The sequence below is a fragment of the Malus domestica genome, chromosome 10, assembly GCF_042453785.1.
Source record: "Malus domestica chromosome 10, GDT2T_hap1".
Lineage (NCBI taxonomy): Eukaryota > Viridiplantae > Streptophyta > Magnoliopsida > Rosales > Rosaceae > Malus > Malus domestica.
Window position 1 is genome coordinate 17510016 of NC_091670.1, and position 71910 is coordinate 17581925.

General features: G+C 37.7%; 4 protein-coding genes and 2 long non-coding RNA genes across 6 annotated transcripts; 3 read left to right on the top strand and 3 right to left on the bottom strand.

Annotated features, from left to right (window-relative positions):
* The first annotated feature begins 6249 nt into the window (after nt 1-6249).
* Nucleotides 6250-23805, top strand: LOC103424488 (uncharacterized). The gene is made up of 10 exons (XM_029109642.2): nt 6250-6632; nt 7864-7931; nt 8048-8073; nt 8212-8302; nt 8511-8606; nt 21960-22028; nt 22281-22339; nt 22425-22547; nt 23101-23172; nt 23253-23805. Exons 1-10 carry the CDS (start codon nt 6543-6545, stop codon nt 23321-23323), a joined length of 765 nt encoding a protein of 254 aa, XP_028965475.1. The 5' UTR covers nt 6250-6542; the 3' UTR covers nt 23324-23805.
* A 1895-nt stretch (nt 23806-25700) lies between these two features.
* Nucleotides 25701-26659, bottom strand: LOC103424487 (probable cinnamyl alcohol dehydrogenase). The gene is made up of 3 exons (XM_017329309.3): nt 26523-26659; nt 26204-26317; nt 25701-26074 (listed from the first exon to the last, which is right to left on the bottom strand). Exons 1-3 carry the CDS (start codon nt 26609-26611, stop codon nt 25843-25845), a joined length of 435 nt encoding a protein of 144 aa, XP_017184798.3. The 5' UTR covers nt 26612-26659; the 3' UTR covers nt 25701-25842.
* A 714-nt stretch (nt 26660-27373) lies between these two features.
* Nucleotides 27374-31512, bottom strand: LOC103425085 (probable cinnamyl alcohol dehydrogenase 1). The gene is made up of 5 exons (XM_008363160.4): nt 30566-31512; nt 30243-30356; nt 29824-30051; nt 28294-28733; nt 27374-27876 (listed from the first exon to the last, which is right to left on the bottom strand). The coding sequence occupies exons 1-5, from the start codon at nt 30652-30654 to the stop codon at nt 27680-27682; spliced, it is 1068 nt and encodes a 355-aa protein (XP_008361382.1). The 5' UTR covers nt 30655-31512; the 3' UTR covers nt 27374-27679.
* Nucleotides 31513-34602: 3090 nt separating this feature from the next.
* LOC139188875 (uncharacterized) lies at nt 34603-38213 on the top strand. The gene is made up of 2 exons (XR_011572249.1): nt 34603-34953; nt 35106-38213. It is a non-coding gene; the product is annotated as an uncharacterized lncRNA (long non-coding RNA).
* Nucleotides 38214-51084: 12871 nt separating this feature from the next.
* On the top strand, nt 51085-53930 carry LOC103407032 (uncharacterized). Its single transcript, XR_524691.4, has 6 exons — nt 51085-51185; nt 51483-51570; nt 51854-51918; nt 52681-52771; nt 52881-53497; nt 53597-53930. It is a non-coding gene; the product is annotated as an uncharacterized lncRNA (long non-coding RNA).
* A 12863-nt stretch (nt 53931-66793) lies between these two features.
* On the bottom strand, nt 66794-69157 carry LOC108169858 (cinnamyl alcohol dehydrogenase 1). Its single transcript, XM_029109644.2, has 5 exons — nt 68674-69157; nt 68361-68474; nt 68025-68252; nt 67298-67737; nt 66794-67098 (listed from the first exon to the last, which is right to left on the bottom strand). Exons 1-5 carry the CDS (start codon nt 68760-68762, stop codon nt 66899-66901), a joined length of 1071 nt encoding a protein of 356 aa, XP_028965477.1. The 5' UTR covers nt 68763-69157; the 3' UTR covers nt 66794-66898.
* Nucleotides 69158-71910: the final 2753 nt, after the last annotated feature.

The following is a 71910-nucleotide window of genomic DNA, read 5'->3' on the forward strand; positions in this document are numbered from 1 at the left end:
TCTCTTCGCCACCTGAATTTGTTTTCATCTTTTCCTTTTTTCTTTGGTTTTTCTTTTTGCGTTTTAAACGCTTCTTTGCTGTCTTTTCTTCAGCCTCTCTTAGTCTTTCCTCCCTTCTCATATTGAATTCGGCCGCTTCTTTCCTTCTCTAATAGTCCACGTCCATCCTAGCAATCATGTCTTGCTCTTTCTATCTCGTTTGCTGATACGGTGGATGTACAACTTGGGGTGAGAAATAAGTTTACATGAAATTTAGCTGCCAATTTAATGAGTCCAACAAATCATAACCAATCAAATATTCCAATGTCATGAAAGCAGGTGTATGAAAAGAAAATTAATTTTTTCTGTGCTCAGAACTTTAGATACTTATCTAACCGATATTATTGATTCAACATCAAACTCAAACTCAAAATCATAGAGAAGAAAGCAGTTTTTGCTTGTACCTGGCTACATTCTATTGCAGTGCGTACAAATTCGGGCACTTTCATTTTCGTTGAGAAAGATACTATTTCATTGCAGCAAGACAAACAAGACAATTCCGGGCATCTCTTGTCCCAAAGTTTAAACTTAAAAGTAGACAACACTGCATTCTATTGCATTGCTCAAGATCGAAGGTTTCTTTAGCCCTACGCGTATAATAACAAGCTACAGCCTTTCAAAGAATACTACATTGTTTAATCATAAATGATCCCCAAGTTCAAGCAGAAAACACTAATTCAATGCAGAGAAAAGGGCAGAGATTCATTCATCCATAAGAAAAAACAATTCTTCTAACTGAAGGATTAGAAGTTGTACTGCGGTCCACATGCAAAAATGACAAACAATCATTCATGCTTACTGCCCACATACATAACACGTATAAGAGAGCCACCATACTCCATATCCATTATGTGTTCCCACCAACTCCAATATAACACTAAAGAGGAAAAATTGCTTTACTTCTTGGCAAAATCTCTTCAAAACTCAAACTAAAAAGACGGCCACAACACAGTTACCATGCATGACTCTTATTAACACATTCTTCTACTTTTATGGTACACGGTTGGCCCTAATGTACGCATACATAATTCGACCAAGCTCATGCAATATAACCCCCTCAACATACTAACAATCTAGCCTTGAGTCTGACTATCATAAAGAAAGACTTGCTCAATCCCAAAATTGAAAATCCTTAATACCCGACAAGCTCATATGCCACGTTATTGAAATTGAATTCCAATTTTGTTTTTTTGCTAATGGTAAGGACCAAACTCTGCTATGGGCATATAAGCCCAACAAGTCAATTCAAATTTGATTATTCATAATTTTGTGAAGAATCAAACCGAAAGTGGCGGCCTCTAATTACTGTACCACTCATGTCCTAGCTAGGGGTGGGCAAACGGGTCTAGGACCTATGGGGCGAGGCGGGGTGGGTTCAGCCGGTTCGGGACGGGTACAAATTTTGTAAACTCAAAATGGGGCGGCGAGACAGGTCTATATAATTGGCAAGGCGGGGTGAATCCCAAATCTCTGAAAAAAGGTTCCCCAACTCGGACCGTTTCCCCTTTCAATAATGCCATTAGTGCATTCAGCATCCTTGTTTCTAGTCACTGACCTGACTCTCTCTTCCTCTTCGAAGACTCAAACTCCAATTTGACTCTCTCCTCTCACAGATTCCCAACTCGAGCCTCAACCTCAAGGCCTCTTTCTTCCGACTCCGACCACCACTATATTATCCTCTAACTTCCACAAGTTCTCTCAGAAGACGAACACACTTGCAAATGCACCGCCCTTGAGCTCTCGTTGAAGTCACTCAGATCTCGCAATTTGTTGCTTCGCGCGTCCGTAGACGGTTGCCTCTTCTTCTCCTCATGTAAGTCCTCCGCTGCCGCCTTCTTCTTCTCCTCTTTCTTCTACTTTAAATTTCAGTAGTCCACCGACCTCTGACCTTACCACCTCCAGGCTCCTACTTCTTTTCTTCTCGGCATCTAATTTCAGTTTTATCCTGAATTCGAATTTTAGGATTTAGGAATTAGGGATTCAGTTAATTTGCTTGAAAAAATCATAAAAAATGTTGGGGATTTAGCTTAATTAAGGATTTAGTTTTGTTTTATTTTTTGATAAATTCGAAATTGTATTTGAATATTTTTTTATTTATTAATTTGTTCTATTTGGGGATTTAGGTTGGGGCATGAGAAATGCTAAATGCTGGATTTTTTTGGGAAGCAGATTGTGTGCATATGTAGATACCATATTGAATTGCAGAAAAGCTTTACATGGGGAGCTGTAGGATCTGTAAGAAATAGGCCGGGTTAGGTCCAGTTCTAGTTTTGAAAATATGACGATATGCCCTGCCCCGACCCGTTTCATTTTCATACGGTTAGAGTTGGGTTTCTCCAAATTTGGACCCGACCCAACCCGTGCCTAACCATAGTTCTAGCTCCAGCTATCTAAGTTCAGAATACCCTAACTTCTACAGACAACCGAACACAAACCCTTTATCCTCTCTCAATCTACTCCAATTTATACAGTAATTTACTCAAATAAGCATCAATATCCAATAATTACAATCACAAGGAAAATCAAGGTCACTATTGTAATAATGCATCCGCGTATCATACCTGATGGAAGTTGCCAGAGAAAACTACCGGAGGTGTTATTGAAGCGAACCGGGAAATTTTCGAGAATCCTTCGAAGCTTGATCTTGAGGTCCTCTTCCTCCTCCTTGAACACAAGCGGCGTATACTCCACAAGCGCCATCGAACTAGCTGCCGTCGGTGGCCTAGACGGTAGCATTAGTTTCCTGTCAGACCCATGGGCTTGTTTCCTTTCCGGCCCTACCACCAGTTGCATGTCCCCGTCTTTGGGTTTGCCCAACAACATGTCGTGCAAGAGAAGCCCTACTTCTGGATTCGGAGGTGTGGAGTTTAGTATAGGAATTTGGGAGTTTAGTATAGGAATTTGGGGGATTCTGAGACAAGACAATGAACTTCCGTTGGTACTTAACTATCGATATTTGTCCTACTTTAGGTCCATGAATTCGTCTTTTTTCCGGGTCTTGTACTTCGGAAGCAAGAACTCCATATGGACCGCCACTTGAATATATCCAATCTTCTTTTTCATCTTTCGAGATCTGTTCATTCTTATACTTTCACCATGACTTTACTAATCTTTGCAAGAACCATATTATCATCACGATCTATTGATCAACCGAGAAGTTTCCTTGCCTCTACATGGCACAAAACGTCTTCTCAACATGTTCGAACCAAGCTTCGACCAATTCATGATCTCCATGCCATAGAAGTATTCTCGCTTGAATACCAGTGGTGATATCCAAATCATTCTTCCGAGAATGGCAGAAAGTTATCTGGACGGCGTCAGCGATAGTCGCTCCAAGTTGCCCAAATCAGGAAAAGCTAGCGTGGTACATGCTCAGCCAGGTGGCATAGTTCTACATTTTACACCAAGAATGACTAGCGCAGTGATGATTGCAGGGCTACCTAAACCTATGCTTTGATACCAAACTAACATACTCCGACCCGGAAGGCGTGTTGGTCAACACTTGAAAAGTAACGAAGGCATAAGTGAATGTGATATGAAAAAGTGTGAATAAATTAAAACCTAAAGGTGTAGAATTAATTTAACTAATAATGAGTCGGCAATAACGGGGGGAACCCTTATTATACATGTGATGTCATAACATAAGTAGTCAAACAGTAAAGTGAGGAATGTTTGTACATAAAGAAAACACTTCCTACATTAACATCAGTGAATGTCAGCGTTGCCAATAATCCTCGTCGCCGCAAGAGTACCATCACTAAGTTGTGGAGGGGCGAAAACCAAGGTGAGTGGACCAAAAAGCGAAGTTTGGTAAAAATCGTTGTTTTCGTAAAAGTTGTAACCCTTCGCTAAAAAACAAGTATAGTTTCCCAAACTAACTTATTAGTCATAAGTATATTGTATAGCACCCAATATATGTAGTAATAAAAGAATACGGGTACGAAACATTAAAAGCAATAGTGATAACAAATTATCATTGCTCATAAGGTCATGTAAGCACACAAATCATGCAGAAAGTTACTGCACAAACAGGCTAGGCGTATAATTTACATTCTAATACTATAATCACGTGACGTTGGCACTAAACGTTCACATACAAGTCTTAGTTGCCTAATGCAAAACTAGAGGCAAGCTGGCACCTACTCTAGATCCAAAGTTATTGTAAATGGTGCATGTGAACATACACATGAAGCTAGTCCTGGCCTAGACAATACAACTAAAAGTGACACCGTGCATACATTTTAAAATGAGTAGATAAATTACAAGTGTATACATGCCACAGTTTATACTCATAAAATAATAATAAAATAACCAAGTGTAGGTAATTATTATTTTCTAAGTTAAACATGACATGTCACACAAATAAACACAAGCACAAGTACGAAAACTAATATAATAAAAAAAAACTTTTGAAGAAAAGATCTACTCACAGTTACATTGTGGGGTCATAGTTGCCTTGCCTAGCTATGTTTCTCTTAAATGAGAATTTACCATGCTAATTAATACTTTAATAGTAATGCAAATAATCTAAATATTTTTCCTTTGTTTGCTTGTTTTGGGAATTAAAAGTGGTTGGAAAGTGATTGGCATGATGTCACATGACAAGATGTGTCACCATGCGGCGGTTAGAGCTGCCACGCACTGCTATGCGTAGGTCAAAGTCAGGCATTGTGCAAACATGCACCGAAGATGGAATATTTTGTCACTGGAGTGAATATTTCGTCATCGAGTAGAATATTTCGCCGCCAGGCGTAATACTCCATCACAGTAACGATAACGTTAACTGTGACGTGAAGGGTTATAGTTAACAAAATTTACATTGGTTTGGTGGTATATGTTGACGTTGTTAACGTCATTAGGAACATTCCGTCAAGATTGACGAAATATTCCGTCTTCCTCTCTGGTGAGTCTAATTGTCGAGGCTGTCATGCACTGTAGGGAATCTCACCAAATTTGAATTTTTTGCCTAGAAAAATCACAGAAGTATATCAGAGCCATTTTTCAACCAAAGTTCACATAAAATATATGGAAATGAAGCTATGGAGTAAATCACTAATATGCTTAATTTGAGGCCATAAACTAGCTGGAGGTGGTTGGAAAATGGTTAGAAAACCATGGCCTGATTGGTTTCCTTCTCATCCGCCACATATTCGAGCATTCAAAGCTCGAATCTGAGTCTGGGGGTGGTAAGGAGTTTGTTGGGGTTGGTAATCTTGTTCAGTTCGATCCCCATTGCCTTAGATATATTAATTTGGGTGCGTTAGGCTAATCTTTTTTTTTTTTTTTTTTTTTGGCATCTCTTCAATTTATTTTAAACTTAATGTTCTCTGATTGTTGAATGTTAATGCATAATGAAGATTTATAATAAATTTTATTGCACATGTGACATAGTCTTATTAAGTGTTGGGTCCTACATATGTTTTAGGAGGCGACCTATAAGTTCTAGGGAAAAGAGAGAGTACACAAGTCAAAGTGGAATAAAATTTTGAGTTTAAGGAGTAAACGATAAAGGGATGACTTTTGAATTACATGGGACAAAATGAGATCAAACTAGAGTTCCAAGGAGCGTAGCAAAAAATAAGCCTTTTTCTTTTATCAAAGTCACTTTTAGTTTGCTCGTCCAACAATCCATTTGGAGCAGCTCCATTGTTGCTTACTGCCTTGGGGGATAAGGCAACCCAATCCACTCCCCCTCCCAAAAACACTCCAACCCCTTCAGGCAATTGGGTTCAAGGAGAGCCCGATGGGGAAGTCGGGCAATAATTGCCTAGCCCAGTGCCTTACCTATGTGATGTAAGACTGACGTCATTATGATGTCAGCCATAATTTAAATTATTAAAAAAATTATAAAAATGATTAAAAAACAATAAAAAAAAATTAAAAATTATAATTTTTTTTTTCTATAAACACCTAAATGTGTTCTTCCACAGTTCTAGTTTACACTACATTTCAATATTTTCAAATATTATTTAAACCAATCTTTTATTATTATCCAAAATTAAAAATAAAGTTATCTGTTATTATTTTATAAAACAAAAAATACTAATATTTTAATATAAATTGCTTGGGCTATTCAGATTAGGACTGAAGATGTACTCGGACAATTATTGTTCACTACAAACAATTACTTTATTATTTACAGTTTCTATTTATTTAATGAGATTGAATTGCCTATTGCTCATAAGACCTTAGTATAGAGAAATCACAATCCAACCTCACAATTCAAAATCCAGGTCCGGCCCAATGTGAGAATTGATCGAAACTTGGGCCGTAAGCGCAAAGGGAACTGAAGTAGTCGTTGTTTCTACGTTCGCTTCCTGCCATCTGAAAATTCTGAACTCTTTCGAGGAGAAGGGGGAGAGAGAGAGAGAGCTGGTGGTAAGTACAGAGATTTTGTAGATCCGCAAAGAGGAGGTGCATAGAATTCCAAGCGAAGAAGCACAGAGGAATCAGGAGACAGAGATAGGAGAGAAAGAGAGAGAGAGAGAGAGAGAGAGAGGAAGATGTTGCCGACAACGTCGAGAGGGCGGTCGTCGTCCTCTTCATCTCGGACGAACCCCATGCCCATTCAGTACCTTCGGAGAATAATCAAGGTGCTTTCTTCGTCTCTAATTGTCTGGGTTTATACTTTTAGATCTGATCTGCGTACTAATTTTCTGCTTAAGCATTTCATAATTTGTGGGTTGGATCTAATTCGACGAATAATGTTGTAAAAACTCTGAATTCTGGAAGAATTAGTGCCTTTGATTGCTCTGGAATGTGGATGTGCGGCCGAATTTTGGGTTCTTTTTTGGTTTTCAAGTGCGTTCGGCCTCATTTGTAATCAATTGTTTGAGGGGCTGGTAAGGTTTGTCGGCATCGGTCTCGGAAGACTTTGAGAGTTCTTTGTTCAGTTGAATGTGGAGAACATCACATTTTTAGATGGGGAAGGTATTTTAGGGAAATGTGGTGCATTTGAGCTAGTTTCACGTGGAGAAGTTGCCCTAGGTTAAAACAGAGTGACTTTGGTATTCTTTTTTAAAAGAGATATCGGAGTGAAGTCGGTGTGATGCTTCGGTTCTGGAATTCAGAAATCAGCGCTTAAATATTTCCGTACTGCACACTTTCAAAATGGCAAAACTAAAGTTTACACTGATGTTGCGAAATGGCTTAAGAAAGTAAGAGAACAGAGGAACTTTCCACCATGGTGGGTTCAGAGCAACAATACAGAGATCCAGTAACTTAGCATTTTGGATAAAGCGGCTGATAGACCAAATAAATGATTTTATATGTTATTACTGGGAGGGGGTTGGAGATCGCGTCTATATATCTAATTCAATCATACTTTGAGCCTTTCACTTGATGTAACCCACACAGCTTGATGTAAGTTTTTAGTCTCATTTGGAATCCCGGTTTTACAGTGCCTGCACATTAATTGAGACCCTGGTACATGTATATTAGTCTGCATTTTGTTAGGGCATCCAGATCTGCTAAATAAAGGCTGTGTACTGTGCAAATTACAAACTAAATATCAATTTCGGCAACCAAGAAGTTTTCTTGGATGTGAAGCAAATTGAACATTGAGTTGATGTATAATCATGTTATTTGGAATTCTAGTCCTATCTATTGCATAACCAGGTGTTGGGTATAGGTCTGAAATCCGGATTTTTTTTCAGCACATCCGTGTCTGTTTTGTTGTCTCTTTGAAATCTCTTTTAACTTTGGTTCTAGAAGCTAGAACATTTTCATCAGTAACAAGTTAGCATGCTACATCCAGTTTGTTATAATTTTGATTTTGTAGGCATGTACCAATGATTTTTCTTTTGATTTTTGTTGGTTTTTTAGTGGCAACAAATGGATATTGAATATACTTTTTGGCAAATGCTTCACCTATGCACCTCACCGAAAGTTGTGTAAGTATTCACCTTTCCAGATCATCAGTATCCTCATTACTGTTGTGTTTTGTTGCTCATGATTTCCTTAATAATGAGTTTTGTATCTTGTATGTGGAACTGTGCGACTGATGCAGCTATCAGCACACTAAATATCACAAGCGTAAGTCCCTTTTCCATGAAAAATAAGAAGCAGATGTTTTATTTGTGTGCCTTCGAAGTGATTACATGTCAAAATTGTGAAATATTTCTGCTACATCTGATGCAATTGAAAATTGGTTTACTTTCCTTTTGGTCTCAGAAACTAAGAATCAATGGGCACGCGATGATCCTGCTTTTGTTGTAATCTGCAGCGTTCTACTTGCAGTTGCAACTCTGGCTTATTGTGCCGCGTAAGTTTACTGTTCGCTAATCCTACACTCTACATGTAATAGTTGCATTTTGGATTTAGTTGTTCATCTGAATTTGATATTGCCTTTGCCTCAAAAGTTCTAGCCTAATTGCAGTTTATATTATTTATTTATTTTTATAGGTTTAGACGGGTCTAAGAGTTCTGTGAGGAATCCCTTGTTGACTTATATATTATTTTTATTATTTCAGGTACGACCATAGTGCTGCACATGCTGTTTTTGTAGTTATTTCCGTTTTGTTTTTTCATTTTTTGTTCATCGGGATGCTTCTGGCTACATTTTGCTGGTAAGAACTAGTGCTCTCTAACACTAATGTGAACTCGTATTGTCCGATCCCTGAAATATGTTAGTTCTTAATTCTTATTCAGGCCCAATTGTTTCATGAAAAAATTGAAGGAACAAATAAGTTTTGTGGAACCAAATTTCTTGTATTTTCTTACCCAATTTTTTAGATAAACAAAGCTATTTTCCATAGAAGTAGGAAAACATGTTTGTTTGATGTCACCTGTCGATGCCAAGCCACCTTGAGTTTCCTAGTCACTTAAACATTCACTAAAAGGCTTCTATATGTTGAAAAACACGCCCACTAGACCTTGTTCTTTAATGTAACCAACAGCAATAGACTAAACTAGCAAATATAGAAAACTTAGAAACACACAAGAATTATATTGGTTCGGCAGAACTTTTGCCTACGTCCAGTTGTGATTTCTCAAGGTAGAGAAATCACTGCTCCTTTGATTAATAATAGAGATTACAGAACTTTTGCAAACCCTAGAACTAATCTCAAAACTATCGGCTGTCTCTGGCTGTTCTCTCTCTAAAAAATTAAGCCTTGCCGCACCCTATTTATAGTCATAGGTTAGGCTTACATGTCCCAAGGTTGATTGAATTCCTATTTCTAAGTGGATTAGGAATTTACATTTATCCAAATCCAAATAGACTTCTAGAAATCCAAATCTAAATTGAATAAGGAAAACTGAAATTCTTTCCTAATTGCTCTAGGACAATAATCGGTATACCTCTAATTTTCCTAAAACAAACCCAAACCGACTAGGACATATTTGACGACCCAAAAATTCTAACAATCTCCACCTTGGTAAGTAAAACCAAGTCTTGATCCTTGCACCCCAGAGTATCTTTGAACCTTCTTGAAGCAGCTCTAGAAATCTTCAAGAGTCTTCACCTTGGCAATCTTCTTCTTGCCTCATTGCACCTCAAGTGAGGAGGTGCTCCACTTTGATCTTGGCCATCACTATCTTAATCTGCGGCATTGTCATCCGTATGAATCTTTTCAATCCAAATGTCTTTAGACTCCACCCAATCTCTGATTCTATGATACCTTGCTTCAATGTGTTTTGATCTTCCAGAAAAAACTTGATTCTTTGCCAAGTGAATGGCACTTTGACTATCACACTTCAGCTTCACACAATCTTGAGTGATTCCCATTTGACTTACCAAGCCACTAAGCCAAATTGCTTCCTTTCCAGCTTTGGCCAATGCAATATACTCTGCCTCTGTGGTCGACAAAGCTGTAATTGGTTGCAGTAGTGCCCTCCAACTAATTGGTCCTCCTGCGCATGTAAACACATAACTAGAAGTTGACCTTTTCTTGTCCAAGTCCCCTGCATAATCGACATGCACATATCCTAACACTCCTGCATTTTCTTTTTGCTTTTCAAACGCAATCCAACTCCGCCTATGTCTTACATGGCCGGTCCCAAGCCCGGATAAAGGAGGAGGGGGAGGGCGTCAGGTAGTCGACAGCCGGCACTCCATGATCACGTCGAATCCTTATGAAAATGAATCCAGAACAAAATCGCGCTAAAGCTAGGGCGTCACCCGTAAGTGGCGCGCTGTGTGGCCTGAGCACAGTGATAAGTGAGCAAGGGTCGCTGTATCTCCATCGGCACCCGGATGCAGTGTTAAATGAGCAAGGGGGCCATAGAAACTTCTTTTCGAACGACTCCACTCAAAGTTGTTTGGGAGCATATGCTCCTATCAACTTTACCCGGGACACACAAAAGAAGTACTTTGATCCTATTAGACGGGGGAGGGTGAAGAAGCTAGGACAGAAGGGTAGAGTTCAAGAGAGCAAAATGCGTTTAGGAACGTGGAATATAGGAACCTTAACGGGAAAATCTATGGAAGTAGTGGAAGTTATGGTGAGGAGAAGGATAAATATTATGTGCCTACAAGAAACTAAGTGGGTTGGTAGTAAGGCAAAGGATCTAGAAAACTCAGGGTTTAAACTTTGGTATTCGGGCACAAATAGAACGAGAAACGGTGTTGGCATCATCGTGGACAAGACCTTGGTACAAGATGTTGTAGATGTCAAGAGGGTAGGAGATAGAATCATGGCAATCAAGATTGTAATAGGACAAGAACTTATCAATGTGATTAGTGCGTACGCACCTCAAGTAGGGTTGGATACGAGTTCGAAGGAGAAATTTTGGGAAGATCTTGGAGACTTGGTGCAAGGAATTGCTCAGACGGAGAAGTTATTTATAGGAGGAGATTTAAATGGACACGTGGGCAGGGAGACAGGCAACTATGGAGGTTTTCATGGTGGCCATGGTTTTGGGGAGAGAAATGAGGATGGGGAAGCTATCTTGGATTTTGCAATGGCATATGATCTCTTCTTAGCCAACACCTTCTTTAAGAAGAGAGAAGAACATGTGATCACCTACAAGAGTGGGTCGTCAAAAACACAAATAGATTTTCTTCTAATGAGGAAAGGGGATCGTATAACTTGTAAGGATTGCAAAGTTATACCAGGAGAGAGCGTGGCTAATCAACATCGCTTGTTGGTGATGGATGTACATATCAAAAGAGTAAGACAAAAGAACAAGACTTGGAAGTGCCCAAGGACTAGATGGTGGAATCTAAAAGAAGAAAAACAAGCAATTTTCAAAGAGAAGGTAATCACCCAATGTGTGTGGGATAGAGAGGGGGAAGCTAGCCAAATGTGGGATTCCATGGCTAGTTGTATCCGAAAAGTAGCAAAAGAGGTATTAGGAGAGTCCAAGGGCTTTGCCCCACACCAAAAGGAATCTTGGTGGTGGAATGAGGAGGTACAAACAAAGGTGAAGGCTAAGAAGGAATGTTGTAAAGCCTTATACAAGGAGAGGACTGATGAAAATGGTGAAAGGTATAGAAAAGCGAAGCAAGAGGCGAAGAAAGCTGTCAGAGAAGCTAAGTTAGCGGCTTACGACGATATGTATAAACGACTAGATACCAAAGAAGGAGAGTTGGATATCTATAAACTATCTAGAGCAAGGGAAAAGAAGACAAGGGACCTAAACCAAGTGAGGTGCATCAAGGATGAGGATGGAAAGGTTCTTGCTACAGAGAACGCGGTTAAAGACAGATGGAGAGGTTATTTTCATAATCTTTTCAATGAAGGACATGAAATGAGTGCTTCTTTAGGGGAGTTGAGTAACTCAGAAGAGTGTAGAAACTACTCCTTTTATCGTCGAATCCGGAAGGAAGAAGTGGTTGTAGCTTTGAAGAAGATGAAGCATAAAAAAGCAATAGGCCCAGACGATATACCAATCGAAGTGTGGAAACTTTTGGGAGAGACAGGTATAACATGGCTCACTGACCTTTTCAATAGGATTTTGAAAACGAAGAAGATGCCAAATGAGTGGCGAATGAGCACTTTGGTGCCTATCTACAAGAATAAGGGCGACGTACAAAATTGCATGAACTATAGGGGTATTAAGCTAATGAGTCATACAATGAAGCTCTGGGAGAGAGTCATTGAGCATAGATTGAGGCAAGAGACACGGGTTTCGGACAACCAATTCGGGTTCATGCCAGGGCGCTCAACCATGGAGGCAATCTATCTCTTACGAAGATTGATGGAAAGATATAGAGATGGGAAAAAGGATTTACACATGGTCTTTATAGATTTGGAAAAAGCGTATGATAGGGTCCCAAGAGACATTCTTTGGAGGATTTTAGAGAAGAAAGGAGTACGAGTAGCATATATCCAAGCTATAAAGGATATGTATGAAGGAGCAAAGACTGCCGTAAGAACTCATGAAGGACAAACCGAAAGCTTTCCCATAACTGTAGGATTACATCAAGGCTCATCCTTAAGTCCTTACCTTTTTGCGTTGGTAATGGATGAGTTAACACGACATATTCAAGATGATATTCCTTGGTGTATGCTTTTCGCAGACGATATAGTATTGATAGATGAAACTCAGGAAGGGGTAAATGCAAAGCTTAACCTTTGGAGAGAAGTGTTGGAATCTAAAGGTCTTCGCCTAAGCCGATCAAAGACAGAATATATGGAGTGCAAGTTCAGTGCAAATGGAGGCCAAAACGAGTTAGGGGTGAGGATCGGAGATCAAGAAATACCAAAGAGCGACCGTTTTCGTTACCTAGGATCTATCTTGCAAAAGAACGGAGAATTAGATGGAGATCTCAACCATAGAATACAAGCTGGATGGATGAAGTGGAAGAGTGCATCCGGCGTGTTGTGTGACCGCCGTATGCCATTGAAGCTCAAGGGAAAATTTTATAGGACGGCAATAAGGCCGGCGATGCTGTATGGCACAGAATGTTGGGCGGTGAAACATCAACACGTACACAAAATGGGTGTAGCGGAGATGAGGATGCTTCGTTGGATGTGTGGGCACACGAGAAAGGATAAGATTAGGAATGAGGATATCCGGGGTAAAGTAGGAGTAGCCGAAATTGAAGGAAAGATGAGAGAAAATCGGTTACGGTGGTTTGGACATGTGCAAAGAAGGCCTACTGACGTTCCGATTAGAAGATGCGACTATGGGACAGAGGTTCAGGGCCGAAGGGGTAGAGGAAGACCTAGGAAAACTTTGGAAGAGACTCTAAGAAAAGACTTAGAGTACTTGGATCTAACGAAGGACATGACACAGGATCGAGCACAATGGCGTTCTAAGATTCATATAGCCGATCCCACTCAGTGACTTGGATTTTCCAAGTCTCCAACCGAGAAGTTTTCCTCATTCGGGAAATTAAGAGAACACTACCCCAACCTACATGCTCCACTCAGAAAGCTTCAACATACAAGCTTTAACAAAAGAAAATTCAAAGAACTTAGCGAAGAAGGCTTTGGTGTATTTAACACAATACGTTGAAATGAAGGAAAGCTTATTTATTGATATCCCCGATAAGCTACAAATATGTACATATACATGAGTCAAAATAAGCACACAAGAGGGAGCCTTCACAAAGGTTGCTTAGGAGAAGTCTCAGCAGTCGGTAGAGCCCCAGAAAGAGAAGGCACCGGAGGGGGATCATTTGGAGCCTCAGTACTGGACAGAACCCTAGAAGGAGGAGGCATCAGAGGTTGATCATTTGGAGCTTCATTACGCGGTACAGCCCCAGATACGAAGGCAATAAATGCCTTTGGAACAAACCCACAAATCTCTGATGATCAAGTAAAACCTGACCATCAGTTTCCTTCATCTGGTCAAGCTTCCTCTTCATGTTTGTAGCATAGTCATGTGCGAGCCGGTGCAACTGTTTATTCTCATGCTTGAGCCTTCTAATCTCCTGTTTGAGACTCATCACTTCAGCCGCCAATGATTCAACTTGGCGGGTTCGAGCAAATAGGCGTTGGGCCATATTAGACACAGAACCTGCACACTGAACACTGAGAGCCAGCGAATCCTTAACAGCTAACTCATCAGACCGTTTGGAAAGTAGTCTGTTATCTTTGGGAGTGAGAAGGTTCCTGGCCACCACCGCAGCGGTCATATCATTCTTCATCACGGAATCCCCAACGGTAAGAGGACCAGTAGGGGAGACGAAGGATGGGCGCCATATGTTGTCTGGAGAAGCCGGGGCTGCCTCTTCAACAAGGTTCAAGTCAAAACGACGGTCGGAGGGGCCAGACATTTTCAAAGGTGTTGAAGAGAGAAGAGGTCGGACAAATCAAGATCTTAGAAGTGCAAGAATGAAGCTTCTACTGGTGGAGATTTAAGTGTGCTTTGGAACTTAATGCCAGCCCCTATAAAAATCTGCACTCGACGAAGCTTCAGAAATCGAAGAGGCGCCTGCTCAGAAATCGAAGAGGCGTTTGCTTTCTCAAAAGCTGGGCTGCTTAGAGATCACGAGGGTTGATCTCAGAAATCGAAGAGGCGTTTGCTTTCTCAAAAGTTGGGCTGCTCAAAGACCACGAAGGCCAATCTCAAAAATCGAAGAGGCGCTCGCTTTCTCAAAAGCTGGGCTCCCTAGAGACCACGAGGGCCGATATCAGAAATCGAAGAGGCACCTACTTTTCCAACCTTTTCCAGCCTTGTCAGCACCTGTCACACGCACACTCAGTTTTGCGGAAATTATGGGCATTCTGTCAAAGACTTCTGGGGAAGTAGAAAACACATGAATCTTACTGTTCAATCACCCACTTCCTACACGCAACAATAGCTCATGGGTACCACAGATAACTTTGCCAAAGTTCTCTGCCAAAGTTGAGCACGTGAAGCTTGCAGCTCCCACTACATCGCTCTGACCAAGAAGGGTAAAAGAATAGCAAAGAAACAGCACTAACAAAGTTTAGACCCATAAATTTTGAAGGTCTAGCTACCATATTATTACCCACAAGGGTAAAGGAACAGTACCACTGCTGGATAATTGGAAAGTCCCTGTGTGTCAACCTCTGTGCTTCGTGGCAAGGTAGACTAGCAAACATGCCCAACCTTTACTCACATTCGAGAAAACACTCCCAATAAGATTGCTTGCTCCAAAATCGAAGAGGCACCGTCCTCCGAATCTCGAGAGCCAGACTCCCAACATGACTACTTTCTTAAAAATCGAAGAGAGGGTAAAGGAACAGTACCATTGCTGGATAATTGGAAAGTCCCTGTGTGTCAACCTCTGTGCTTCGTGGCAAGGTAGACTAGCAAACATGCCCAACCTTTACTCACATTCGAGAAAACACTCCCAACAAGATTGCTTGCTCCAAAATCGAAGAGGCACCGCCCTCCGAATCTCGAGAGCCAGACTCCCAACATGATTACTTTCTCAAAAATCGAAGAGACACTGCTCCCCGAATCTCGAGAGCCAGACCCCCAGCATGATTGCTTTCTCAAAAATCGATGAGGCATCGTTCTCCGAATCAATCGAAGAGGCGCTCGCTTTCTCAAAAGCTGGGCTGCTCAGAGACCACGAGGGCCGATCTCAGAAATCGAAGAGGCACCTACTTTTCTAGCCTTGTCAACACCTGTCACACGCACACTCAGCTTTGCAGAAATTATGGGCATTCTGTCGAAGACTTCTGGTGAAGTAGAAAGCACATGAATCTTACTGTTCAATCACCCACTTCCCACACGCAACAATAGCTCATGGGTACCACAAATAACTTTGCCAAAGTTCTCTGCCAAAGTTGAGCACGTGAAGCTTGCAGCTCCCACTACATCGCTCTGACTAAGAAAGGTAAAAGAATAGCAAAGAAACAGCACTAACAAAAGTTTAGACACATAAATTTTGAAGGTCTAGCTACCATATTATTACCCACAACTGTAAAGGAACAGTACCACTGCTGGATAATTGGAAAGTCCCTGTGTGTCAACCTCTGTGCTTCGTGGCAAGGTAGACTAGCAAACATGCCCAACCTTTACTCACATTCGAGAAAACACTCCCAATAAGATTGCTTGCTCCAAAATCGAAGAGGCACCGTCCTCCGAATCTCGAGAGCCAGACTCCCAACATGACTACTTTCTCAAAATCGAAGAGAGGGTAAAGGAACAGTACCATTGCTGGATAATTGGAAAGTCCCTGTGTGTCAACCTTTGTGCTTCGTGGCAAGGTAGACTAGCAAACATGCCCAACCTTTACTCACATTCGAGACAACACTCCCAACAAGATTGCTTGCTCCAAAATCGAAGAGGCACCACCCTCCGAATCTCGAGAACCAGACTCCCAACATGATTACTTCCTCAAAAATCGAAGAGACACTGCTCTCCGAATCTCGAGAGTCATACCCCCAGCATGATTGCTTTCTCAAAAATCGAAGAGGCATCGTTCTCCGAATCTCGAGAGCCAGATACCACAGACCACTTTTTCAAAGTGCTTTGACAGAGTTAAAACATGTGAAACTGGCAGCTCCCACTACCGTGCTATGACCAAGCAGGGTAAAGGAATAGCATTACTACTTGTTGTTAGGGAGACTCCTATATATGTCGACCTCCATCCCCAACGGACAGGCAGACCTGCAAAAATGCTCAACCCTTCATCATATCTGAGAGGGCACTCCCAACGAAGCCTTTCGAAATATTCAGCTTTCTTTCCCCCCGATAATACCTCTGCAAACAAGCTATACTAGAGCAAGAATATCTCATATCATCAGGGTTAAAAGCAAGAGTATCCCATATCATGCTTTTTCCCTGTCTTTTCTTTTGGCCTTGTTTTTACCTGCAAGACAAGGAGAAAGAGAGCAATCAGTCAGCACTTGGAATCAAGCTTCCAGCCAGGAACTGACTGCCTGGAACCCCTTACCTGATTACTTACCTGGCATTGCTCTCGAGTACTCATCTTCAACATCTTATGTTTCCAGGGAAGATTCCGCATCTGCTTGAGGAACAGATAGGGCAAGTGCGAAGGATACAAGGAAGCATGTGGAGACAAGCGTAACAGCACACGTGCCGATACATTCATTACTCTGTCAAAAGCAAAAGTATCCCATATCAGCAGGGTGGAACGTACTCTAGATTTGATGGACTTGTTTTGACCCTCAAATTCTTCAGTCGGCCTTATACTCTGGAGGAAACCAGAAAACCCTCCAGCTCAGTTCAAGAATAAGCCTGTGGAAAGTTACTTCTTCAAAAGCAAAAGTATCTCATATCATCTCTTCTCATTTTTCTTCTCTTTATCCTTCATGCTGCTGCAAGATGGGGAGAAGGTGAACAATCAGTCGGAGCTCTGATTGCTTACCTTGTCTGTCACCTCTTTCAGCAGACCCCCTAGCTCGGCGACTTGGGGGACTCCTACTACATGGTTTGTATCGCGCTTGACCAAGCCTGAAACTACAAGTAAGCTTCAAGTGAAATTGATACATTACCTTGTGCATCTCCACCAGTTAAAGATACCACCCCTGGATGGAGGAAGAGTACTTCCAGAGAAGATGCCACATCTACCTATGAGACAGATAAGGCAAGTCAAGACGACACCACACTCCGATACTTAGAAGTTTCGTGATTACGAGATCATTCTCCCACAATATTTCCTAATGTCATTTGTACTAAATCATTCACTTGTACTCACTAAATGAGAGCTTGAACCTATGTACTTGTGTAAACCCTTCACAATTAATGAGAACTCTTCTATTCCGTGGACGTAGCCAATCTGGGTGAACCACGTACATCTTGTGTTTGCTTTCCTATCTCTATCCATTTATATACTTATCCACACTAATGACTGGAGCAATCTAGCGAAGATCACAAAAAGCGATCGTTTTCGCTACCTAGGATCTATCTTGCAAGAGAACGGAGAATTAGATGGAGATCTCAACCATAGAATACGAGCTGGATGGAAAGAGTGCATCCGGCGTGTTGTGTGACCGTCGTAGGCCACTGAAGCTCAAGGGAAAATTTTATAGGACGGCAATAAGGCTAGCGATGTTGTATGGCACAGAATGTTGGGTGGTGAAGCATCAACACGTACACAAAATGGGTGTAGCGGAGATGAGGATGCTTCGTGGGATGTGTGGGCACACGAGAAAGGATAAGATTGGGAATGAGGATATCCGAGGTAAAGTAGGAGTAGCCGAAATTGTAGGAAAGATGAGAGAAAATCGGCTCCGGTGATTTTGAACATGTGCAAAGAAGGCCGACTGACGCTCCGGTTCGAAGATGTGACTACGGGACAGAGGTTCAGGGCCGAAGGGGTAGAGGAAGACCTAGGACAACTTTGGAAGAGACTCTAAGAAAAGACTTAGAGTACTTGGATCTAACGGAGGACATGACACAAAACCGAGCGCAATGGCGTTCTAGGATTCATATAGCCGACCCCACTTAGTGGGAAAAGGCTTTGTTGTTGTTGTTGTTGTTGTTTTCAAACGCAATCCTTTGTCACCAAGAACCCTTCAAATAACACAAAATCCACTTGACTGCATCCCAATGTTGCTTTCCTGGATTTGCCATGTATCTGGAAACGACGACACTGACTGCTTGAGCTATGTCGGAACGTGTGCATACCATTGCATACATGAGGCAGCCCACGACATTAGCATAAGGCACCTTTTCCATTATTTGTTGCTCTTCCTCGGACGTAGGACATTGTTGCCCACTTAACATGAAGTGAGCTGCCAAGGGAGTCGAGACTACCTTTGCTTCTTGCATGTTGAACTTCTCAAGAACCTTCTGAATATACTTGGCTTGTGATATTCAGATCTTTCCAACTGTCCTACCTCTTTGAATTTCCATGCCAAGGATCTTCTGTGCAGCACCTAGATCCTTCATGTCAAACTCCTTGCTCAACATCTTCTTCAAGTCTTCAATTCTAGACTTGTCTTGACAAGCAATTAACATGTCATCCACATATAGCAATAGTAATACGATCATCCCATCTTGGAATACATGATAGTACACGCAACAGTCATATAAACATCTTCTAAAATTGATTTTCAGCATGAAGGAATCAAATCTCTTGTACCACTGCCTTGGAGACTGTTTCAGGCCATACAGGGACTTCCTTAGCTGACATATTAGGTTCTCTTTCCCATATTCAACAAACCCTTCTGGTTGAGCCATGAAAATCGTCTCCTTTAGATCCCCATGAAGAAACGCTGTCTTCACATCCATTTACTCAATCTTCATATCATGCTAAGCTGCCATTGCTAAAAGTAATCTGATAGAAGTATACTTGACTACAGGTGAAGAGATCTCATCATAATCCATCCCTTCCTTTTGTGAGTACCCCTTAGCCACGAGCCTTGCTTTGAATCTCACGGCATCTTGTTCATGTAGTCCTTCCTTTTTCCTAAATACCCACTTGCATCCAACTAGCTTTTTGTCTTTGGGCTTAGGAACCAACTCCCAAACAAAGCTCTTGTAAAGAGACTCCATTTCTTTTGTCATAGCACTTATCCAACCATCTTGCTCATCACTTACTATATCTTCTTGATAAGTAGTCGGATCTCGACTAATGTTAAAGAGCATAATTGAACTTTGCATAAACCTCGGATTTATGCTTCATGAAATAAACCCAAACCTTCCTAGAAAAATCATCCATGAAAGTAACAAAATACCTGGCTCCACCATTTGATTTAGTTGGTGCAGGGCCCCAAACATCTGAGTGAATATAGCTGAGTTGCTCTTTGCTTCGGTTATCTGCACTGCTACTTGCGAATGATACCTTTCCTTGCTTCCCGAGAATACAGTATTCACAAAAGTCCAGTTTGCAAGATGACACGCCTTCTAACAGGCCTTGCTTGTGTAATTCATGCAACCCCTTCTGGCTTATGTGCCTAAGCCTATGATGCCAGAGTTCAGTCTTGTCTTCTACACTCTGATTTTCAGAAACAGCTGCTCCCCCGACCATGGTGGTCCCAATTAACTTATACAGCTTATTGGGTTGTAGGTCACCTTGCATTACCACTAGCGACCCTTTGGTTACCCTGAGTCTTCATTTTTTAGACTTGTACCCATAATCGGCCTCATCTAAAGTACCCAAGGAAATCAAATTCTTTCTTAGTCTAGGGACATTTCTAACGTTCCCCAAAGCTCGTATCATTCTAATTCGAACAGTGTCGATTCCTCTTACAGGACATGAAGAATTGTCCCCCATTAAGACTTCCCCGCTGCTGACTTCTTTGTAAGTATCGAACCATTCTCATATTGCACACATATGAAAAGTGCATCCAGTATCCAAAATCCAATTTGTGAAAGCCTTAGAGCCTGATGTTACTGAAAGAAGCTCCCCGTCACTCTCATGCTCGGTGATTGCACTAGCTGAACCTGAGCTTCCTTCCATCTTGGCTTTCTTCTCTTTCCAAATCTTGCATTTCCTTTTCTACTGATCGGTTGAACCACATTTGAAGCAACCTTCTTTCTTTTCCTTTTTCTTTTTGGATTTTGACCTACTTCTGTTGCCGATTTTTTCTTCCTTTGTCTTTTCCCGTCCCTTCTCCTTGCCTTTGGCATAAAGGCCTTGAGAGCTTTTAGTTATATCATCCAGTTTAGCATATGACTGAAGAGCTTGAATTACGTCTTCAAGCTTCAGGGACTCTTTTCCAAACATTAGAGTTGTTCGAAAGTGCTTGAAAGATGAAGGTAGAGACCTCAGCAAGATGATAGCCATATCATCATCTTTGTAAGTTTCTTCGACCTTCTGAAGATTAACTACGCAATTCTGGAACCTGCATACATGATCTTCAATATCACCTCCTAGTCGAAGCCCGAATAGTTCATCTTTTAGAAAAAGTTTATTGGACATGGTTTTGCCCATATAATCATTCTCCAGCTTTTCCCATGCTTCCTGGGCAGTCATCTTTTCGGTGATGTGTGACCGAACTGATCTTGTAAGATGGATCTCGATGGAACTCTTGGCCTTCTTGAGAACCTTAGTCCATGTTGCTTCTGTCATGTTTTCCGGCTTCTCACCATTGAGTGCATCATCCAAATCCTTCTGTATCAGTATGTTCTTCATCATCCTTTGCCAGTCCGTGAAGTCATCATTGCCGTCAAAGGGCTTTAACGCAGGTCCTGGATCCACATTCATCTTCCCTTTTGACTTCGTAGAACACCTTGATCCTAGCTCTTGATACCAATTGTTGAAAAAACACACCCACTAGACCTTGTTCTTTAATGTAACTAACGACAATAGACTAAACTAGCAAATATAGAAAAACTTAGAAACACACAAGAATTATACTAGTTCGGCGGAACTTTTGCCTACGTCCAGTTATGATTTCTCTAGGTAGAGAAATCACCGCTCCTTTGATTAATAATAGAGATTATAGAGCTTTTGCAAACCCTAGAACTAATCTCAAAACTCTCGGCTGTCTCTGGTTGTTTTCTCTCTCTAAAAAATTAGGCCTTGCTGCACCCTATATATAGGCATAGGGTAGGCTTACATGTCCCAAGGCTGATTGAATTCCTATTTCTAAGTGGATTAAGGAAATTACACTTATCCAAATCCAAATAGACTTCTAGAAATCCAAACCTAAATTCAATAAGGAAAACTGAAATTCTTTCCTAATCGCTCTAGGACAAGAATCGGTATACCTCTAATTTTCCTAAAACAAACCCAAACCGACTAGGACATATTTGACGACCCAAAAATCCTAACACTATATAAGCAAGTAGTGAGTATGAAACAATCTATCTAAAGACAAAGATCATGTTAGTTGCATGAACATATGAGAGTGAAATGTTTGATGATTTCATATGTTTTGGTGTAAACGTGAATCTGGGTCTCTTATAAATAGCTAGTTGCTGGTAACAACACATTATTAATTTCTCAAAAGTCTATGAAGGAAACTAATATTTGGAGAACTTTTAAGTGTAAATATTTTAGTTCTGAGTCTCTTTTATAACTTTTTCAGTTCTCAGTCTCCTTATCTATAGAGTTCTCAATCTTCATTCATACTTGACACCACAGTGTGAAGTATTGCTCATCTAATGGCAAAGTCCACTTCTCAATGTTCATGCAGGTTTTTGACTAATTCTTACCTCCGTGAAGAGGCTCCGAATAGCCATGTTGTTGAGCAGCATGTTGAATGGTGAGTCCATTATCCTTTATTTCCACTTTATTAGCAATATGATTCTTACTGAACAATTCAACTTAGTCTTTCTCCTGATCCTATATCATCAGCATGTACGTTCATGTGCATGTTATGTATGTGAATATGATTTTAGATTGATTGAATCTCCCAGAACTAGTAATTTAAATTATATGTGTATTTCTAACTTTTATTTCGATTCTTGTTTCACCTTCTGATCAATTATTTTGTTGTGATTTTGGTCAATTGAAGGCTGTACGCGTTTGATGTGCACTGCAACTCTTTCTTCCCGATGTTTGTTCTGCTTTATGGTAGTTAATACAAAAATATGTTTTCCTTATCATATTTTTATTCTCAAATGTGTGAAATAATGCTTTTGGTGTCTTGGTTCTGCAGTGATCCATTATTTTCTATCACCAATTTTGGTAGCTCATGGCTTCCTTCCTGTATTGCTATCAAATTTGATATTCATGGTGGCCACTTCATACTATCATTATCTCAACTTTTTAGGTTATGATGGTAAGCTAATGATTCCGTTCTGTGCTTGAAAATTTTCATTCAAATGTTTAGGTTCATTCGGTGTTTTGGATGTGGATACAAAGTAATGTTGCTTAAAGGCCAAGATTAATGAATTCAATCATATTTCTAATGAGCGAAATGTGCAATTGATTTGTCAAACATAGACTAGTAAGTAGTAACCATCTAAACGGTTCACCTATGCATTAATATGCATTAATATGTAGAGCTTCCACCACTTGCGGTGGAGATGAGAGGTGGCCAGCATTATAGATTTTTACATTTCAATTCTAGCATTCTCCTCTATAGTCAGTAATATTGAATTCTCTTCAAGTTCTGTTTTTCTTTTCTGGAGTTCTCTTCCAATTAAGTGGGCTCATCAGCTTGTAATGTAACGCAATAACTTTAGATTCGAATGCAACTTGTTGAGTTTTTTCATTTCCATATACGATAAGAACTCTATGAAACATACTTGTCAATGATGTACTTCTTTGTTAGGAACTTGAGTTAGTTTGCCTTTGTGCGTCATACTAATTGCATGCCCTATGTTTTGCAGTGCTGCCCTTTCTGGAGAGGACCACTTTCTTCCTGTATCCAATCAGTGTTGTCATTGTCCTCTCTCCGATCTGTAAGTGTTGCATGAACTCTCTCTTTTGAGTTTGCTTTCCCGTACACCTAGTGTCAAAATTGTTTGTTTCCCGTCTGCAGTGATTTTGAGTGGCTTCAGTCCTTCAAGATACTTTATGAACATGTACTTTAGTCAACGAGTATGGATTTAATTGAGGCAAACATTTAAGACGGCACATATATGTCATGCTTGGGTTACTAATTGAGAGGCCACAACTCGAGAAGGCATCGGCGGATTCTTGATTGCTTATGCATGATATGATTATCAGCAGCAGGTCACATTGGAAAAAGCTTGTGTGGCTTCCGTTGTAGTCATTTTACCACTGTGAATGAAGATTGGACCAACAAAGATAGGGCATCAAGTGTGTTTTGAGAGATGAACATTGATCCCAGAGATGTATCGAATGCTACGATTTGTCTGCAAATCTATGCTTTTCATTTACATAAATTTTTGAAAAATTATAGTCGACGTGTTTTGAAGATTCTGTTCCTGTTGTACCAAAAGATATTTTGGAGTCAATTGAATAGAATAGCTACGGTTCAGCGTAGTACATGTATGGTGAATTAGCAATTGAAGAGAGTTGAGCCATATAAAACAGATTCCTCAATAAACATGGACTTGTGTTTTTCTTCATTTTATTGTTCAAAGATTGCTACCGGCTACCGGCTACCGGCCACATCGACGACGAACCTGTACCTGACGTTGTTTTTCTCCAGCCTCTCGAAAGCTGTGCGGATGTAGTCCATCTGAACCACTTGGATCATAGTTGTCAATCTTCTCTCTTTTGCATAACTGAAGCTCCCTACGCATAATTGCACAGCACAGAGAGTATAACAATCCATCTGTTGCTAGTCAGCCCCAATATGCCCCAAAGCCTCCTCTCTTCTTTTCTGAAGAGCTCATCACCGTCACATGGTGCCCCATGTGTCCTACACCTGCCAGTCCCCAGCATTCCTCCTTTTAATCCCACCCACATTCAGGCCCAAGTGCCCCAGCGGGCTGTACACCGTCACCCCCGCGCAAAGCATTGGCGCCGCCTGTTCTGGCACCATGCCCTCGGGTATCTTCACCGCAAACCTTAACCAAAATAAATAAATAATTACAAATCAACAAGGATGGAGATTCAAACTTTGGAATCTCTTTCAAAGGAAGAGAAATACAATCAGACAAAAATTAGTTAACAAGGTAATATTTGTTTATAAGTGCAGATTCTGGTTAACGGTGTGATGTAAAATATATGGCCATGGTGAGATAACGTTATTTTAATGGATAATGCCTTTTAAGATCATTTTTAACTCTTGGGTTAAAACTTAAAATTTTTAATCTAAAAAAATTAGGTTTTAACTTGGAAACAATTTTGACCATTTTTTATTTTTATTTTTTGTATCGTTAAATTTGATTATATTAGTCGTTAAATTCAATGAATTTACAAATATACAAAAAAAAAAAAAAAAAAAAAAAAAGAGAAGAATCTACACCGTGGGATTAACCAACAATCCAATGATCCAGCACCATCGGATGTAAGAAAAACCTGTTGGGCGCATAATGGTGGCAAGCACTTCCATGTGCATGGGCCTTGCACTGTAAGGGCCTCGCGCGTTGGTGGCATTGGGCGCGTTTGCACTGTGTGTGTGTTTGTGGTGGTGTCCACGCACACAAGTGAGCCAGGCACACTAACCTAGTGTTGAATCATGGCCCAAATTTACCCTAAAATTGAGTTTTTGGTTAAAACTCATTTTTGGTCTAAGAGTTGAAGCAACTTAAGTTGAGTTTGGAACTTAAAATTTGAGTTTTATCCAACGGTAGGACTAGGTCAGGATAAGCTCATTTCTCCACTCAGTTATAATGAATCTCTACTAAAAAAAAAAAAAATCATGTGAATTAGATATAGGTAGTAATCTAAGGATGTGTTCGTCGACAAAAGCTCACTCTCTCACAGCCAACCAAATGAACAAGTCACACAATCAGCAGAACCCATGACGCGATTTGGATTCTGGTGGTATTGGAATGATTAATGTGCAACTCATGGAACGATTGGGTTTCAAACGTAGTGATTTAATATTTTTTTGTTTTGTTTTTTGTTTCGAATTCTGGGTTGGATTTTTGAAAATCGACTTCAAATTTTGGGTTGTTTCGAATTCTGGGTTGAATTATAGGTTTCAGATTCCGCTATCTGGTTTTGAAAATGGCTGAGCAAGTGAGGAAGAAGTAGATGGGAGAGGCGAAGCAGGGAGAGACAAAGCGGAGTTGATTGGTCTTAGTAGTCCGCCCTATTTTGGGGGGTCTCTCTAAGACCCTTTCGCGAACCCGTTAGTTCATGCGAGCCCCACTTTGTCCCACTAAAGTTAGTCCCCACGGGGAATCAAACGCAGGATTACACAAACACTTAATCTAGTCTAGTCCAGTCCCACTTAGTGAGAGCAAACAAACGCGCCATAAATGAATGAAATAAATCAATGGCTCATCATGAATTTATTTCTTAGTACCTATACGTTTGATTTATTTGATATGTTGAATGTTAAACGATATTAGATTTGAATGATTTTTCCTATTGATGATCTTCAAATGAAGATTAAGAGATTAAACAGTTATGATTATAAATTTCTACGGTAAATATACATTGTTTGTGAGGATAAGCTCATCCCATAAAATTGAGGGAGAATGCAAGTATTACTTTTGGTCAACCACCATTGCACCGGAAAAGCCGCCTTTGGTGGGTTTGCCATAGGTGCAAACGTCAGCGTACGTCCAGATTTTCTTGTTGCAGTATTGCTCATTATCTGTGTTGCAAGGGTTGCAGTTTCTGCAGCAACCAACAACGAGGCCAACTCCTACCACATCTCCTACTCTGAACTTGGTCACATCTGATCCAGCCTCGACCACCTTACCAACCACTTCATGCCTGTTCTCGAGCAACACATATCATAATTACTAAAATCATCAGTCGCACGTGTAGAATTGATCGTGTGCAGCTGGCTTTAGCATTTCTCGTGATAGAAACATATAGAAAAGGAAGAATGATTTATCATACCCAGGAACCAGGGGATAGTGTGACATGCCAAGTTGATTTTTTGCCAGGTGCGTATCGGTGTGGCAAACTCCACAGAATAGGACTTTGATGTAAACATCTTCTGGGCCTGTGTTTCTGCATATGGTTTTAATAAAAAAGATTCAGCTGCCACATAAAATAGATCACTACTACTCACTATATTTACCAAATTTAATAGATTAACGAACATGTCGTAATACTTCAGTTCCAAATACGAGAGAGAACTGAGAAAATCATTTAGTAAACAAATTTAGCGAATATGTATGTCATACAGAAAGGGAGGGACATAAAGTTTTATTACCTAAGAGTGCAGGTGTAGGGTGAGAGAATGCCAGATGCGTCTCTTGCAGCCCATGCTGTTGTTGTTCTCTCCACTTCTAGGTTGCCCATTTGAATTTGTTTGAGAGAGAGAGAGAGAGTGAGAGAGAGAGAGAGAGAGAGAGAGAGGGAGAGGATGGGTTGGCGAGTTTTTGAGAGGAGAGGCCAAGTTTTTGGGTATTAAAAGAAGCACAAAGTAAGGTATTAAATAGAGAAGGAAAGCCAAATTTAGGTTAAGAAGATGGACACCTATGCTTGTCTACTGAAATGAAGAGAAGAAAAGTTGGTTTTCTTTGTTATGGTGACATTTTTTAACTCTATACTTTTGACACGTGCATTGCATTCTCCACGCTTTCATCCAACTGGCAAATGGAAATAGTAACATCTAGATTTTGGTACAATTCTTCAAACAAAACAAAATATGAATTTTTTTTTTGGGTCAAATTATGAAATTGAATAAATGGTGAACCATGTTATTAAATTATACGCTTAAATTTTGATGACGTTAATTGAAAGGTCGAAAGATTTTTGATTTGGTAAATTTTTTACAAAGTTGATCTTCATAAGGTGAATTGTAAAAGAAGATAATAGTTATGATCATGTGCAACATTGCACAATTAGAGAGGGAACTGAGATGGCAGAACGAGAAGGTCCGACTAAGAATGTTCGTAGCATCACCCATGAATAAGTCAACACCAACGAAAGTAAACAAGAAGAAACGAGGAAAAATAGTGACATTTAACACAAATGAAAAGCTCGACTTCAATATTTTCCAGCCATATCGATCATAAAATCCACGTTTTTGGAACGATCATAAAATAGTGACTTCAATAATTCAGGTCTCGAGCGAGTAGGCTCAAATTTAAATAGCATTTGTGGCAGAGTAATTTTTACAATGGCATATAGCTCAAATAATCCATGGGATGAATTAGTGGGTAGTTGGTTTACAAATAATATCCTTACCATCTAATTATGCTGCAATTTCATATCACATGACGTGGCAGGTGAGGTGAGGTGAGGTGAGGTGAGGTGGATACTCACTAATGTAGAATGGCTAGGAGAGATATTCATGGAGCAGCTTGACAAGCGTAAATCAAAGAAAATTCAGTCTTACATGAACGTGTTTCTTCATTTTATTGATCAAAGATTGCTACCGGCCACATCGACGACGAACCTGTACCTGACGTCGTTTTTCTCCAACCTCTCGAAAGCTGTGTTGATGTAGTCCATCTTAACCACTTCGATCATAGTTGTCAATCCTCTCTCTTTGCAGAACTGAAGCACCTCCTCTGTTTCCTTCATGCTCCCAACAAAGCTCCCTGTGATCGTCTTCCTCCCTATGCATAATTGCACAGCAGAGAAAATAAAACAATGGGTCAGTCACTAGTCTTATAAACCTTAAGCAGTTAGGGAATAATATAACAATATACATACATACATATATATATATATATATATGAGTTCTTCATGTTTATCGCTTAGATTCTAAGTTTACCACTTCTGAGTTCTAAAAGACCAAAAATCTCGACTTCAAACCTAAATCTAAGCTCGTAAGATAATTCTACACCTTAAAAATAAGCAGCTCCCCTGAGAAAGGGATTAAAAAGAGACAATTTTGCACACATTTTAACAAGGTTCATAAATAAGAGTGTTGCAGCAAGTGAAAAAAAAAAAGGTGTGCAAATATCATTTTCCGATCGAAAATTTGATTAAACAGCTGCCGGTTGAAGGCGGTGACAGAAGATCGGACTCACCAAGCATGACCATTGGGGAAAGAAATTGTAATGGGGTGTTAATAGCACCCATCAAGATCAATTTGCCGTCAAGTTTCAACAAAGAGAGGTACGGCTCGAGTGGGTGGCCGACGGGCACTGTGTCAATGATGTAATCCAAGGAGTCAGCAGCCTCCTGCATTTTTGTGGCATCTGAGCTGATCAAGTACTCGTCGGCCCCAATATGCTCCAAAGCCTCCTCTCTCTTCTTTTCTGAAGAGCTTATCACAGTCACATGGTGCCCCATGGCCTTGGCTATCTTCACTCCCATGTGTCCTACACCTCCAAGTCCAAGTATTCCTCCTTTTAACCCATCCACATTCAGGCCAAAGTGCCTCAGTGGGCTGTACACCGTCACCCCCGCGCAAAGCAGCGGCGCCGCCTGTTCTGGCACCATGCCCTCCGGTACCTTCACCACAAACCTTAACAAAAAAAATATAAATAAATAAATAAATAAAATTAGTCTGAAATTATTAAAGAATGAATTTGGATTAATATTTTTTAAAGTAACTTTAAAAAAAATGTAGACTATCATAATTTAATTTTATGAATATTTTAACTTAAAAATATTTAGATTCTGATAAATAGGTATTTATATAATTTTTGGGTGAATTTGATTTATGGGCTCATAATGGTGGCCGACACACCCACGTGCGTGGGCCCCTGTGTTGTTAGTGCCTCACAGATTCGTGGTGTTGGGCACGCCTGTGCTATGCGTGTATGTTTGTGTTGGTCGCGTCCATGCGCATAGTTGGGCCAACCTACTAACCCAGTGTTAAATCCAGACGGAATTTGCCCCAAAATTGAGTTTTTGGTTAAAAATATTTATATTATGATAAATAGGTATTTATATATTTTTTGGTGAATTTGATTTATGGGCTCATAATGGTGGCCGACACACCCACGTGCATGGGCCCCTGTGTTGTTAGTGCCTCACGCATTGGTGGTGTTGGGCGCACCTGTGCTATGCGTGTATGTTTGTGCTGGGCGCGTCCATGCGCACAGTTGGGCCAACCTACTAACCCAGTGTTAAATCCAGACGGAATTTGCCCCAAAATTGAGTTTTCAGTTAAAACTTATTTTTGCCCAAGGGTTGCAGCAATTTAGGGTGAGTTTAAAACCTAAAAATTGATTTTTACTCCAAGAATTAGAGTAGGTCTAAGGATCATCTCATTTCTCCACTTAGTTATAACAAATTTTCACCGTAAAATTTTCAAAATCGGGATTGTTCTATCTTCTAATCTTCATTTGAAAATCATATCTACAAAAATAATCATTTGAATCAGATCAGTTAGTCATCTAAATGAATGAAATAAATCAACGGTTCATCATGAATATGCTACTTTGTACCTACATCGTTTGATTTATTTAATATATTAAATGACTAAACGATAAATTTCTACGGTGAATATACGTTATTTGTATGTGAGAGAATAAGCACATCCCATAAAATTAAGGGAGATTGCAAATATTATCCTATTTTTATTAGGCATATTATGCTTTGGTCCTTACTTTTGGTCAACCACCATAGCACCGGAAAAGCCGCCTTGGGTGGGTTTGCCATCGGTGTAAACGTCAGCGTATGTCCAGATTTTCTTGTTGCAGTATTGCTCATTGTCTGTGTTGCAAGGGTTGCAGTTTCTGCAGCAACCAACAACGAGGCCAACTCCTACCACATCTCCTACTCTGAACTTGGTCACATCTGATCCAGCCTCCACCACCTTACCAACCACTTCATGCCTGTTCATGGGCAACACACATTATAATTAATAAAATCATAAGCTGCACGTGTACGCAAGCTGATTCTGACCATTCTTCATGCGTGAATGTAGACCTCACAAAACAGGAACGGCCAGGATCAGGTGTGAGCGTCTGGTTTTAGCACTTCTCTTGATAGAAACATAAATAAAAGGAAGAATGATTTATCATACCCAGGAACCAGGGGATAGTGTGACATGCCAAGTTGATTTTTTGCCTGGTGCGTATCAGTGTGGCAAACTCCACAGAATAGGACTTTGATGTAAACATCTTCTGGGCCTGTGTTTCTGCATATGGTTTTAATAAAAAAGATTCAGCTGCCACATAAAATAGATCACTACTCCTCACTATCTTTATTTACCAAATTTAGTAGATAAGCGAACATGTCGTACTACTTCAGTTCCAAATACGAGAGAGAACTGAGAAAATCGTTTAGTAAACAAATTTAGCGAATCTGTATGTCATACAGAAAGGGAGGGACATAAGATTTTATTACCTAATAGTGTAGGTATAGGGTGAGAGAGTGCCAGATGCGTCTCTTGCAGCCCATCCTGTGGTTGTTCTCTCCGCTTCTAGGTTGCCCATTTGAATTTGTTTTGGAGAGAGAGAGAGAGAGAGAGAGAGAGAGGGGTTGGGTTGGTTGGTGATCGTCTTTCAGAGAAGAGAGGCCAAGTTTTTGGGTATTAGAAGAAGCGGAGTAAGGTATTAAATAGAGAAGGCCAAAGTTAGGTTAAGAAGTTGGACACCTATGCTTTGTCTACTGAAATTAAGAGAAGAAAAAATTGGTTTCTTTGACATCGGGACATTTTTGAGGTCTATACTTTTGACACGTGCATTTCATCCTCATCGTTTTCATCCAACGCAAGTAGAAATAGTACCATTTAGATTTTAGTTCAATTCTCCGAACAAAACCAAATATGAAATTGTCTTTTGTTTTTGTCAAAATATGAAATTGAATAAATGGTGAACTGTTATAAATATGTAAGAGTTAGAGGGATAATCTTTTTAGTGAATGAAATGAAGCAGGTATAAAATGTCACACTGAAAATAATAACACAAGAGAATAACAAATAAAAGATGGAGGAAGAGATTTCTTTCTTTCTGTTTTCTGCTCTCTTTTGATTGCAATCGAGTGCTCTATTTATAGAGCAACTCGTATTACTACATTTGAAATTTACAACACCCTTTTTGACAATATGATATCCTGCATCCCCCAAAGTCAGTTTTCAATTTGTATGGACATTGAAAACTTCTACCAATGTTGGAAAACTTCTACCAATGCACTGTGGGCATTCATTACCCACTGGTATTTTCAACATGAACCATGTTATTAAATTATACGTTCAAATTTTGATAACGTTAAATGAAAAGTTGTAAGATTCTTGATTTGGTTGATTTTTAACAAAGTTCATCTTCATAAGGTGAACTGTAAAAGAAGATCATAATTTTGATTATGTGCAACATTGCACAATTAAAGGTGGAACTGAGATGGCAGAACGAGAAGGTCCAACTAAGAATGTTCGTAGCATCACCCATGAATACGCCAACACCAACAAAAGTCAAAAAAAAAGAAGAAACGAGGAAAAATAGTGACACTTGACACAAATGAAAAGATCGACTTCAATATTTTCCAGCCATATCATAAAATCCACGTTTTTGGAACGATCAACTCACAGGCTATTCTTGCTTTTAGGAGGGGCCTTTGGCACATGTATCATGCTTCTCTGATGCGATCATTTCTTTCACTATCTTTTGGAAGCTTGCCCAAATTGAGTGTTTCTTTTGGATTCAACCAGTATGGCAGTAGTACACCGTCGGTAACTTGTCTAATAATTGAGGTGTCGAGCGAGTATGCTCAAATTCAAATGGATTTTTCGGAGTAATTTGACAATGGGATAGAGCTCAAATAATCCATGTGATGAATTAGAGGGTAGTTGGTTTACAAATAATATTTGTATTCTTACCATCTAATAATGCTGCAATTTCATATCACATGACGTGGCAGGTGAGGTGGACAATCACTAATGTAGAACAGCTAGCAGAGATGTTCATGGAGCAGCTTGCAAGCGTAAATCAAAGAAAATTCAGTCTGACATGAACGTGTGTACACTTCCTAGTTCAAAATTTTCATATCCATCGCAAGTTTTCAAACCATCCCTACTTAGAAATTCAACTCTCCCCCATTGATCAGACTTCAATCAACAACATAACTAGTCTCCAGTGTGTACAATTGATATGAAATTTTTTACGTAACATGATAATTTTTTGTTTGGAATTCAGACCCATATGCAAAGAGTGCTCTTTGTTTGTTTGTTATCTGGCTATTGAAGTAGTTGGCTTCTCTCGTTTAGTTGCCGACTATTCTTATTTTATGGCTGTGCTCGGGGAGCAAATCGAGATTGGATATTGCTATTGAAGAGGCGATGCTCGGCTCTGGAAGAGGAATTGGATGGGTTGTGTGGAACTCTGGCGGCCAATAAGCACCAATAAGCTCTCCAAGTGAGTTTTAACTAGAATTTAAGAAGAATTGGAAGAAAAAAAATTTCAACTTCAATCATCCTTCTCGTGAGCTCCTAGTGACTCTCTATAATTAATACTAACTCTTTTAATATTATTCTAAACAAATAATTAATTCATATTGGCTAATCAAGGGCTCATAATCATATATAAAGTAAGGAGTACGTTGTTGTTGTTTTTTTTTTTTTTTTTTTTTTTTTTGTCAAGAAGTAAGGAGTATGGTTGGAGTACCGAATTTTTTTTCTTTTTACAGAGCTTCTTAAATAACATTTTGATAGTTTTAGTTAAAATTTAATTATAAGATAAAGAACATGATTAAAGAGGCTCTAAAACCGCAACAGGTAAGATAATAAGAATAAAATTGCCCAACAGAAAAATAAGTCACTGGTGTGGAAGTATATGGGCAAGACAGAGAGAATGGATTGATTTAGACTTTAGAAACGTATAATCCCATCTCATTGGTGCTCACCAATTAATCCTCCACAAGTTGCCAAAGCTTAAGAAAAAAGGAAAAGTTGCACAGAAGGAGGCCCCTGACGTACATATTGTGCTCTCTATGTTACAAGTGGCCAATACAGTCAAAAGAAAGGGGAAAAAGACTTGAGGGGTTTCACCGTTTCAGAAAAGCAACCATCTTGGGAGGACCATTGGCAAACGGGGCATGTCTTAATATTTTAGAGAACAGCTAAACTCATTCAATTATCTTATTTCCTCACTTACGTTATATTTACATCTATTATAAAAGGTTAAAAAAATTAAAATGTTATTTCTTCACTCATTATTATTTTTAAAATAATCCTTATATAGAAAATTATGAACTTGTCTCTTAAAAAAAGAATATAAGTCACTTAATGCTACCGTCTAGTGGTATTCCTATTAACTTGTAAGTGAGAGATCTTAAATTCGATTCACGCCTTGTTAAAAAAAAAAAGAATATAAACAAATAATATATAAAACTAAAGAAAAATACACGATTGTTTCATTTAAAAAAAAAATCGTCTAACAGAGGGTGAGAGTTATCATGCCCAAACTAAGTTCATTCTTTTTGCTTTATTTGAATGAAAGGAGATGGGACGATGCGTTAGAGTTTAAATGAGACAAATTGTCTAAACAGAGTGTGAGAGTTATTATGCCCAAACTTTAAAAAAAAAAAAAAAAAAAAAACGCAAAAGAGGGTAACTAAGTTCCTTATTAGTCATTTTACAAATGGATAAATTTGTGATTAAAAAAGTTCATTGAAAGGTAGTTAGGAAGATAACATATTGGGGTGAGAATAATAATACTCATATTTTAATGTAATAGCCACTGTCATCCATAAGATATTAGTTCAGAACTTTATAGATCTATTTCAATTATAAAAATTATTATTTGACGATCAAATATAATTATATGAATATATGTATTTAATACAATCATTATAATCATCATTTGACTGAGGTGATGATTGTAATTAATTACATATAAGTATTTTAGCCACATCTCAAAATTAAAACTGTGTTTCAACCGACTAAAGAATCATTAGGAACGTCTACTAGTATCGTGCAAGGTTGATTGTAAATTCTGCTAAAACCTTGAAGCTTCAGAATTTCTGGTTAGGCTTATTGTAGCAATGATCATTTAACTCTACCTCTAGTTTAATTTTAGTCCATCTCAAATTAGTTTCTTTAGTCCTTGAACTTAACTATATGTTGCACCATTGATCGTTTTTATAACACCGTCTTTCTTCCATTAAATTCAAGGATATATTAGGAACTTCAACTTAAAACTTAGCAAACAATAGAAGAAGCTAAAAAACAAATGAAAATTTACAAATTATCTATATACTAAAACTCAGTTAGGATGACATTGTTTTTCCCTGTTCGTGAATAGTGAAATGACGGAAATACCTTTTGTTTCTTCTCACTCCCATGTTTTGTTGTTGGCTTGGTACATCAAATTTCTGGTTTTACCCATTTTGGCCACGCGTCACTCATCGTTTAACCCTCTATTTTTGTTCATTTTCCCGATCCTTCTTTCGGCTTCAGCTTCAGCTTCTTTCTTTCTTGGCCACGCGTCGATCATCGTCGAAGGTTCCCTGGGACTTTCTTCCCGACTTTTCCTTCCGTTTCCATTTCTCTCTCTACGGTCTTCTCTTCTCTCCTCTCCTCATCTGTCACTCTTCCTCTGATTCGTATCCTCCACTAAATCGTCGGAGACCAAAGTTTAAATATGGTTCTTGACACCATTTGGACCTCGCAGGCTCGCACATTCTCTTCTCTCTCTCTATCTCTCTCTCTCTCTCTCTCTCTCTCTTTATCTCTCTCTCCACTTCTATTTGGCTTATGTGGTGGCATTCTGAGATCTGGTGGTGGGATCTGACGATCAATGGTGAGTTTTTTCATCTGGGTTTTGCCTCATTGTGGATGATTTTTGCCTTTTGCTATGAAATTTGATTCAAATTTTTGAAAAGTTTAATGCTTAATGTAAATCTGCATCTGGGTTTTGTGTGGTAGATTGACTTAACCTTTCATATTGTGAAGGTTTTCTTGGCGTTAAAGGTATGGATTTTTCTGTATTGTTGGATTTTTTGTGCAGTAAATTGAACTCGACTTGTAAAAATTTTGTTTATACCATATTTAGGGCCTCGTATTTAGACATCGTATAAATAATCGGAGGACTTAAATGTAATTATGTAATAAAGGAAATGGTAAATATGTAATTAGGGGAGGAGCCCTTATTCTATAAAAGGGCCTCCTCACCCTCACAAACCCTAAGCCTTTTCAAACCCCCTAAGCTCTAAGCTCTATCTCTCCCTCTTCAACAGAGAAATATAATACAATCAGTGTGAACGTAGCCTAAACCTTGGGATGAACCACGATACATCTTGTGTTATTTACATTTTATGCAGATTCACGGTCGGATTTACGTTGTACTAAGACCATCCGGTTTTATGCATCAACATTTGGTGCTGTCTGTGGGAAATGATACAAAAAGTTATGTCGGTTCTCTTTCATTTTTTCATCTCCGTCGTGAATCTGCAAAAATTTGCAAAAAAACCCAGAAACAGAAAAGATCCAGATTCACGGTCGGATTTACGTTGTTCCAAGACCTCCGGTTTTGTGCATCAACATTTGGCGCCGTCTGTGGGAATCGATACAAAAAGTTATATCGGTTCTCTTTCATTTTTTCATCTCCGTCGTGAATCTGCAAAAATTTACAAAAAAACCCAGAAACAGAAAAGATCCAGATCTCAAAATCACTTTTCTCTCTCTCTCTCTCTCATCACTCGGTTTTGATCCTCTGTAAACATCAAGGCCAGATCTCTCTCTGTGATTTATGTAGAGATCGAGATCTCTCAGCAAGCATCAAGAGCGGGATATTCACCAAAACTCCGCATACTGGCACTTCATTTTCTTCAAGCTGTCGATTTTGCCCCCCAAAACTTCTCAATAAAGTCCCGTCTTGTCCCGATTCCACCATTTCTGGTTCGTCCAAATCACCGGAAATCTCCCTCACCTGCATCTCCGGCTCCGGCTTCTTCTCGCTTCAGATCTTCGCCGAGCTCAAGAATCTGACCAACCTTCAGCCGCAGGACGGCTGCGACGGCCTGGATCGGGAAGAGGACGAAGAACTCGAGCGTTGAGATCAGATGGAAGCCACTGACTTGGTGCTCTCAGTATCTCATTACGATCTGCCTCTCTTTCCAGGGAGAGAGAGAGAGAGAGAGCGTGGCAAATGAAAAGCAATCTTTTTTTTTTTACCCCTGCAGCAGCAAGAGCTACAAGAAGTATAGGCCACTTAGCTTATGGTTCTCGCTATCCAGCGCACACTGTGCAACACCGCTCAACCTTCACAACTCTCTCTCATCGCCATAGTCGTCGTCACACATTCACACTCCTTCCAACCACCGCTCTCTCCTCCTGGCCCCTCCTCTAAAATCCTAATTTCCTCACGGGGAACCGTAACTCCCCCTTTCGCGGAATGGAGCGACACTGCTCCGGGAGTAGCATTAATAGGAACAAGGGGATGGTGGATCATTTGAAGAGTTATGGAGTGATTAAATCCAAAAGGGTTACTGAAGTGATGGAGACTATTGACAGGGCTTTGTTCGTGCCTAATGGGACCCGGCCGTATGTTGATTCCCCTATGTCAATAGGTTATAATGCACACCACCTTCAATGCCGCAAAGTGGGTCTCCTTCTAGTAATGTTAGCGATACTAATCAGAAGGACAGCAAGTCCTCTTCTTCCTGCCATAACCAGCTCTGCAGAGAAGGTCCGGGAGCCGTCGCTGGAGTTATCATCGCTTCTGCTTTTGTTTTGGCTCTGTTTGCCGGTGTTTTAATCTGGGTTTACTCCAAGAAAGTCAAGAAATCAGATTCGAAATTCGCTTCGGATATCATCAAAATGCTGAAGGAGTTCACTTACAGGGAGCTCAAGGCGGCAACTAAGTGCTTCAATGCCAATAGAATCATCGGGCATGGTGAATTCATCTGTAAACCCATGCCGACTTAGCTCATTTTTGAGCTACCCACGCATACCAGATAGCATGTGCATCGTGCTTGAAGACACAAAGTGTCGATTTCCCACAAAAGCACAGACTTTGAGGTCCACCGCCACTGGCTAGCCATAACCCACTATCTCCCTCTCTCCCAATGGTACTCCGACGAGACGAGCATTTGGACCCTCGACTACCTGCTATTCTTGGCCTACTTCGAGCGATTCCTTTCCGTTTTCACCAATCTCATCTCCCAATGGTAATAATTCTGAAAATGACTATGGAAAAACATCATCGTCGTCATCCATCAATGGCGAGCAGGAGATGTTTGCAGCGTGCGCTGAGCACATCGAGCTTGAAGAAGAGAATGATTGGGAAAAGCTTCGCTGCTGTCCCTCAAGCCAGCTTCCCTTCATATTCGCAGGAGCTCATCAACTCTGAATATCAATACAGCGCCCACAATTGTAATTAACATTCAGGTCGGCAGCAGAATCCGACAACGTACTTACTGGGTTTCATCCAACAAACCCCCCACCAACTTCCTCCTCTCTCATAAGCCCGGATTCTTCTCAAAGATTCTGTCTTTTCGCAATTTGCCTTTCTGGGTTCGGTGGAAATTCCATGCGTCGAGTGGAGGCAGGAGTAGGACCCATTTTCTGATAAGGATGAAAACCGGTTCAACCGAGTCGACGAAGAAGGAAAGAGTTGCTGCTGAAGTGTCAGAGCCTTTTCCAGGAGGGCTAACAGATACATCATTGCTAAAGAACTTTAAGAGTCACGTTGCTGCAGCAGTTTGGAATGATGAGATTATTGAGCATTTGCAAGTGGTGCAGTCATGTGCTCACAAAAAAGAAAAGCAAAAGCACTGACAGAAGCAATGCTACTATCATTCACGGAATGCGCCATTCAAATCTTGAAGTTGGAGAGAGATCCAGTTCACCTAACCAAGTCGACAAGAAAAAGAAAGCAAAAGTAAGGAATAAACACTCTACAGAATGATGTGATTTGTTTTTCTTGTTTTTGTATGATGTAATTTATTTTCCTTATCTTTCGGAAACATCTGTATAAACCCCATCAGAGGGTTAAAAAAAAAGCCTAAAATAATGGGCTACAAGCCCAAAATAATGGGCTGCCATGTTGTGGAGAGCAAAGGCCCATAAGCCCAAAAGAGCACCAACCAGGTCATCAAAAGTACGCTCAGTACTCCCCAATTATTCGGCAACCCGCCGTTATTATCACCAACCAGGTGACCAAAAGTACGCCCAGTACTCCAAAATTATTCGGCAACCCGTCGCTATTGCCACCAACCAGGTGATGAGACGTACAACTTGTACTCTAATTTGGCAACTAGCCATTCATGCCACCAACCAGGTGATCAAAAGTACGCCCAGTACTCCAAATTATACATGAGCATTACTCATGTCATTCATACATAAACATTCATGAGCATCACTCATGACAATCATACATAAACATTCATGATCATCATTCATGTCAACATTCATGAGCATCACTCATGACAACATTCATGAGCATCACTCATGACAACATCTATAAGCATCACTCATGTCAATCAACATAAACATTCATGAGCATCACTCATGTCAATCAGCTTCAAAAGCTTTATTTACAGAGCTCTAGCTTCAAAAGCTTCATTTACAAAAGCTCCAACTTCAAAAGCTTCATTTACAGAACTCTAGCTTCAAAGCTTCACTTGCAAAGCTTCACTTACAAAGTTTCAGTGCAGGGTATACAAATACCGCCTCCGAATAACTGCCACTTAGGCCGATACACGGATTCAATTTAAAGTCTCCAGCCAACAGACTCTATTGACCGAAGACTTGGGGGATTACATATGTACCACATATTAGGCCTCAACTGGACCTCATGAAAAATACTCAGAGGACTTAGCCCATTATTTATGTATTAAGGAGCGAGCCCTTATTCTATAAAAGGGACTCCCTCACCACCATTATAGAGCATCGCCGCCTACTGAGCAACCGCCTCGCCGTGAGCATAAACTCTAGCCCATCATTTATGTATTGAGGAGTGAGCCCTTATTCTATAAAAGGGACTCTCTCACCTTCGACCCACAAGCCGAGCCAACCAAGGCAACATAAGCCACGAGCCGAGCAGCCTCGCAACATGTGCTACTTCTAGCTGAGCATCATTTCAGACTGAGCACCGCCTCATATCGAGCATCAGTTCAAGACAGCATCTAGTTACTTTAGCCCACACATGGACTGAATTTCAAGTCTCCAGCCAAAAGACTCTCTTGACTGAAGACTTGGAGGACTACTGTTTATACCATATTTAGGGCCTCGTATTTAGACATCGTATAAATACTCGGAGGACTTAAATGTAATTATGTAATAAAGGAAATGGTAAATATGTAATTAGGGGAGGAGCCCTTATTCTATAAAAGGGCCTCCTCACCCTCACAAACCCTAAGCCTTTTCAAACCCCCTAAGCTCTAAGCTCTCTTTCTCCCTCTTCAACAGAGAAATATAATACAATCAGTGTGAACATAGCCCAAACCTTGGGGTGAACCATGATACATCTTGTGTTATTTACATTTTATGCAGATTCACGGTCGGATTTACGTTGTACCAAGACCATCCGGTTTTGTGCTGTTGGAAATGTGCCCTAAAGCCAATCATATGATGATACTTTACGGACATTTTACATGTTAAACTAATCTAGTTTAACTATAAAGGGCAAAGATTATTGTTTGAGCCGTCTCATATAAATGTTATATGCTTAAACGATAAAGTCCAAGGAATATGTGATTGGAAGAATGTAATCTAATGAAGTTAGATTCATGAGACCATTCTTTCGTAGACACATCCTAAATGTTCCTGATCATAGGATTGCCAATTGGGCATTGACAGTCCGTCAAGATCGGTACGTGCTATGTCTTCTCTCAGGGAGAGTGACTAGTCTCGAGTCATTGGTGTGTGTGACATCAAGACAAGTACGTAGGTGCTCAGTAGAGAATGAGTTCAATGAACGCGATCAACGAAGAGTTCTCATACTCATGTCACATGAGAACTCATGTTTGGGATAATGCAAATTAGTCCTTTGACCTGAGGCATCACAGTTGTCTTGTGGTTAAGTCCTTGATCTTTGATTATGTCAAAGTCACCCCATCGGGGTGTCCACGGCATCGTTGGGGTTAAACCACTTAGTCATGGAGGCAAGTGAATGCGCAACAAGGGATCTCTAACCTTCAAACCGTTTGAGGGAGAATACTCTATGATATGATTTAGAATCTCTGGCCAGAGTATGAATGAGATTTAGAAAAGTCGTTTTAAATCACATTCAAGGAAATCATATAAGCACACGAATCACATTGGATAGTAGACATGAATAAATAAACTATCAAACCAAACAATGTGGTCAGGAGTATTAGATTAGAGAAAGACCGTATTGCATTTGTAATCCCAAACTGAATAGGTTTTCTCTACCTCTTTTGATTAGCTTGGGTAACCATGATATGCTGCAAGGTGTCACTCATGGTTTGTGGAAGCCCTAAACGTGTGTAATCACTAAAGGGAGAATTGAAAGTAAGTCTCAATTCACAATCGATGTAAAATGGTTTTAATCGCCCACTGCCTCGCTAAAAGGAACCTAATGGATCGCACACCGTGTAAGGAGGAGATTGAAGAAACCATGGAGATGAGTAAGAATGATTAAATGGTTTAATCATTTATTTAAGGCAAGGATTAATTAATATGTTAATTAATCAAACGAATAAGTTCGTTAAAGACCTCGGGATAGTTTTGGACCTTAAGGCCCAATGGGCTTCGAACGTCAAGCCCATTAACTTAAGTTGTATGACAACTTAATGAATAATGATTCACAAAGGCCCAATTAGTCCAAAATATCCTAATGGCCGGCCATATTGTTTAGGGTAGTGAACTTGGACTTATTTACAAGTTTGCCACTCAAATGAATAAAGGTATAAATATGACTTTATAGCCAAAATTCATAAAGGGTTTTCTTTTGGAGAAAATTGGTGAGAACTTGTCTCTCCATTTCTCTCTAAAGAGGCCGGCCACCTTGGGGGGTGCATCTTGCAATCCCACTACTCCAAGGTCACTCATTTCTTCTCCAATCTCTCCTTGGTGAAGAGACTTAGAGGTTCTCAATTTTGGGAACTTGGAGAAACCTATTCTTCCATCCAAATCCATAGATTTAAGATGCAAGGAATGAAGGCCCTCTCTTTGGGTGATTAGCCTTTGCTTATGCAAAGAGGAATCTACAAAGGTATAAATTTCAACTTACTATGTTTTGAGTTGAGTTTTGGTTCACCAATCTACTAGGCTTTGAATTTCATGGTTAATGTTTTATTTTTAAGTGCATGCAAGCATGATTCCGCCTTTAATTGTTAATTGCATGCTTAATGATGTTGCTTAAATGAACATGTTTTCACAAAATATTCCTTCAAGTGGTATCAGAGCCTAGGTCTAGTAGTTGGTGAATCCTTTTGTGTTTTGTAGTTCATAGTTTGTGATTTAAAAGTTGTAATATGTTACAAGCTTAATTCTTGTTTCTTTGAATGTAAATTTTGTTAGAAAATTAGTTCATATGAGCATGAATATTGGAGCTAAAATTTGGTGCTATGACTTTGGGGATTTTCGGCCAAATCCAAAGGGTGGATTTTTGGGTTCTTGTTTGACTTGTTAAAAGTGTTTTCAAGTGACTTTTGGAACCCCTATGTACCCTAGTTTGGTTAGATGTTATTTCCCTAAAGTTTGAATGGTTTTGGAATGTTTTTGGGTGAAAAATGTTCATGGAAAATTTTGAGTTTTTTCATGAGTGTTCTTCATTGTTCTTGACATTTTTGCCAAGAACAAAAAGGTTTGTGTTTTGATTCAAAGTTTTGATTTATTTCATAAAGTTTATGTTTTATGTTTTTCAAATGATTTATTGCATAAGATATTTATTTGAATGGTGATGGAAATGGTGATGGGTGTGTAAGGATTAATTCCCTTTCACACACACCACTTGCACCACTTGTTGCTTTATGTCTAAAACTCACAAATCAACACACACATCACTCTATCCTCTTCCAAAACCGGCCACCCCCTAGTGGGGGTACTTTTGGGGCCTTTTATGCAATTACATAAAGTTTTGATACTTTTGTGTATTTGCACTTTGGCCCAAAAGTTTACGTTTTAACGTTTAGGTCCAAAAACGCTAAAGGACAAATTGTTTTGCTCCTTTAATGAAGTTTTTGCATTGATTAAATTTTGGGTTCTAGTGTAATTACATGAAGTAGTGGACTTTTGTGTCTTTACAAAGTGACCCCAAAAGTTTTGCAATATAGCCCAAAAGTTGAGGTTAATTGCTTTATGGCCCAAAAGTTGTGGTTATTGCATATTGGCCCAAATTAAGTAGAGAACAAAATTGTTTTGTCTCTTTAAATGAGAATTGGATTTTCATTTTGTTTAGCTCCATTTAAATCAATTTTATGGATACAAAAACCAAATGAAAATGTTGCATTCAATTTAATTAGTTAAAATGTTAATTAATTAAAGGGTGATTATGAACCTAAGCCTAATATAATTGAGCTATGTGAAAGGCCGTTTCAAATTTGTTTGAACCATGGGAATGTGTAGATTAGATTTTGGTTGTAATTTGATTTGATCAAATGTTGTAAAAGGGCTTAAGCTCTTCTTTACTTTAAAGTAATTTGTTTTATGCAAATGTTGTAATGAGTATAAGCTCACCTTTACTTTGAAGTACTTCTTTCTTGCTTTATATGATATGCATGAAAATGAAGTAGTTGGGTCCAACGCCCCTAAGACAACACGCCTTAATGTGATTAAACGCGTAACTAAAATCAATCACCATCCCTAGACCAAGATTCAACACAAGGCTCGTGTTGAATCTAAACAAAGGTTCATAGTCATCCTAAGGCCCTAAGGCAACTATATAGTCCATCAAATGAATGCAAAGTTTATGTTAGTAGTATCATATACTCTTGCTTTAAAAACCGTTTTATAAGCATAGTGGGAGTATTATATACAACTAAAAACAATCAAATGGACCGATAGTTGTAATAGGACCAAAATTGTTTTAATATAGATTAAAATGTATGTTTATATGTGATGAGACCTAAAACCCTCAACCAAACCATTATTAAGTTGATAAGCGTGAGAGTGCTTAGAACACTCTTTCGTAGGCCTTCCACCGTGGTGGGATCCAATCGTTTATGACTTGTACACCGGCTTCACCCTATCATGGGGGAGTACAAAGTGCATGCTTATACTCAGGAGGAATCCATATACATATGATGAGGTGAGTGTAGGCAACGAGGATGGCCAACATCGTATCATCGTGAGGCTATTCTTGAACCCCTTCACGAACTAAGCATGGTGGGAATGACTTAACTAAGTGCAATGGATCCAACATCATATCATTGTGAGGTTACATTCTCTAGAGGCCAAATAAGATGGGTACTTGCATTAGTTGCAAATGAGTAAGCGTACTCTCTCATTATTATTAATGCTAGCCAACATCATATCATTGTGAGGTGGGCTTGGTAATAGTGAGCCTCCCATAACCTACTAGGAGTTTCATCCAAAACTCTCGAATTCCAATGAGGGATATGGAATTTGCCAAAAATAGTGGGTGGTGCTATTTGATTTAAAGACCCGAATCAAATGGCTTAAAATCAATCAATTTATATTCGTTATGTATTTGTTTACCAATATATTTGCAAACGCTATCCAACACTTGACAAATAAAAGCCGAAAGTTTAGTTTCCGGACTTAGTACTACAAAACCATAGATTGTCTTTAATGGCTTGTAAATGTACCTAAGTAGTCTCATCCTCACAATCTTCCTATTGATAATGTATCATTAGAAGAATATGTTAGAAAAGTCTATCATAAAGAGGACAACAATTTTAAATGTCATAATTCTTCAATTACAAATTGTTGTATGAAGAAATAGGAGTTGCTTTGAACAACTCTTAGTCAATGCAAACACTTAGTGCTTGTTTCTTTGTTACATGAACAAGGAACTTGAGAAGAAAGCACAAAGGCATGGACACTTTATGTGCCATGATTCTTCACTTACAAATTGTTGTATGAAGAAATGAGAGTTGCCTTGTACAACTCTTGAAAATTTGTAATTATGTTTAGAACATAATGGTTGGTTGACAAAAATAGTCCATTAACATGGACTTATGATGATTTTGAATCATTGAGTGTTGAAGTGATAAACCACTTAGCGAGACGGAAACTAGGCAAGGACTTCACCTTTGTTTCCCTACACTAATGGTTCACTAAGTTTATTGTAAACTATGTAGTGAACAATAACCACATGCTCTCCAAAATGTTTGATGTGTACAACACAATTGAAATAAGTTTCAAGAGAGATAGTGGGAGTTTAGGGACCATGACTAATGTAGTCAAAGGTGAAAGTCAAATGAAGAAGATAAGAATTAACTCCAAGGGAACAAACTTTCTTTATGAAAGGATGGACATTGGAAGGGGTATTTGCAAGAAATGTCTTGCAAGTGTCAAGAACACGCCTTTCGAAGGTGTTGTAAATTGTTCTTGAATAGTTCAAAACAGTTGGTTCTTCTACTTGAATGCTTGATTCTGTATTAGTAACTATGTTTTACAAATCGTTGTAAAAGTGTGACTAATAAGAAGTAGAAGATATATGAGAGAGAGAAAAAGGTGCTTCACATTCGGAACGTGAATAAAATAAAGATCTCTGCGAAAGCAGATAGTACTTACTTCCTCATATGAACTACCAAAGAAATTGGAAAAACATAGATTGTCCTTATATTCCAATTTTAAGGAACTAAATTCCATCACTATGTGAAATGGATAAATGTTTTGTTTGACAAAACATTGTTCTTTATTAATGAATTATTAGATTATTGTAATCTAATCAATTATCTCTATAGTAGAGATAATATGGTAGTGTTAACTGTTTAGAATATAATAATGCTTAAAACCCAAAAAGGTTGCAAGGTAGTGACTAATCCCAACTAAGTTGTGATTCCTCTAAAAACATAAGTTATGAGTTTGTGAAAGATGGATGCTTTGGATTGTTAGATCCGGATCCAATACCTTCTTGTTAAAATTGTATAGAGGCGAAATGTTCGAATCTTTATTCTTTTGGAAAGAAGAAAGAATCACAAAGTTGTTTAGGTTAATTCACTTAGATGTTAGTGGCACTTATCCACAACGTAATACTACTCATGTTGGATGACATTCACCGAAGATCACTCTTGGTTGGACTATAGTTTATTTTGAATAAACACAAGTCCGAATACTTTGCAAAAAGTTTCAAAGAATTCAAGAAATGTAAGTTGATGAGTAAGACATCTAAAGTATTTACCTCCTTAGATTTGATCCAAGGAAAAGTAACACTTTAGATGAGTTTCCTTGAAAGATATCAAGGAAAATAGCATCATAAGATAATGAATTTCTCCTTTAGGAGAAGAACGAACTCGAATAAGATTTAGTTCGTTAGATGTTATCTATTACCTATATATAGGATATATACTTCTAAAACAATATGATTGTAAATTAGAAGATCTTCCAATATTTTCATGACTCCATAAGATGTAGTTGGAAAGAAAGACAAATCTTAAAACATGTTAAGATTTGGGGTTGTGTGCTAATAAGCAATATTTGTTTGATAACAATCTTGTGGGATATCCTTAAATTAACTTTTGGATATCGCTTCTATAAACCAATTAACAAATGTTGTTTTGTTGGGTAGTTCATTGTAATCATACAATGTGATTTGCCTAAAAGCAAATAAACGAGAAATAGAACTCAAAGAATGGGTTCTTTGAGAGACAAGAAAGTAATCAACAAATATAAACAACCTAGTTCCTATACCAAAAGCTCCAAGGTAGTCGATAAGGATTTATAAACCGTCTCAATTGAATGGTTTGAACTTTATAACTATGTCATAAAGTTGCACCTCTTAATTCGAAAGAAATAAGAATGAAAATCCTTATGACTACATTGAGTGTATATATGATATATACTCAAGGAAATGGTAAAGTACCATTTGACCCGAAATAATGAAACCTTCATAAGCTAATTGGTAGCTTAAGGTAACTACAATCAAAAGGATGGTTGACTTTGAAGAAACCATTTTTGACGTAGTCTTGGTTTCAATTAATTCGAAGATAGCTAGCTACAACTAAATGGTGATTCAATGTTTGGACATAATATGGGTTTCCGAAACCATTATTAAGATAGTCTTAATAATATATGTCTAAAACTATGAATCACAAGACATGTAAGTTGTAGAGATCCATCCATCATGGATCTTAGCAAGCTAGTGAGAGCTATAAGCGTCTTATGAGAGAAAGGTCAAATCGTTTGATTTCTCATAAAGATGTAAATGAATCTTTTGTTTACTAGGTTTACAAAAGATTAGTGGGAGTTAATCATATTCCTAAATTTGTATATATATATATATATAAATATATATGTGATATATATGAATGTATATATGATATATTAATTTTGGAAATGAAAAGAATACTTCTTCGTTAAAGTTATGACTTTAAATATTCTATGACGATAGAATGTATATGGGAGACATAGTCTATATACATGGGATAGAAATCTATAATGATAGATTTTTTAGGATATAATTGGATTATATCAATTCCTAATAATAGACAAAAGATGCTAGGAAGTTTCTCATATGATGATAAACTTCAAATAGAAGGATGACTCTAGTGTGACTAGCAAGTTGCCCTTCTCAAAGGGAACGTGCCCTTTTAACTCCCAGAGAAATAATGCGTAAATAGAATCCTTTATGCATACGCACAAAGGTGATTTATGTATTTCATATTGTATGAAAAACATTGATATGAGTTGTACCTAGAACGGTACAAGATGATATCAGTGCAAGCACAGGATCAGAACCATGGCAACTGTCAAGTGAGTCCTTAAGTATTTAAGAAATACTAAAGGATAAATTCCTCAAAGATCGAGGAAGAATTAGAGTAACGTAATGGAAGCGTAAATGTATTAGATTATGAATCTAATCCATCATTGGATGTTTCTTCATTATGAATGAAGAGATAAACAGATATCTCTTTATTATGACTAAAGAGATATTTGGATGGAAACATTAAAGTAATGACTTTAGTGTGTTCCATTATGAATGCAAAATATATTGCCATATAGAAGTTTGCAACAATGTTGTTTGGATGGGAAAGTTCATTTAGTGAACTCTCTATTCGGTTCCAACCAGAAAGTGTATCTAGTGTACTGACACTATGACACTAATGGGGCGATAGCTCAAGCCTGGGAATCAAGGTCTCATCAAGATCCGAACTCATATGAGAGACTGAACCACATGATTGAGAATCATGTATAATGGTGACGTCGTTATTCTCAAGGTTGCTTCTATGGATAACATATAGATATCCATTGCCTAGGCCTACTATTCAGCCATTTATGAAATGACTACAGAAGAGGTATCATCACTGATGACTAAGCTGATTGGCTCTAGTGCAAGTGGGAGATTGTTGGAAATGTGCCCTAAAGCCAATCATATGATGATACTTTACGGACATTTTACATGTTAAACTAATCTAGTTTAACTATAAAGGGCAAAGATTATTGTTTGAGCCGTCTCATATAAATGTTATATGCTTAAACGATAAAGTCCAAGGAATATGTGATTGGAAGAATGTAATCTAATGAAGTTAGATTCATGAGACCATTCTTTCGTAGACACATCCTAAATGTTCCTGATCATAGGATTGCCAATTGGGCATTGATAGTTCGTCAAGATCGGTACGTGCTATGTCTTCTCTCAAGGAGAGTGACTAGTCTCGAGTCATTGGTGTGTGTGACATCAAGACAAGTACGTAGGTGCTCAGTAGAGAATGAGTTCACTGAACGCGATCAACGAAGAGTTCTCATACTCATGTCACATGAGAACTCATGTTTGGGATAATGCAAATTAGTCCTTTGACCTGAGGCATCACAGTTGTCTTGTGGTTAAGTCCTTGATCTTTGATTATGTCAAAGTCACCCCATCGGGGTGTCCACGGCATTGTTGGGGTTAAGCCACTTAGTCATGGAGGCAAGTGAATGCGCAACAAGGGATCTCTAACCTTCAAACCGTTTGAGGGAGAATACTCTATGATATGATTTAGAATCTCTGGCCAGAGTATGAATGAGATTTAGAAAAGTCGTTTTAAATCACATTCAAGGAAATCATATAAGCACACGAATCACATTGGATAGTAGACATGAATAAATAAACTATCAAACCAAACAATGTGGTCAGGAGTATTAGATTAGAGAAAGACCGTATTGCATTTGTAATCCCAACTGAATAGGTTTTCTCTACCTCTTCTGATTAGCTTGGGTAACCATGATATGCTGCAAGGTGTCACTCATAGTTTGTGGAAGCCCTAAACATGTGTAATCACTAAAGGGAGAATTGAAAGTAAGTTTCAATTCACAATCGATGTAAAATGGTTTTAATCGCCCACTGCCTCGCTAAAAGGAACCTAATGGATCGCACACCGTGTAAGGAGGAGATTGAAGAAACCATGGAGATGAGTAAGAATGATTAAATGGTTTAATCATTTATTTATGGCAAGGATTAATTAATATGTTAATTAATCAAACGAATAAGTTCGTTAAAGACCTCGGGATAGTTTTGGACCTTAAGGCCCAATGGGCTTCGAACGTCAAGCCCATTAACTTAAGTTGTATGACAACTTAATGAATAATGATTCACAAAGGCCCAATTAGTCCAAAATATCCTAATGGCCGGCCATATTGTTTAGGGTAGTGAACTTGGACTTATTTACAAGTTTGCCACTCAAATGAATAAAGGTATAAATATGACTTTATAGCCAAAATTCATAAAGGGTTTTCTTTTGGAGAAAATTGGTGAGAACTTGTCTCTCCATTTCTCTCTAAAGAGGCCAGCCACCTTGGGGGGTGCATCTTGCAATCCCACTACTCCAAGGTCACTCATTTCTTCTCCAATCTCTCCTTGGTGAAGAGACTTAGAGGTTCTCAATTTTGGGAACTTGGAGAAACCTATTCTTCCATCCAAATCCATAGATTTAAGATGCAAGGAATGAAGGCCCTCTCTTTGGGTAATTAGCCTTTGCTTATGCAAAGAGGAATCTACAAAGGTATAAATTTCAACTTACTATGTTTTGAGTTGAGTTTTGGTTCACCAATCTATTAGGCTTTGAATTTCATGGTTAATGTTTTGTTTTTAAGTGCATGCAAGCATGATTCCGCCTTTAATTGTTAATTGCATGCTTAATGATGTTGCTTAAATGAACATGTTTTCACAAAATATTCCTTCATGTGCATCAACAAATTTCAAAAGTTTGATGGATTAGGAATAAATTTTAAATCTTTGTCATGTTTTGATATACAAATGGATGATCATGATTAATTTTTGGGTTTAATTTAGCTATTGATGATTGTGGATGAGTTGTGAAACTTCTTTTCTATTATGTGATCTATGCCTGTTATGTTTTTCTTATCTTGATTATATTTGATTGAGGTCATGATGATTTATGGGTATTTTTAAATATGATCCAGGTCTGAGCATTCTGGTTAGCAGGCCCGCTTAGTTGAATCAGCTAAGTTTCATGTCTGACATCAACGTACAACTTCCCACTGCCTTTGGTATGTTTTCTGTTAATTCATAACTCATTTGAGTGTGTTTGTGCACTTGAATGCATGCATGTGTACCTAGATGCCCGAGAGATCATTTTTTAAATTGAATTCAATTGGATAAGTTTTTTAATCGAAAACCTGGGTACCTAGATGCTCTAAAGATCATTTCAGTCATCGATATAGTACTGCTGTAATTTAGTAGTCGTGCAGTTTGAAAATTGGTGTGTAGTTGTTTGTGGAATTCAAACAATTTATAGGTTACAGCATTCACATTTCATAAGGAGATATTGACATAGATAAATGCAGTAGATTAATGTGACCATCTAAAAATCTACACTACATTCTATCACAACTCATTTTAATAACATTTATAATCTCATTTGTCATGCTAAAATTTTAGGTCTCTTTCTTTTAAATTTTTCTGCATACCGAGTGTAAACATTGTTGATAATGTCGTTGTTTACAATTCACAGTCAGTGGACATAACCTAGGGAAAGAGTGAAAGAGTGAAAGAGTACGCAAGTATTTCCTCTGTTTTGGGTGAGTCTCAATTAACCAGTGCATATAGTTTGCTTCATTCTATCACTACTCATTCTAATAACATTTATAATATCATTTGTCATGCTAAAATTTTGGGCCTTTTCTTTTAATTTTTTTTGCGTACCGAGGGTAAACATTGTTGATAATGTTGTTGTTTACAATTCACAGTCAGTAGACAGAACCTAGGGAAAGAGTGAAAGAGTATGCAGATATTTCCTTTCTTTTGCATGAGTCTCAATTGCCCAGTGCACCTATATTTGATAATAAAATTTGGGGTGTGATATCCACACACCCCTTTTTACTTCTCTCACACCTTTTTAATTTTTGGGCGTCGGATTGGATGAATTGAAGAAGATCAAATGACAGAAATTAACAAAGGGTGTGTGAGAAGTAAAAAGGGGTATGTGGATAGCACACCCCTAAAATTTAATACATAATTTGAATGGATCAAAGGTTTTTTATTGTGAAATGTTTGACTGAAACTTTTAGACTCAATCAAATAACCGTTTATAAGAGATTAAGACACATGTAGGACCTATTGTAAAAGAAAAATAAACAAAGGTGAAATCATTGCTACAACTATAATTTGGTTTTGTCATTTATAGATGATATTCCTTGATAATTATCAAATAAAACTTAATTTTGACATGTCTACCACTTGCATTGTACTGAAATGTCTTTAATCTTTCACTTTTATACCGCTACTCCAATGTTTTCTAATGTAGATCCATGTGGCGTTTAGGAAACCAAAGCTTATGAAGTTTGAATATTTTCCATTTTTAGCTTAGTTTTGGGTAGGGAATTTTGATGAATTTATGTTTTTTTTCCTCTATTTTTCAGTGTTTTCAGGCGGTTGGAGTTGAATATGGAGAAGGTTTTGAGACTTCTAGACCTATTGGACCTCTCAAGGTTTATGTGGTAAGGAATTTATGGAGTTTTATGTATGGTAGTGAAATTGTTTCTGTGTTATGTTGAATTTAATTTAGGGGTGTGCTATCCACACACCCATTTTTACTTCTCCCACACCCCTTATTAATTTTTGTCCTTTGATCTTCTTCAATTCATCCGATCCGACGGTCGAAAATTAAAAGGGTGTGAGAGAAGTAAAAAAGGGTATGTGGATATCACATCCCTTTAATTTAATGGTTATACTTTATGTTGTTATGACTTACTGTTGTTGATTTTTACTCTTGAGTTGGATTTTTTGAACGACAGACTGCAACGAGATTTTCATAAACTGATACGATATGCCATGAAACTGGATGAAGCTTATGGTCGTATATTCTCTTTTGACAATTTCGTGGTAAGTTTCTATAACACTCATTAGTTATGTGTTCCAGGTTATGATGACTAGATGAATATCGTAGCCATCACACTTTAACTGTACAATTATTAAAAGATATCTAAATGCTTATCAGTGAATTTTTCCGGCAAGTGTTTTCGAGTTTTTTTGGTGAATTTCTCTATCTTCATTTTATTTTTTATGTTGCATGTAATAGTTTATGGTCAATGTGATTAGATTGTGTAGGAAGGCTAGCAAGTAGCAATGCTGCTTCTTTTTAAGTTAGTTACTCTTCTTATTGCAGACAAAACCATTGGGATAATAACCTTGCATTTACATTCTTTCGAAGCAATCCATATGTCCATATTGGTAAGCATAATTTTCCTATTTTTCTTTGATTATATATTTAATCAAATTCTAGTATTTTAACCAACAATTTGTTACTATAAAGGAATTAGCTTCATTTATTCAAAACCTAATTAGTTAATTTATAAATTTATCTTTGTAAAGTTTTGATGCTTGGATTTTAAATATCTTAGCAATTACCTCAAAATCTCTAATAAATTTACCAATTTTTTGTTGGAAATTTTGGAATTTTGGGTCATTGGAGAAAGAGGAAGAGTTTAGAGATCCCAAGAAGGAACATGGAAACTGCATCAGAGACTGTAGCTAAATTGAAACCAAATCCCCACCCAGAATGTCAATTTTATTTATAGACTTTCAAAGACACTTCCATTGCCTTACCTTTGTCTCAGCTTCCCCCAGACTGTTAAGTTTTGTTGCTTCTCCTTCTCCTTCATTTATTCCTGTAATTTTTCATGTTTTACAAATTATTTGAATTTTGGATATTTGATTTTTGTTTCATTATGTATTGGGGTTTGTTTGATTAATATGTTCTGTTGTGTTGTGTGAAATTGCATTCTTTGTTTTGGTGTGTTTTATTGGATATGTCAGAGTTATACAAATGCATGAACAACACATTACAATTTTGCGTTTAAAAGATGTCCATTTTATGATGTTTTTGTGTTTTTCAGCTACTTTGTTTTTTATTTTCAACCCAAATAATTAACCTGCACTATGTTGTTGCCTCTTTTCTGTATGCATTTTTCCGTGCACGCTTCATGCCGAAAGAAGAACGAGCAAGCCACTTTCTTGGAGGATTTGAAGGATCACATTGATGATTTTGTTAATGCATACTTGCTTCAAGACCATTGTGCAAAAGGTTTGTTCCCCTTTCGCATTTAATACTTATACGGCATGTTTGCAAATGTTTTCATTGTTCAATTGGTTTGCTTCAAATTTTGATTAGGTAATTTTGCATTCGTTTTTAGTTCTTTGGAATGTCAAAGAGTTGCCGCAGAGATGAGCAACGATACCAAGGAAGTTGGAGTGAATTATCTATGTAAAGTAACAAAATAAGAAATTTTTTGCAGCAAATAAAAATCTTTCCTATCCTGAGATATCTTTATTTAGATTAATCAATGTTATTCCAACATATATTATTAGCTCAAATTCATATATTGCAGCCGATTTCTATCGCACAGCAACGCACGGGCATTAGTATCTAGCTATATATACTAAACTTGGTTTTGAAATCACTGTTCAGTAACAGTGATTTGACGAATTTGCCCTTCAGTTGTTAACCATCTTCAGCCTTTTTCCTTAAGTTGTACAGTACATTTACTAATTTTCCCCTGATGTACACGTGTTGGTCATCGTGGGATTGGAAATGTTCTCGACTTTTCCATTTGTTTCCACAACGAAGCTTTTCCATTTGTTTCCAGATGAACCTCTCCGGTTCACTCTCTCAGAACTGCGAACTACAACATCCTCCTCGGTTCGACGTCATCTCCTCCCTTCCCCTTTGTTGGACAACATCTCCCCCTCCAGGCTCCTCCCTCATTCCTTTTCCTCCGTTAGGCAGCGTCTCCTCCGCTCCTTCTCCTGGGTATTTTTTTATCTCTATATTTCCTCATATCCCTCTTGCCTTTACCAATTATTGACTAACGAGTTGACCATGTGTTTTCAATTTTGCAACCAAACCCAGGTCTGAAAAGAAAAGAGCTGCAGATTACGGTGGCTCAGTTATCTCCTCCCGAATGTCCGTCGTGCCAACATCACCCTTGAAGAGCAGGTTCTGGTTCTTGAGCTTCACCCTAGCTGGGGTAACATGTAACTATACATAATCATCATCAAAACATATGATAAATAATTATTCTAATTGCATGCACGAATATTCGAGCTTTGCAAGTACCACCGATGCTCTTCCCCTTACTCAATCTACTGTTGTTGCTTTATCTCCGTTCCTCTGCCTTGAGAGATCGGAAACTGGAAACCCCAAAGTTGAAATAGAAACCTAATGTTCTTTTCTCTTCTTTTAATTTTCTCTTTTTCTTCACTGAAAAAAAATCCCTAATTTGGTTTTTTTTTTTTTTTCGATGGAATAACGGCGTCTTAAGGATGATTTGGAGCCCAAAAAAAAAAAATCCCTAATTTTCTCTGCTTCTTGAGATCGACGTGGCTTGAAATCAAGTGTAAATCTACATTCAAAATATTAGGTAAAAGCATGTTGACAAATCATCTCCAAATGTTGTAAATACAATACTTCTTACTAACTTTTTTTTGCTTATATTCAAGAGAAAAAAAAAAAAAAAAAGAGTTGCACTATGGATTGATGTTGCAAAGAACGTCAGTTCCATTGTGGTGCAACAATTAGTCCCGCCAACATTTGTGGTTATCATAAGCCTTAAGGTTAAACAATTTACATATCAACGACTCTACAGTTTCTAATTGGATTCAAATTAACACAGATACATTTGAAAATTAGTTGGGGAAGGCATGGTCTGATGTTCTTTTTCATTTTATGCGTGCCAAGGTCCAACTGTGTGTTTAATATAGGACAATTTGGCTCATTTGTCTTGATTAAATTATTGAATTTCGTAGATTGAACTATGTACATTTTGAATTTCCAATTCAAAAGTACTGAATTGTAAAACTGTTTTGCAAGGAAATTGTGTGTTGTTCATGTGCATTCTTCATTGTTTACGCTTTCAATTTAAGAGAATGCCATATATTTTCAACGGTAACCAACAATATCTTTTCAGATAATCAAGGGAGTATGCCCATGATGTGTTATTAGGGTAATTCGAGTGCAATAATTTTGTGACAGATATTAGTTTGAAACATTGACTGCCTTCACATGTCTCTTCCATTTAAATACTCGATTGGGAGCTTACTGTATTTGTAACCTTATCTTAATGCCCTGTGTCATATCCTACTTAAATATTGAAGAATGACTATTCTTGCGTAGTTGTATTAGACATAAGCTATACCTAAAGTAGTTGTAGCACCTTAGAATTTTGGAGGTAATCCGATCTGAGGCCGTTTGCAGCTAATGATTCTCAGTTTCTCGAGTACACCAGTAAAGGTCCTTTATCTTCATTTCTCATTGACATTTGTTTTTCCTTGATAACATAGTTAACAGTGCTTTTAGCCTGTTATTATAGTTACTGTTAACAATGACTTTTAGAGAGAGAGAGAGAGAGAGAGAGAGAGAGAGAGAGAGAGATGGATATACCAAATGATGCATGTTCAAGGAGTACTAGAACAACATTATTGGAATTGTATAACAATACTTGCCATAATTTTGGTAAGGAATCAGTTGACAGTGTGGGGTTCATGAATTTGGATTTGGATTTGGCATTCTCTAATATTAACCAAGGAGTGGAAATTTTGATTGGTTTGATTGGTATTTTGGGTATGTTGTTTGCATTCAACATTCTATAATTATGAGAGAAACCAAGATCATCGTATTATATATTTTATTAACATTCAACATTTATAATTGTGCTTTTTCAAAAAAACAAAATACATTTATAATTGTGAACTATCTTTGTGGGTTTATCAATTTATTTTTTATGGTTTTCAGTTTCCTAAATGAAGTTTGACATGTATGGAATTTGACAATTTATCTTCGTTTGCATTCTTGCATTTGAATTTGTAAGTCAGTTTGTGCTAAATGCTATTTAATAATTTAGAGAAAACGTTTCAATTGTTTCAATTGATTGTTATGCAACACAGTTGGAAACTTGATGATTTAGAATCAGCTTATCAATCTTCCATACAATTTCTAATCCCGCAGCAACGCACGGGTAACAATTTCTAGTTAAGATCTAAAACTTAAAGCAAAATGAAATTTGAACTATAAAAATACAAATTGAAAAGGGTTAGATTTTAGCAACTTGTAAATATGAGGTAGTGCGATTTCAAAATTTTTAGGAGATCGAATTGTGGCTGGACTTAAACAACTAACAAATCACACATATTGAACAATGAGAAAAAATTCCTATGTATTTAATTTTGTTACAAAAAAAAAAAAAAAAAAGCTATGGCAATGGCTAGGGTCGGTGGCAACCTCCTGTTCTTTTCTTTCCTTTTCTTCTACTTGCGTTTTCCCCTACTTTCCATCCCCCATCTCTTGTCCTCCATCACTTCTTCCTGTCTTTTTTATCGGTCGATCTAGCCCCAATCTCCAATTCCACTTCGATTCCTTCGTCTTCGTTTCCCACCACTTTGATTCCTCTATATTCATCTCCGACCACTTCGATTCCTCCCATCCTCCATCCCTTCTTACCACTTTGATTCCTCCGACAATTTGCTCCATCACCTCACGATTCCATTATCTGCAACCACATTTCTTAAGCGCATTTTGTCTCGGATTTTCCGGCGACAGCAGGGGCTGCAAGTTTCTAGGTTTTCTTGTTCTGTCTTTTGTTTGTGCTGGGCTCCAAAACTTGTGTTGGGCTATGGTTTGTCAGCTATTGAGCTCCATTTATTTGTTTGGTGTTTGAATTGTAATTGGGCCTATACTTATGTACATTTTTTTTGTTGGTAATATATTTAATTTACCTTTCAGCCAAAATAAATCATTTTTTTTAGGTTTTTTTTTTCTTTCTCATTTCTCATTTTTCAATTCGTTTTTAGTGATGTAGGATGAAATTTCTAATATGCCTCCAAATTTAACGAAAAATTAGACATCATTAGTGAAATGGCCAATGGTACAACACATTTTTTAGTTCAAAGACTAAAGAAACTAATATAAGAGTTGAATAACTAAAATTAAACTAAAGGTAAAATTCAGGACCATTGCTACAATTAAACCTTTCTTATTATACAATCTTTTCTGTTTTCACTACAAGCTCATTCTAGATGCTTGCGATGAAATTCGATTTTCTTGAACTAACCCAATTTCAAACCGTGGTTGTTGATAGGAATGGGCAACGGTTATAATGGGCAGGTAACCGCGATTATTTACTCATAACCGTTTATGCTCATATCCGCATAACAGTTTACCCGTTGGGTAATTGCCTAAATGGTTATACCCATACCCATAACCGTTTATAAACGGTTAACCATACCCATAACCGCATACCCATTTAACCGTAACCGTTTAATACCCGTTTACTCATTTATCCTTTTTAACCCGTTTATCTTTTTTTTTTTTTTACCATTACCCTTTTTTCACCCGTCTACATGTTTTTTAACAACTTGAAAATAAAAAAAAATTGTCATAATTTTCTTTTTTTTGACAATTAAACACCGTTATAGGTACATTCATCATACATTTCCATATTTTAATTTTTTAAGTCCTTATACCATTCCAATAATTGAAATAATAGTTTACGGACGATATTTGTAACTGTTACCAATGAAGGTAAATATAATATTGGGAGTTTTAACGAAAAGCCCACGGTACTGTTTACTTTAATGAAAAACCACATTTTTACACTAAAAAGTCAAACCTGATACTATTCACTTTACCCTTTATTTTGTCCTTATCATTAAAACTCAAAGTTTTCAAGCCATTTTCATTAGTTTTCCTTATAATATTTGCTAAGTATTATTGGGTTACAAAAATTGTTTAGAAGACATTTATGTCAATTTCACGGTTACCCGCCAGAAATTTAAATTAATTTGGCCAATTCCTTGATGATGGGAATCATCATTCCTATAGCAGTGTTATTGAGAGAAGGACCGAAGAATTCTTTGCTAATTTATTGGGTGCTAAGTATTATTGGATTGAGAACATGGTTTGTGTTAGTTTTACATATATAAAATAAATGGGTAAACGGTTATCCATTTATAACAGTGATTAATACCCATAACCGCCCATTTAAATTTCGCGGGTAAACGGTTATACCTATAACCGTTTATTTATCTAAACGGTTACCCATAACTGTAACTATTTAATTTAAATGGGCGGGTAACCGCGGTTACCCATAACCAATGGGTATTTGCCCATCCCTAGTTGTTGAGCAGAATTGACAAATAACGACTTCGGTGACTTATTTAAATGCATGGAAAGCATCATGGTCATGGAGTGGATTAGACTTAAGTGTGAAAATGTGAGGATAAAGTTCCACATTCGTGAAAAACCAAATTATGTAAGTACTTACAAGAAATTAGATTACTCTTTATATTGTCACTGTTTGGTATCTAACTCAAAAAAGTTTATAATTCTTAAAAACAACTTGGATGAACTTCTCTCAAGAACAATTTTTTTTTTTTTACAACCCAAAAACTTGTTTGGTATGAAATCATGTTGTCTTCAGATGGGTTTTGTTCACATATATGATGGTGAGTTGCTAATTTTAAATGTTGCCATTGAAATTGAGCAAATTGAGGTTGAAATAAAGCTTTGGTAATGGCGGAGAGGTGAGGTTGGGGCTTGTGGGTGATTAGAGTGAGAGGACGGTGGGTCAGGGATAGTGGGAAGAAAACATCTCAGTCCTTGGAAAGGTCCATGTCACAGTCGTCGGAACATCTATTTCAGTCGCCGGAAACATATCTCTCATCACCACAAGTTACTCTCAGTTGTTGTTTGGTGTCATTAGCCTCGAAGCCAAGGCCATGCAGGTGTTGTGAAGAAGAAAAAAAAGTAAAAACAAACTTTTGTTATGAGATTTTTGGCTAGTTTTTGAGTTCAAGTTTCGCAAAACAAACTTACTAAATAAGTTTTTGAGTTAAAAACCTTGAACTCAAATAAAATATCAAACGGACTCTTAATTTTCTTCCTTTTGAGTTTTGAGAGTTCCACCAGCTAGAAGCCAAGAAGTCTTCGTTGAGAGGACACGATTTTAGAAACTTTCAAACTAGATTGATATGGAGATGAACAGTGGCGGATCTAGGATTTTAACATTGGGTGGTCCCAATATAAAAACTTTAAAAAAATTAGATGAAAATATTATTAAAAAACTAGACAATAAACTATCAACCAACTTTTCATTCATAATCTTCATACAAACAACATATCAAGCTACAAAGACTAAATGCAGTTTATGTGCTACATACTACAGTTTGGGGTCATTTTCAAAGTGGATCACAAGGTTTCAATTTCAGCATTTTATGCCTAATTAAATGTCTTTACTTTTACTTTTATTATTGGTTTAAAACAAAGCAAATAATTCAAGTGGGTTAGGGCTTTCCTCTTTAACCCACTGTGTCTTAGGTTCAAACTTTTTTCTTCTCTTATTGTAAAATAAGTATAGAATTATCCTCTATAATTAGAAAACAAAGGAAACAAATGAAAATGAAAACACAAAAAAAAAAAAAAGGAACTAAAGAGGAGAACACACAGACAACCAAGATGAATTGATCAGCAATGAAAAATTAGACTAGAAAAGGGAAGGAGGATGAGGGAAGGCAGTAGAGAACCAAAAGGAAATAATTTCAACAAAAAACAGAAAAGCAAAGACATAAATAAAGTGATGTGCCATTAGTTTCTATAAGCTAGGACCCAAAAACTAACAGCCTCACAAATACTCAGTAAATGAATAGATAAATCTCTATAAGCCAAGACCCAAAAACAAACAGCCTCGCAAATACTCATTAAATGAATAGATGAAACGACATTGTCCAGTCGAGGATTAAGAAAAAAAAAGAGCAAATTTTCTCCTTCTTCTTCCTCAGGCTGCCTCCTGGTTCTTCTTCACTAGCCGCCATTACCTTCATACACCCAGACTTGGGTGGTCCCTTAGTAGATCCGTCCCTGGAGATGAAGTGGGACAAGTGACCCCTACGTAAACTCATGACAATGATTGAGTAAAAATATACCGACTAGTTTTTTATTTATTTTTATTTTTAAGAGAAAGACGGCACTATATATATAGATATATATATATATATATATATATATATATTTATTTTTATTTTTATTTTTGAGTTCAGCATACGATATTCATTTATAAAGGAATTTGAAATTCATACATTACATGGAGGATATGGTGCAAAATAAAGAGCCTCGATAAAAACCTGGGGCACGCAAAGGAAATGGATTTCAGAAAAAAAATCTTATTCAGGTAAAATCGTATGAGAATTTCAACACCCAAAAAAAAAAAAAAAATCATATGAGAAAAACACTGGTAAAGAAAAAAACAAAGCATACGTGCCATAAATACTTTCAACCAATTAAACTGAGGTTGCATAACAGATTGCGAGTTAGAATAGTCATTTCGTATTAACTCATAAGCCATGGATGTCCTTCCTCGATTCAAAATATATACTGAGCAATCCGATGTGTCATTTAATACTTTCGAATTCCAATCATATAACTTTAGAATTTTTCTACATAAGTTCATTTATATTCGATGCTGCCTATTTAATAATATCAAGAACTCCCAAATATTTTCCGTTTCTTCGGGGACATCCTATTAAACTCTCAATTATTTTTTAATTGCAGACTTATTAGGTATTTGCAAAATGATAATATTTGGTACTCATAAGTGAATACTCATCTTTTGGTTTTGTCCAATAATATTTAGCACGTGTTATTATGACCCGTACCTTAAATAATTATATTTAATTGTTAAAAGTGTGAAATGACTAAAATGCTCCAATGAGGCTTGTATTGAATAATTATGGACGACTGAGTTTAAATTCATTTTTCTCGTGTTTTCTATTTTGTTTTCAATTAGTTTTCATACTAACGAATGCATGGGTGAAAACATATTAAAAACGGACTTACGAAAATACAAAGACAAAGTTTTGTTCTTGGTTAATGATGGGCAAAATAGTAAATTCACTTGGAAAAATTTTTTTGAGTGGTTTAAGACCACACTCGATGACACACCCCAATCTGGAAGTTCCACCTGGACTCCTAATCGAGTTGTGATGGGCGATACCAGGAAGGTGATGAAGCCAATAATGTGTAGTGATGTGGAAAATGTGCATAAATTTAAACCTAAAAATGTATATTACAATAGTGCGCATGTGAGTGGGTTGAACCCTAATGCCAGAGCATAAGTAAAGTACAGTAAAGTTGGAATAAGAATTAAACCATCATAAGTAATCTCCTATATCAACTTTTGCTAGAAGTCCTCGTCGACACAAGAGCCTTGCCACTAAAACCTGGAGGGACAAAAAACAAGGGTGAGTGGGCCTGAAAATAAAGTTTTGTAAAATCTTTTTGAAAACGTATAACCCATCGCCGTAAAACAAGTATAGTTTTCAAATATGTATACTACATATAGTATGAAACACTTACCGTAATCAGTAATATTTCATAAATACGATAAATCCCAATATTTCACACATAAAACATATAGCATCTGGTAATTACAATATCTCACATAAAACATATCATATCGGGTGCTCATCGACAGATGCTGACACACGAGCTCATGCAGAGATATTTTGACATGAACAGGACTGAGTGTAATAATGATTTACACTATAGTACTACAATCATGTGCAGACTGGCGCTATGCGTGTCACACACGAGTTCTAATTGCCTATAGCAATCTAGGATAGGATTGACACCTATAATAGATCCAAAGTGAGTGTATTGGTGTGATGTGAACATAAATATGATCATCCAAAGGTAATTCGACAATTCTAGTCAATAAAATACTATTCATGGCCGTAAATATAATTAAGGTGTACCATAATATTACGCATACTTGTGCATCCCCTAGGACGTAGAATAATTTCATAAATTCCGTCAATACGCTAATTCTTATAAACATTATTCTAATCTAGGAGTAACGTAGAAAATATTTATTAAATATATATATATATATATATATATATATATATATATATATATGGAAACTAAATAAATATATAATATTTAAAAGTAAAGACCCACTCACAGTCATATTCGTCTGGTTGAACCTGCCTAGCGAGCATCGAAGATTCTTGCGATGCGTTTCACCTAGAAACGAAACCATTAATGTGGATATATAACGTATTAATGTAACTACGTGTTTTCGTACAAAGTACGACTAATAATGAAACTATTTTAAAGCAATCGAATTTCAGAAAACAGAAGGCGGATCCGGGTTTGGCACGTTGAGAAACCTAAAGAGAGGCCTCAGGTTCCTTCATGTGCTGCCGCATGCACCACCACAAGGTGGCTGCACAGGCAACCATGCGTTGCATGCATAGGAGACATTTGGCTTCCCACGTGTGCCTCACACGCCGTGAGTGCAAACGTACTCGTCATCTTCACGAAGGTCTACGGATTGCAGGTTGCAGGTTCAACTTTCAGAGCTCTAACCGAGCTCATTTCTCAACCAAAATCAATGATTCAAAAACCTAAATGAAGTTAGAAATTCAGGGAATATATCTATACCAAAGTGGGGCCGAGTTATGGTCAGCGTTGACCTAAAAATGATCCGAAAATGGCTTGGTGGCCACGATTTTCCTCACTAGTTTTTTGGGAAATCTCCCCCGAGGTTTATTCTGCACTAATTCACCCCAATCACACTTTTAAGGTTAAAAACATTATCAGGAGTTCAAAATAAGAAGGATTTGAGGTTGGGGGGTCCCGAGGCTCACCATGGTTGAGTTATTGTGAATGGACACTTTGGATGCGGTCCCTAGCTATCAATATTCTTTGATTGAAACCTTGTTAGTTTTTAGTTTTTGATTGAGGTCCCTAATATTAATGTAATAATGTAAGTTACTATATTTTTTTAATTAAAAATTAAAATTTGAAATTTGTAATTGTTTATATTAATGAGATTTTAAATAAAACCCATAATTATGGGATTAAAAATAATAAAATATAAATTATTCTCTCTATTATATTGTGTGTGTGTGTGTATATATATACATATATGTATGGGTACATTAACCAAAATTAACAAAAAAAGTTATTGTACCAAAACATGGATACATTCTCAAATCAACGAAAAAGAATGTACGTAACCATATAAGTTTAAACATGGATTAAAAAATTTGAATGGATTTTATATTAAAAAAGGGTACATTTTACATATAACAAATTGATATATTTGAGAATGGGTACATTTAAGATTAAAAAAATTGAAAAATTATATGAATGGGTACATTTAAGATTAAAAAATTGAGAATCTTTTTATATATAAAAAAAAACTAATAGGTACAAACTTAATTTAATTTAATTTTTTATTATTTTGGAAATGTTTGAATTGAAAATTAATTAGAAGTTTAATAGAGGTGTGAGTATTAAACCCTAAATTAATTACTAATTTTTATATTAAAAAAATTATATAATAAACAAGTAAATTCATTATCACATTAATGCTAGGGACTTGAATCAAAATTTGAGAACTAATAAGGTGTTAGTTAATGAACAGTAAAAACTAGGGACCGGATACTAATTTTTCCTATTGTGAATTTACCGGAAAACATGGCTCTGGTGATTGTTACTGGGCTCTGGGAAGGACGTGTGAGACATGGTGGTGATTTGAGTGGTCTGAGATCAGTGGAAAAACGGCGGCTCCGCCGCTTTTGTGCCTACATGCATAGAGAAAAGGGACGAGAAAATGTGAAGTGAGGGAGCTCATCTTAGCTTCTTTATGATTCACAGAGAAAAATAGAGTTTAGAGGGAGAGAGTGCAGAGTTTGAGTGAGAAAGGAAGTGTGGAGAGAGAGGCCGAGAAAATGGGCGGAAAGAGAAGAGAGGGAGAGAAGAGAGAGCTTGAGACAGAGTGAGGAAATCATTGAGGGGACACGGGAGAGAGGGAGAGAGGGAAAGAGTGGGGTGTGGGCCCCACTGGCTCACAAAACAAGGCCACAAAAAGATAGATAAAAGATATCTCCCGCGCAACGTAAAATTACCAAATTACCCTCATTGTTCCATGTTTCATAAAATCTTCATTGTAACTTTAAATTCGATTCTGCTTGCGCTCATGCGTTCGTATCGCCAAGTACTATGATAATATGTGTGTGTGTCATTAGGTCAAGCCCAAATAATAATTAATTAGGCACTAGACCTAATTAATAAAATACTAACGTAGATTGGCCTACTTGCTTACTTGCGTAACGAACCCAACAAATAAATCATCGATATTATAGTTTGCAGCCCGCAATACCAATAACTCACTTTTATCTCGATAAACAAGTAATAAATTTCCAAAAGTGTAAATTACCATTTTGCCCCTTATTGGGAAATGTGCATAAATCGTCCGATTTACGCCTCGTTGCGCTCATGTGTTTGTAAGGAAGCGTGCCACCTAGAAATATGTGCAAAGGAACAAGAAGTGATAAGGACTCGAATGTCCATGAAGGATTTCCACCCGTCAAGGGCATTTTCGTTGCACATATTTTTAGGTGCACGTGTTCTTACAAACACATGAGCACGAACGAGACGTAAATCGGATGATTTATGCATGTTTCCCAATGAGGGGCAAAATGGTAATTTCTCAAGGTTAGGGAATAAAATAATATTAAATTCGAGATGGGATGTCACACTTGATCAACCTCACACTCTCTTCTTCCTCACTTCCTCCCCATCTGCACCTCTCTCCCTCTCACTTTTCAACAAGAGCCAACCACCCACACTACCACTACCAATTCTGACCAAATCGCCACTCCAATCCTAGCCAGTATAGTTTCTGAAAAAATAGAGGATTTTTTTTAGGGTTTTTTCTTCCTTTTTTTTTTGGCTTATTCACACATAATCAATTCACCAAAATTATAGTAGTAGTAATATAATATAATTGCGAACAATAATTTGGGTAGAATATATAATTCGGCAATCGAAAATGAGGGTTCATGCTCAATGATGAGTGTTTCATGCAATCAAGTTGAAAAACTATTGATAATTAAGACCGTGTTTAGAAGAACACGGATTGTGATGATGCATCTTGTGAACCGGTTTGTAGTAGAAAAAACTTTAGTTCCTTAACGTAGCTACAAAAGCGTGCTGATGTGTTGTGGCCTATTTTCTTTGAGTGGTGAGGTAAAGTAGAGAGAAAGAGAATTGAGGAACTTCAGGGATGTGTATTTCCCTTTGCTTGTGGGGTGTAGTCAAATTAGGATTTAATAGAATTTGATAGGATTTTAATAGACTTTAAAATCATACTGTAGTTAGTTAGATTTTTAAAAGAGGAATCATAGTGTAGTCAAATTAGGATTTAAGATGATTTTAAAAATACATCAAATCCATAGGTAGTCAATTGAGATTTTAATGGATATTTTTAGAGTGATTATAAATCAAGGTGTACTAAAAAAAGAAAAAAAATCAAGGATTTGGCAGTATTGTATTAAGTTGTGGATTTTATTGGATTTGTGAGTATAAATACATATAGCCAAGAGAAAAAAGAATCCCACCTCAACTCATAGGATTTCAAATCCAGCTCATGTTCACATTTTATCACTCCCTTCCTTCCTCGTTAGCTCGCTCCTCTTCCTAGCAGGTTGCTACAAAATCTCACAAAACTCTCGTAATCCATGTATATTAAGGAGGATGTCCGATTATTACGACTTGATTCCACATAAGATAATGGGATTGTTAATCCATACGAAGCAAAGCTGGAAGTATAGGATGAGAATAAGATGGAGGATAAAGGGAAGGAGAAGGAAATCCTGAATCCAGAAGAACAACATGATGACATGGAATTAGATAAGAAGAGGCCCTTGAATGTTGTCTTATTGGCCATGTACATTCAGGGCTTTTCAAGGTCTTTACCTCAAAGAGTTTAGGGCCGGGTCTTCAATTTGATCATAAGCTTTCATACAATTTTTAAAACGGAGAGCAGGTCTAAGAACTCTTGTTTGACCATCAGTATCCTATCTCATATGAATATTCTTATTACTCGTGAGACAGATAATTTTGTCCTCAATGATATTCCCATTTTTTTTTTATTCCCGATTCTCTCTCTTTTGTAATTTTCATCCTTTTACACAAAAACTATTTTGATTCCCTGCCAAAATTTATATAGAATTGAAATCACTTGACTTGAAGATTTTTGAGTGATGCTTAATTGCCTTCCCTCCTTGCCAAGTTCAGAATGCAACAAGCTGGGACAGAGAATATGAAGTAGAATTTGTTTGATACCTGTTCAAATATATAGCAGACATGAAAATAATTAAACATCCAAATATTCTTAGATCAAAACATTTGTAAAGCAGGAGAAAAGATTTCATTTAGTTCGCGAAGTATCTGTATATTTGGTTTGATTAAATATCTCAAAGAAATTCATTCTATGTTGATTTGGTCATGTTTGTATTGGTTTGGTGATGCTTAGAAATCCATAAAAAAAATCCTTACAAATCCATTGAAATCTACAATAGAAATTCATATAAATCTGTCAAAATCCAAATAAAATTGAAGAGTATTAAAATCCATTGAAATCTGTCACTTAAATTTTTTTTAGTAAAATCCTCTGAAATTCAAATTGATTACACCCCATAATAGTAAACAATGAGGAAAGAGAAATAAAGAGTAAACTAAATCTACCAAGAATTTACACAATCACATATGTGTTAGAATTTATGTCACCACATATAAAATAGATTAATTACTAGAATAGGGCATTTTACTAATCACATTGAATTTTGTTCTGATTTATATGGTTTAGTACTATTTCTACTCTGATTCCTCAAAATTTTAGTAACTAGTTAAAATGAGAATTTGGTTTTGATTTCATCCCATTTCAATTTCTCCTTAATTCAATAACTCTCAAATGGATACGAATTAGTAAATGAACTACAAACGTTATCATTTTTCAATTTGGTGACACACATTCTCACAAGGCCATCCATATTAGTGAAATCATGATTAGCCAAAACAGTTGACCAATCACATGTGTTTTGGTATATATGTGTGTGTGTGTGTGTGTGTAACATCTCGCTCGCCTAGGTTTGGTACCTTTCACAGTCATCATCCACACCAAATAAAATAAGCCCCATCACCTCAATTACAATGCACTAAAACATCTCGATTAAAAGTAAACTTAAAGACGAAACAAACATCCAATAATATGAAAATACTATTTTATATTTCATTATTTGTTATAATACACAACAGCTAACTCTCACAAAGTCATGATTCTTTGTTTTTTGTTTTCTCCTTTCTTCTTTACTAAATAAGATTGCTGCCGGCCACATCTACGACGAACCTGTACCTAACATCGTTCTTCTCCAACCTCTCAAACGCTGTGTTGACGTAATCCATCTTAACCACTTCAATCATTGATGTTAATCCTTTCTCTTTGCAAAACTCAAGCATCTCCTCAGTTTCCTTCATGCTTCCCACAAAGCTCCCGGTGATTGTCTTCCTCCCTACATACAAAATTACGTACCCAATATGATCAGAAACAACAACCCAAGTTTTTTGAAGCCATAATTCCTAACTAATCTAGTGAAATGAACAACTTAAAGGAGAATCAACGAACAAGAGATGAAAAGGAGAATGCAGAAATCACTCCCCACTACAAAAGGAGAGATTAGATAGTGATGGAAGTGAGTGGAGTGGGCTAACCAAGCATGACCATTGGGGAGACAAATTGTAATGGGGTGTTAATAACACCCATCAAGATCAATTTCCCATCAAGCTTCAACAAAGAGAGGTAAGGCTCAAGTGGGTGCCCAACAGGCACTGTGTCAATGATGTAATCCAATGAATCTGCAGCCTCCTGCATTTTTGTGGCATCTGAGCTGACCAAGAAAGCATCAGCCCCGACATGCTCCAAAGCCTCCTCTCTTTTCTTATATGATGAGCTTATCACGGTCACATGGTGTCCCATTGCTTTGGCTATCTTCACCCCCATGTGTCCCACACCTCCAAGCCCTAATATTCCTCCTCTTAACCCACTCACGTTCAGGCCGAAGTGCCTCAGCGGGCTGTATACTGTCACCCCAGCGCACAGCAGTGGCGCCGCCTGTTCCGGCACCATTCCCTCCGGTATCTTCACCACAAACCTTAACCAAACAAATCAACAAATCAGTAAAAAAAGGGATTGGTTTAATTACTAGGTAATCTAAAATCACAAGCGGCCATATTGTTGTATATATATGGTGATAGCTAGTCTTCAGTTTGTCAGATGAAAGTTCTGAGTTCAAATCTCATGAATCAAAGTAATTGAATAAAAAAGCATTCGCAAATGATCCGAAACTTGCAATTATTAAGAGTTGGCCAGAAAACGTACAAATTTTTTTGCTCGTGAATTCTATGTGAGAAAAGTTATTTAGGGTTTGGAGATCATTACTTTTGATCAGCGACGAGGGCACCGGCAAAGCCGCCTTGGGTAGTTTTGCCATCGGTGTAAGTGTCGTTGTAAGACCAGATTTTCTTGTTGCAGTACTGCTCGTTGTCCGTTTTGCATGGGCTGCAGTTTCTGCAGCAACCAACAAGGAGGCCAACTCCAACCACGTCTCCTGCTCTGAACTTTGTCACATCTGATCCCACCTCCACCACCTCACCAACCACCTCATGCCTGGTTAATATTCGAAGATTTTGTAAACAATTATTACAAACATATATAAGGAAATTAAGAAAATAATTCGGGGGATTAGGTATGGAAAATCTTATATATTAATCGTACCCGGGAACCATGGGATAGTTTGACATGCCAAGGTCATTTTTGATCTGGTGAAGATCCGAGTGGCAAACTCCACAGCATAGAACCTTGACGTAAACATCCTCTGGCCCTGTGTTCCTGCAATTTTTATTTTTTGTGTTAGGATTAAAAATCAGTAGACAAAAGGATAACTACATATATAATATAAACACTGATCCACTCGGCAAATTTATTTATCAAATGAACAATGTTTTTCGTGTATTGAGACGCGTTATTTGGTGAAGAAATTTAGCGGTTGTAAACAATCAAAGATTTGAGATACAATGTTTTGGTTTACCTAATATTGTAGGTGTAGGGTGAGAGTATTCCAGATGAGTCTCTTGCAGCCCATCCTGTAGTCTTTCTCTCCACTTCAAGGCTGCCCATTTTTCCTTCTGAATGTCTTTTGGAGAGAGAAAGAGAGAGAGGGAGGGAGGGAGGGGGGAGAGAGGATGAGTTGGTGAGAGTATTGGGAAAGTGGGTTTTGGCTTTGGGAAATCAGAAACACAAATGAAGCATATAAATATACACAAGGAAAAACAAAGGCCAACTCAGAAGCTTGACACATCAACGGTATGTGGTTGGTGAACCTGGTATAGGATCCTATCCTCTTCATGAGCATTCTAAAAATCAATTCATCCTATTCGTTTATCAGTTTTCCTGTGATCAGAAATTACTTTGAATTTTTTTTTTAAATTGAATTCAAATAGTACCTAACGAAAGTTGATCGCACGATTACGATGAACAACTAAGATGAATTGATCCTAAGATCTTTTCAAAGGGAATCTGGAGAATACCATCTCATTTGATGAACCTCCCACTCTGAGGTGCAAAAGGAAGACTCACGAGCAACAGAGCCATTGGGTCCCACGATCACATTCATGTGTCATGGAGGGGGGGGGGAGAAATTTTCTAGGTACCGGGTACATGATATAGCTGGTGTTCCCCACGAATGGGCACATGACACCTGGGTTTCTTCTTTTTATATTGAACATGTTGGCACTTGAGTTACCATCTTCCTATTTAGTCCCTAATACTCAACTTTTTAGAAACGAATAGAAAAAGTTAAATAAAACACAGAACCCAGATTCTCGTTCTGGCTCTTCGACCTCCACCCCACCCCACCCATCTTTCCCTCACCTATCTCTCTTTTTCCTTTCCTCTTTTTATTTTTAATTCTAATCCTCCCTTAAGCCAGAGAAGGATCTAAGAAATTGCCAACGACACTCCCACACTTCGATAGGAGATCAGTGACTGCAGATCTGAAGGTCGAGGTTGTTGTCAATCCGGGTACCATGTAAAGCTAAGAATGGAAGAGGAGAAAGGAAAAAGTAGGAAGTGAGAGAATTTGATGGGGTTTCTCCGGTGAAAATATTAGCTTCTATGGAGGTGCGCTGTGGTTAGGTGAGTTCTTGGCAGTGCAGGGTGGGTTATGATGTGAGAGGGAGGGTGATTATTTTCAATTTTTGTTTCACTTAAGGGTAAATTAGGAATTTTGATTGACAAAAAAGTATCCTAGTTGACATTTTCTTAATTAAAAAACTAAGTAATTGGGTGTTTGGCTTTTATTGGTTAGGAACACCAGCTCAACCGGTGTACTCGGTACTTAGAAAAATTTCTCAGTGATTGACACTTACCTAAATTTGGACAATGTTGAAATGCTTGTGACCTATATTTTTGGTGAAAGAATATTTTGTAATCATTTGTTGTGTCATTTGTACGTCACAACCCAGAACCAATTACGGCGGAGTTGGTGAACTAGACGAGACGACTTTTTATGAAACTCTAATGAGTATCAGATGCTATGGGGTTTTTTTTTATTTTTTATACTGTAAAATGATTAGTTAAAAACACAAAAATAATTAAAATAAATTGAAATATTATAAAATTTAGAGTATCATCACCTTTTTATTAGGGGAGCTGATAGTTTTGATTGAGCTACATTATTGGACCACTAAAAAAGGGTGAAATATCATACAATTTTTGTTAGTTGATATTAACTCTATAACACTTTGTTAGTGATTCAGATCTGGTGACTCTCCTCAGTGTGGTGGTTTTATTGGCGAAATTTGGTTGGAGATAGTTTCTTGTTGCGGGTTGATATTTTTTTTGCTACCATACATTTGCGGAATTCAACATGGAGTTGGTTTTCTTAGGACGCTACCTTTGTGGTTGCTAACGTGGTGGTACTGGCATCTGTGCTTTGCCTTTGTGGGATAGAGATTAGGTTTTTTGTTGTTGTTGTTGTTTTATCTTGCTCTACCTTTGTGGTTGCTAACGTGGTGGTACTGGCATCTTTGCTTTGCCTTTGTGGGATAGAGATTACGTTTTTTTTGTTGTTGTTGTTTTATCTTGCTCCTTGATGGGTATTGACTATCTCCAGTTTTCATTGAGCTTGTTTGATATAACCTATAATGAGTGGTCAATGAAATCTTATGCTTTTTCGAAAAAAAAAATAGAAAGTTATTTAATGGAATGAATGCCCCGTCCGACTTGCATGTGTTGACTTGTGTGATATTTCTCGTTAATTCTGGGATTCCTAGTTTAGGTTGTAAATTAATTGTAATTATTCTTTCCTTATTGTAGTAGGATTGTACATAATTATATATACCTCAGAATGAGAAGAATACACTTAACACATTCAAAGCATTCTCTTCTTAGCACCAGAGCCAGGTCGTAAAAAAAGGAAAGAAAGTTTCGAACCCTAACAGGGTTTGTTATTGTGCCGTACCCAGCACCACCGTGGTGCCTCCGATGAATAGTGAGCCACGTGAAGTTGTTGTTGTGTCTCGATCTTCTGCCTCGAATTCCAGTGAGTAACGTGTGTTGTTGTTGCCCTGAGTACCTTTGCCGCTGCACATGTTTGCCGAGAACAACCAAATCATTTCTGTTACCGCTCTGGTCATGATTCAGTCGGATAACTCAACCTTCAACATTGGGATGTTTTTGGATGAGAAGAACTATGATTTATGGGCTTCTCTTATTCAAATTCATATTGCTAGAAGGAAGAAGATGAGATATCCTCGTGGGTCGATTAAGGCCTCTACAGAGGATGATCCTAAATATGATGATTGGTTATCTGAAGATCAGAGAATTAAGAGTTGGCTCTTGTCGGCAATGAAGCCGGAGATCATGAAACGTTATATTCGATTGGCAACTTCTAAAGAGATCTGGGATGCTCTTAAGACTGCTTATTTTAATGAGAATGATGAGGCTAAAATTTATTCATTAAATCAGAAAACTTCACGTCTCAAACAGAATGGGCGGTCTTTAGCTTGTTACTTTAGAGAATTGATTGAGATTTTCTAGGAATTAGACCACTTTAACAAAGTGGCCATGGCATGTGAAAAAGATGTTCTGATTTTCTAGAAGACAACCTAGTGACAAAGGTTGTATTTGTTTCTTGGTGGGCTTGATGATGGGTTTGATCAGGTTCATGGAGAAATATTACGCAAAGACCCGCCATTTGGACTTCAGACTGTTTATGCGTATGTCCGTCGTGAAGCAGATCGCAAAAAAGCTATGAAGATGGAGG

Bases quoted from the DNA above. Each gene is read 5' to 3' on its own strand.
- LOC103425085 (XM_008363160.4), bottom strand. From the start codon at position 30,654: ATGGGCAACCTAGAAGCGGAGAGAACAACCACAGGATGGGCTGCAAGA. The intron at 30,357-30,565 runs GTAATAAAATCT...AACCATATGCAG, and splicing joins CCCTATACCTACACTATTAG to AAACACAGGCCCAGAAGATG. The intron at 27,877-28,293 runs GTGAGTCCGATC...AATTATGCATAG, and splicing joins TTCCCCAATGGTCATGCTTG to GGAGGAAGACGATCACAGGG.
- LOC103424488 (XM_029109642.2), top strand. From the start codon at position 6,543: ATGTTGCCGACAACGTCGAGAGGGCGGTCGTCGTCCTCTTCATCTCGG. The intron at 22,340-22,424 runs GTAGTTAATACA...TTGGTTCTGCAG, and splicing joins GATGTTTGTTCTGCTTTATG to TGATCCATTATTTTCTATCA. The intron at 22,548-23,100 runs GTAAGCTAATGA...TATGTTTTGCAG, and splicing joins CAACTTTTTAGGTTATGATG to TGCTGCCCTTTCTGGAGAGG.
- LOC103424487 (XM_017329309.3), bottom strand. From the start codon at position 26,611: ATGGGCAACCTAGAAGTGGAGAGAACAACAACAGCATGGGCTGCAAGA. The intron at 26,318-26,522 runs GTAATAAAACTT...AACCATATGCAG, and splicing joins CCCTACACCTGCACTCTTAG to AAACACAGGCCCAGAAGATG. The intron at 26,075-26,203 runs GTATGATAAATC...GCTCGAGAACAG, and splicing joins CACTATCCCCTGGTTCCTGG to GCATGAAGTGGTTGGTAAGG.
- LOC108169858 (XM_029109644.2), bottom strand. From the start codon at position 68,762: ATGGGCAGCCTTGAAGTGGAGAGAAAGACTACAGGATGGGCTGCAAGA. The intron at 68,475-68,673 runs GTAAACCAAAAC...TAAAAATTGCAG, and splicing joins CCCTACACCTACAATATTAG to GAACACAGGGCCAGAGGATG. The intron at 68,253-68,360 runs GTACGATTAATA...AATATTAACCAG, and splicing joins AACTATCCCATGGTTCCCGG to GCATGAGGTGGTTGGTGAGG.